This window comes from Leucopleurus acutus, assembly GCF_964270905.1.
Source record: "Leucopleurus acutus genome assembly, chromosome: 2".
Classification (NCBI taxonomy): Eukaryota; Metazoa; Chordata; class Mammalia; order Artiodactyla; family Delphinidae; genus Leucopleurus; species Leucopleurus acutus.
The window spans coordinates 71746099-71818187 of record NC_139143.1 but is presented as its reverse complement, the minus strand read 5'-3'; positions in this window follow the sequence as shown (position 1 = coordinate 71818187).

Sequence of the window (72089 nt, the reverse complement as noted above, 5' to 3'; positions counted from 1 at the left end):
TGACCCGCCATGCATGGCATGACATAGATAAGGATGGTGACGTGTATACTTGTATAAAGCATGCTATAAAATTTTCGAGTCTTCCCTTCCTCATAATTCCAAAGAATAGATTTCTTTGGATTTCTGCTTAATGCTGCTGGAGTTGGTACATAAGTTGAGGGAGGTATCAGGGCACACCAAAAGAGAGGGTAACTGCACAGAAAATACAAGCAGGTATATTTCTGTGTAGTTTCAAGCAGCTTATTTGCTATATCAACCATGGTGACATGTTGAGCCTTCCTCTTTCTACTAGTAGTACAACAAATATAAAGGATATTTAGGCTGCTTGTTTTATCCCCACCTCTCTCAATTGATCTGCATTCACATATAGGACAATGAAGTGCCCTTTCTACCATCTTAACCAATACTTGAGAACTAGAAAATGTCCAGATTTTTCCAGGGATTATTTGCATATTCCCCAATCAGGACTATGGAGAAATCTAACCTATTGTGTTTAATGAAGTCATATCTCTGACGGCATCCCATCATCAACAAAACTGGAAAGAAATTTGAAGGGTCTTAGATTTACCATATTTGAAATTCCAATATTTTAGCCTGACACATTTTTGGAGTTTAGAAAAAAATATTTTACATGAGACAAAAAATCATTTTCATGACACAAAAAGACAGCAATAGTTTTATATTTTTATCTGTTCCACTTGCACACCAATGTCTCATGGGGTTATGTAAAGCAGTCCTGTTGGGTGCTGTGCATGGTGCAAGTATGGATTAAAGTTTAGGAATCTTAAGCTTCAGTCACCTGAAACTTTTAAATTAGGATGCAAGCAATCCTGTCCAACATTTGAGCAGAGCAAGACACTGTCTTTATTTTATTTGTCAGGTAATTAATCTGTCTTTTTCCCCAAAGAGAGAAACAACTGGCATCTTCCGTCAATGTGTTGTACAAAAATCTTTGAACACAGAGTGCAAGCAGAGTCTGTTACAAGATGTGAAAAAAAAAGAGACCCTTGTGGCATTTTCTCCTAACTTATTGCAATCTCCCATTTAAAATGTGGGAATAATCAATCTTCTGAGGAAAAAAACCCAAGGAAGGTTTTTGCTTCTGTGGAATAATGGGATTGCTAAAGATTTCAGGAGGCCAGACGAATTAGTGAGAATGACCATGAGAAATCAGAGAAAAGTCAGACCCATGAATGAACTGATGTTTACCTCTGTGAATCAATGAGAAGTAGGAGCAAATGAAAAGAAAGCTGAATACAACATTTTCTGAATAAATGTAACCTTTCAGCTGTCATAGAAAAATTAATAGTCACTATGATACAATATATTTAGTTTAGAAAGTTAATTAAATTTAAAGATTAATAATTAGATTTATTGAAGAAATGAAAACATATTTGTGGTTTAGAATAAATAATGTGTTCTGCTATAGATAATAAGACTATATAAATAAATAGAAATAAGACTAAATAAATAAATAGGAAACTAACAAATTAGACGTTATTAACATTAAAAACTGACACTCATCTAAAGAAAGAGGAGAGACAGAAAGAGAGAACTCATAGCAAGCATATGTTAAAAACTCCTAAATAAGAAGTCTTCGGATGTTAAAAAAAAAAAAAGAAGTCTCCCATAAGAAGATAATGTAATAGCAAAAATGGGGAAAATATACCAAAAGATATTTCAAAAAAGAGAGTACAGAATGTTAATTAAACATATCAAAAGATGCTTGGCTTCTTAGTAGTCAATTAAATGCAAAAAAGTGATACCTTTAATTATCACTCACCAACCAGAAAGTTCAAATGAAAATGACAGGTATTATCAAGTTTGACAAGAATGTGCATAATCCTTGAATCTCATTCACTGCCGCTGAGGATAAAAAATCATACAAATGAGTGAACTAAGTCAGAAAGAGAAAGACAAATACCATATGCTAACACATATACATGGAATTTAAGAAAAAAAAATGTCATGAAGAACCTAGGGGAAAGACAGGAATAAAGACACAGACCTACTAGAGAATGGACTTGAGGATATGGGGATGGGGAAGGGTAAGCTGTGACAAAGCGGGAGAGTGGCATGGACATATACACACTACCAAACGTAAAATAGACAGCTAGTGGGAAACAGCCACATAGCACAGGGAGATCGGCTTGGTGCTTTGTGACCACCTAGAGGGGTGGGATGGGGAGGGTGGGAGGGAGGGAGATGCAAGAGGGAAGAGATATGGGAACATATGTATATGTATAACTGATTTGCTTTGTTATAAAGCAGAAACTAATACACCATTGTGAAGCAATTATACTCCAATAAAGATCTAAAAAGAAAAAGAACAATCATACACGTTTTGAAAATATTTAGAAATATCTAAAAAGATAAACACATGAAAGCTATGACTCGAAAATTTTACTACTACATGTACACTGAACAATAATTTATACACACACCACCAAAGCTCAAGTTCTAGAATTTATATACCAGTGCTATTCTCAACAGACACAAACTGAAAATCACTCATATTGTAATACACATTGGAATAAATTAATTGTTAAATATTTACACTATGGAATCCTATGCAACAGTGGCAATGCATGATCACAACAGGAAACCATATAGGCATATTCACAAGCAATATAAAATAAAAAAGCCGAATCCAAAAGTGATTTTACTGTGCCATAACATTTATATAAACTACAAAATACAGGTAACATGATCTTTTTGTTAGATACAAGAACAATCTTAAACCTTAAGGGGAGTCACCAGAATGGGACCAGGGGGCCTCTGAGTATCTGGCAATTTTCTGTGTCTTTATCTAGAAGCTATGTATAGAGTGTATTCAGATTCAGAATTTTCTGAAATTGGTCATTTCCTTACAAACCATGCACGTTTTTAGTTGTTTTTTATACATAACAAAAAGTAAAAACGATAGACTAGGGAAGGTAATTATATTAGCACTTTAATATCCATGCTTTTCAAGGTGGAACTGAAAGGTATTAAATACTTGATACTGTGATTACTTCTTAAAAGGTGAAAATTTGAGATTAATAAATAAGACATACTTCTTCATATATAATCCTCAAACAGGAGGGGTAGAAAGGAGTATTATTATTTTTTTATTTAATACAGAATTGTTAAGATAGAAAATAATGAAAACAGACTAGGTTTAAAAAAGAGCACAATGGACTTCCCTGGTGGCACAGTGGGTAAGAATTTGCCTGCCAATGCAGGGGACAGGGGTTCAATCCCTGGTCTGGGAAGATCCCACATGCTGCAGAGCAACTAAACCCGTGTGCCACAACTACTGAGCCTGCGCTCTAGCGCCAGCAAGCAACAACTATTGAGCCTGCATGACACAACTACTGAAGCCCATGCACCTAGAGACTATACTCCACAACAGGAGAAACGACCACAAGGAGAAGTCTGTGCACCACAACGATGAAAGCCCTGCTTGACACAACTAGAGAAAACATGTGCAGCAACGAAGACCCAACACAACCAAAAATAAATAAAATTAAATCTTTTGAATTCTGAGATGACTCACTCACGTGGCTGTAGGTAAGAGGCCTCAGTTCCTTGCCACATGGATCTCTCCTTAGGTCTGCTTGAGTGTCCTCATGACATGGCAGCTGGCTTACCCCAGGATGAGTGATCTAGCAGAAACCAAAGCAGAAGCTGCAATGTCTTTTATAATTTTGGAAGCTGCACTTTGTCATTTCTGCAATTTCTTATTAGTTTAACAATCAGCCCTTTTCAAGTGCGAGGAGCCACACAGGTACATGAAGACTTGGGAGATAATTAGGGGATAATTAGGGCCATCTTAGAGGCTGGCTACCAAAGTGGCTGACTAGCCAAAAACTGAATTTTGTTTTCTTCACTTCTGGAGAGAAAATGGTCAGTGAATCTCATTGGTGGTCTTTGAGGTGTACCAAAGCTACCTCTTGCCCTCACCCCCAGCCACGTGGCTGACAGGGTCTTGGTGCTCCAGCCGGGTGTCAGGCCTGTGCTTCTGAGGTGGGAGAGCTGAGTTCAGGACACTGGTCTACCAGAGACCTCCGGCACCTTGTAATATCAAACGGCAAAAGCCTCCCAGAGATATCCGTCTCAATGCTAAGACCCAGCTCCACTCAGAGACCAGCAAGATCCAGTGCTGGAATATCCCATGCCAAACAACTAGCAAGACAGGAATGCAGGCCCACCCATTAGCAGAGAGGCTGCCTTAAATCATAATAAGGCCACAGACACCCCAAAACACACCACCGGATGCGGACCTGTCAACCAGAAAGACAAGATCCAGACACACCCACCAGAACACAGGCACCAGTCCCCTCCACCAGAAAGCCTACACAACCCACTGAACCAACCTTAGCCACTGGGGGCAGACACCAAAAACAACGGGAGCTACGAATCAGCACCCTGCGAAAAGGAGACCCCAAACACAGTCCCCAAAGCCAAATAAGACAGAGAAACACACAGCAGATGAAGGAACAAGGTAAGATCCCACCAGAACAAACAAATGTAGAGGAAATAGGCAGTCTAGCAGAAAAAGAATTCAGAGTAATCATAGTAAAGATGATCCCAAATCTTGGAACTGGAATGGAGAATATACAACAAACGTTTAACAAGGACTTAGAAGAACTAAAGAGCAAACAAACAATGATGAACAACACAATAAATGGAATTAAACATGCTCTAGAAGGAAACAATAGCAGAATAACTGAGGCAAAAGAATGGATAAATGACCTGGAAGACAAAATAGTAGAAAAAACTACTGCAGAGCAGAAAAAAGAAAAAAAGAAGGAAAAGAATTGAGGACAATCTGAAACACCTCTGGGACAACATTAAACACACCAACATTAGAATATAGGGATCTCAGAAGTAGAAGAGAAAAAGAAACAGACTGAGAAAATATTTGAAGAGATAATAGTTGAAAACTTCCCTAATATGGGAAAGGAAATCATTAATCAAGTCCAGGAAGTGCAGAGAGTCCCATGCCAGATACACCCAAGGAGAAACTTGCCAAAATATATATTACTCAAACTATCAAAAATTAAATACAAAGAAAAAATATTAAAAGCAGCAAGGGAAAAACAACAAGTAACATACAAGGGAATCCCCAAAAGGTTAACGGCTAATCTTTCAGCAGAAACTCTGCAAGCCAGAAGGGACTGGCAGGACATATTTAGAGTGATGAAAGGGGAAAAGCCACAACCAAGATTACTCGACCCAGCAAGGATCTCATTCAGATTTGACAGAGAAATTAAAACCTTTACAGACAAGCAAAAGCTAAGAGAATTCAGCACCACCAAACCAGCTTTACAACAAATGCTAAAGGAACTTCTCTAGGTAGGAAACACAAGAGAAAGAGAAGACCTACAATAACAAACCCAAAACAATTAAGTAAATGGTAATAAGAACATACATATCAATAATTACCTTAAATGTAAATGGATTAAATGCTCCAACCAAAAGACATAGACTGGTTGAATGGATACAAAAACATGACCAGCAAATATGCGGTCTACAAGAGACCCACTTCAGACCTAGAGACACATACATACTGAAAGACAGGGGATGGAATAAGATATTCCATGCAAATGGAAATCAAAAGAAAGCTACAGGAGTAATTTTCATATCACACAAAAAAGACTTTAAAATAAAGACTATTACAGGAGACAAAGAAGGACACTACATAATGATGAAGGGATCAATCCAAGAAGAAGATATAACAATTGTAAATATTTATGCACCCAACACAAGAGCACCTCAATACATAAGGCAAATGCTAACAGCCATAAAAGGGGAAATCGACAGTAACACAATCATAGTAGGGGACTTTAGCACCCCTCTTTCATCCAATGAACAGATCATCCAAAATGAAAATAAGGAAACACAAGCTTTAAAAGATATATTAAACAAGGTGGAATTAACTGATATTTATAGGACATTCCATCCAAAAACAACAGAATACACTTTTTCTCAAGTGCTCGTGGAACATTCTCCAGGGTCACAAAAAAAGCCTTGGTAAATTTACGAAAATTGAAATCGTAACAAGTATCTTTTCTGACTACAATGCTATCAGAATAGATATCAATTACAGGAAAAGATCTGTAAAAAATACAAACACATGGACGCTAAACAATATACTACTTCATAACCAAGACATCACTGAAGAAATCACAGAGAAAATAAAAAAATACCTAGAAACAAATGACAATGAAAACATGAAGACCCAAAACCTATGGGATGCAGCAAAAGCAGTTCTAAGAGGGAGGTTTATAGCACTACAATTCTACCTCAAGAAACAAGAAACATCTCAAATAAACAAGCTAACCTTACACCTAAAGCAATTAGAGAAAGAAAGAAAAAAAACCCCAAAGTCACCAGAGGAAAGAAATCATAAAGATCAGATCAGAAATAAGTGAAAAAGAAATGAAGGAAACAACAGCAAAAGTCAAAAAAACTAAAAGCTGGTTCTCCGAGAAGGTAAACAAATGGATAAACCATTAGCCAGACTCATCAAGAAAAAAAGGGAGAAGACTCAAATCAATAGAATTACAAATGAAAAAGGAGAAGTAACAACTGACACTGCAGAAATACAAAGGATCATGAGAGATTACTGCAAGCAACTATATGCCAACAAAATGGACAACCTGGAAGAAATGGACAAATTCTTAGAAAAGCACAAGCTTCCAAGACTGAACCAGGAAGAAATAGAAACTATAAACAAACCAATCCCAAGCACTGAAATTGAGACTGTGATTAAAAATCTTCCAACAAACAAAAGCCCAGGACCAGATGGCTTCACAGGCAAATTCTATCAAACATTTAAAGAAGAGTTAACACCTACCCTTCTCAAACTCTTCCAAAATATAGCACAGGGGGGAATTCTCCCAAACTTATTCTATGAGACCACCATCTCCCTGATACCAAAACCAGACAAAGATGTCACAAAGAAAGAAAACTATAGGCCAATATCACTGATGAACACAGATGCAAAAATCCACAGCAAAATACTAGCAAACAGAATCCAACGGCGCATTAAAAGGATCATACACCAAGAGCAAGTGGGGTTTATCCCTGGGATGCAAGGTTCTTCAATATAAGCAAATCAATGTGATAAACAATATTAAAAAACTGAAGGATAAAAACAATATGGTCATCTCAATAGACACAGAAAATGCTTTTGACATTATTAAACCCCCATTTATGATAAAAAACCTCCAGAGAGTAGGCATAGAGGGAACTTTCTTCAACATAATAAAGGCCATATATGACAAACCTAGCCAACATCGTTCTCAATGGTGAAAAGTGAAACCATTTCCACCAAGATCGGGAACAAGACAAGGTTGCCCACTGTCACCACTATGATTCAACACACTTTTGGAAATTTTAGCTACAGCAACCAGAGAAGAAAAAGAAATAAAGGGAATCCAAATCGGAAAAGTAGAAGTTAAGCTCTCACTGTTTGCAGATGACATGATACTATACATAGAGAATCCTAAAGATGCTACCAGAAACCTACTAGAGTTAATCAATGAATCTGGTAAGGTTGCAGCATACAAAATTAATGTACAGTTATCTCTTTCATTCATATACACTAAAGATGAAAAATCTGAAAGAGAAATTAAGGAAACACTCCCATTTACCACTGCAACATAAAGAATAAAATACCTAGGAATAAACCTACCTAAGGAGACAAAAGTCGTTTACTCAACAAACTATAAGACACTGATTAAAGAAATCAAAGATGACACAAACAGAGAGATATACCATGTTCTTGGACTGGAAGAATCAACATTGCAGAAATGACTATACTACACAAAGCAATCTACAGATTCAATGCAATCCCTATCAAACTACCAATGGCATTTTTCAGAGAACTGGAACAAAACAATTCACAATTTGTATGGAAACACAAAAGAACCTGAACAGCCAAAGCAATCTTGAGAAGAAAAACAGAGCTGGAGGAATCAGGCTCCCTGACTTCAGACAATGCTACAAAGCTACAGTAGTCAAGACAGTATGGTACTGGCACAAAAAGAGAAATATAGATCAATGGAACACGAGGGAAAGCCCAGAGATAAACCCATACACACATGGTCACCTTATTTATGATAAAGGAGGCAAGAATATACAATGTAGAAATCACAGCCTCTTCAATAAGTGGTGCTGGGAGAACTGGGCAGCTACAGGTAAAAGAATGAAATTAGAAGATTCCCTAACACCATACACAAAAACAAACTCAAAATAGATTAAAGACCTAAATGTAAGGCCAGACACTATAAAACTCTTAGAGGAAAACATAAGCAGAACACTCTATGACATCAATCACAGCAAGATCCTTTTTAACCCACCTCCTAGAGAAATGGAAATAGAAACAAAAACAAACAAATGAGACTTAAAAGCTTTTGCACAGCAAAGGAAAATGTAAACAAGACGAAAAGACAACCCTCAGAATGGCAGAAAATATTTGCCAACGAAGCAACTGACAAATGATTAATCTCCAAACTTCACAAGGAGCCCATGCAGATCAAAAAAACAAACAACCCAATCCATAAATGGGCAGAAGACCTAAATAGACATTTCTCCAAAGAAGATATACAGATTGCCAACAAACACATGAAAGAATGCTCAACATCACTGTTCATTAGAGAAATGCAAATCAAAATTACAATGAGGTATCACCGCACACAGGTAAGAATGTCCATCATCAAAAAAATCTACAAACAATAAATGCTGCAGAGGTGTGGAGAAAAGGGAACCCTCTTGCACCGTTGGTGGGAGTGTAAATTGATACAGCCACTATTGAGAACAGTATGGAGGTTCCTTAAAAACCTAAAAATAGAACTACCACTACCATATGTCACAGCAATCCCAGTACTGGGCATATACGTGGAGAAAACCATAATTCATAAAGAGTCATGTTCCACAATATTCATTGCAGCTCTATTTGCAATAGCCAGGACATGGAAGCAATCTAAATGTCCATCAACTGATGACTGGATAAAGAAGATGTTGCACACTTTCAATATAAAATGGAATATTACTCAGCCATAAAAAGAAATGAAATTGAGTTATTTGTAGTGAGGTGGATGGACCTAGAGTCTGTCATACAGAGTGAAGTAAGTCAGAAAGAGAAAAACAAATACTGTATGCTGACACATATATATGGAATCTAAAAAAAAAGAAAAAATATGGTTTGGAAGAACCTAGGGGCAGGACTGGAATAAAGACGCAGACATAGAGAATGGACTTGAGGACATACGGAGGGAGAAGGGTAAGCTGGGATGAAGTGAGAGAGTGGCATGGACTTATATATACTACCAAATGTAAAATAGATGGCTAGTAAGAAACAGCTGCATAGCACAGGGAGATCAGCTCAGTGCTTTGTGACCACTTAGAGGGGTGGGATATGGAGGGGGGGAGGGAGACGCAAGAGGGAGCAGATATGGGGATATATGTATATGTATAGCTTGTTCACTTTGTTATAAAGCAGAAACTAACAAACCATTGTAAAGCAATTATAGTCCAATAAGATTATATAAATAAATAAATAAATAAATAATTTATGCCCCCCCCAAATTAAATCTCTTTAAAAAAAATAAATAAAAAAACAGCACTCGATAACATGGTAACTCTAAACCTAAGTATTTTCAGTACTATAGTAAATGTAACTGGATTAGTATCTCCTATTGAAGTGTAATTTTTTATATTATGTGCAACTAAATTTTTTTCACAATATACAGGTAAAATGAAAGAATTACATTAGAAAGGAGAAAACATTCCACGTATTTAAAAACAATAAAACAATAAGCATAGAATATCATGCTTATAATAAGCATATACTAAGCATGTATAATATCATATAATATATAAGCATACAATATCATGCTCATAATAAGCATATAATAAGCATCTGAGATAAAATACTCTTTAAGCTCAGAACACTTTGTCATTATTGTAATTAGTATTATCCCAATTTCTTAAAAATATTTCAATACTTCTATTTGAAATAATATTTTAATATTTTTTTCTTCACTCTTTTGTGGTCTAATACACGATACGTATTTAGGTGCTAACATAACCTAAAAATATATGTTGTTTTTTCACAGCCAAACAAAACTGAATTGAGAAGAAATAGAGGGCTTCCCTGGTGGCGCAGTGGTTGAGAGTCCGCCTGCCAATGCAGCGGACACGGGTTCGTGCCCTGGTCCGGGAGGGTCCCACATGCCGCTGAGCGGCTGGGCCCGGGAGCCATGGCCACTGAGCCTGTGCGTCCGGAGCCTGTGCTCCACAACGGGAGAGGCCACAACAGTGAGAGGCCCGCGTACTGCAAAAAAAACAAAAAAAGAAGAAGAAAAAATAGATAACTTGAACATACTGATCACTAAAAGCCAAATAGAATCTGTAATTTAAAAAACTTCCTACCAACAAAAGTCCAGTATCAGATGGTTTCACAGGCAAATTCTTCCAAATATACAAAGCCAAACTTACACTGATTCTTCTCAAACTCTTCGAAAAGATTGAAGAGTAAGGAATACTTCCAAAGACATTCTATGAAGCCACCATCACCCTGATACCAAAGACAGATGGGGGGGACTTCCCTGGTGGCAGAGTGGCACAGAATCCATCTGACAATGCAGGTGACATAGGTTTGAGCCCTGGTCTGGGAAGATCCCACATGCTGCGGAGCAACTAAGCCTGTGTGCCACAACTACTGAGCCTGCGCTCTACAGCCCAGGAGCCACAACTACTGACCCTTATAGCCACAACTGCTGTAGCCCGCGCACCTAGAGCCCATTGTCTGCAACAAAAGAAGCCACCACAATGAACAGCCTGCACACCACAATGAAGAGAAGCTCCCGCTCGCCACAATTAGAGATAGCCCACGCACAGCAACGGACACCCAATGCATCCAAAAATAAATAAAGAAATCTACTAAAAAAAAACCAAACAAACAAACAAACAAAAAAAACAGATGGGGACTTTTCTGGTTGTCCAGCAGTTAAGATTTCACCTTCCAGTGCAGGGCAGGGGGCAGGTTCAATCCCTCATGGTGGAGCTCAGATCCCACATGCCTCACAAAAAAGAAACCAAAACATAAAACAGAAGCAATATTGGAACAAATTCAATAAAGACTTAAAAAAAAAACACAGAGAAAGACACTACCAAAATAGAAAATTGCAGACCAGTATCTTTGATAAATATAGATGCAAAAATTCTCAACTGAATATTAGAAAACCGAATCCGACAATACATAAGAGGATCTTACACCATGACCAAATTTGATTCTCCCCAGTGCCACAAAGTTGTTTCAACATATGCAAATCAATCAACATGATACACCCCATCAACAAAGGAAAACACAGAACAAATGATCATCTCAATAGATGCTGAAAAAGCATTTGAAAAACTTCAACATCCACTGATGATAAAAACACTTACCAGGGGCTTCCCTGGTGGCGCAGTGGTTGAGAGTCCACCTGCCGATGCAGGGGACACGGGTTCGTGCCCCGGTCCAGGAAGATCCCACATGCTGCGGAGCAGCTGGGACCATGAGCCATGGCCGCTGAGCCTGTGCGTCTGGAGCCTGTGCTCCACAACAGTGAGAGGCCCGCGTACCACAAAAAAAAAAACAACAACAAAACCAACAAAGAAAACACTTACCATGGCTTCCCTGGTGGTGCAGTTGTTGAGAGTCCGCCTTCCGATGCAGGGGACACGGGTTCATGCCCCGGTTTGGGAAGATCCCACATGCTGCAGAGCGGCTGGGCCCGTGAGCCATGGCCACTGAGCCTGCACATCTGGAGCCTGTGCTCCGCAACGGGAGAGGTCACAACATTGAGAGGCCCATGCACTGCAAAAAAACAAAACAATACAATACAAAACAAAACACTTACCAAAGTGGGTATAGAGGAAACATATCTCAACATAATAAAAGCTATTTATGAAAAACCCACAACCAATATAATACTCAATGTTCATAGGCTGAAAGCCTTCCCCCTAAAATCAGGAACAAGACAAGGATGCCCACTCTCACCTCATATCTTCAACATAGTATTGGAAGTCCTAGCCACAACAATCAGACAAGAAAAAGAAATAAAAATCTAAGCACGTTGGAAGGGAAGAGGTAAAGTTGTCATTATATGCAGATGGCATGATAATATATATAAAGGAAACCCTAAAAGTTCCACACAAAAACTACTAGAAGTGATAAACAAATTCAGCAAAGTAGCAGGATACAAGATTAACATACATAAATTGGTTGCATTTCTTGGTTTTTCTTTTTCTTTTTTGAATTTATTTTGGCTGCACTGAGTCTTCATTGCTGTGCACGGGCTTTCTCTCATTGTGGCCGGTCGGGGCTAGTCTTCATTGTGGTACGCAAGCTTCTCATTGCAGTGGCTTCTCTTGTTGCGGAGCACGGGATCTAGGAACGCAGGCTTAGGTAGTTGTGGCACATGGGCTCAGTAGATGTGGCTCACGGGTTCTAGTGTGCAGGCTAAGTACTTGTGGCACACAGGTCTAGTTGCTCCACAGCATGTGAGATCTTCTGGCACCAGGGCACAAACCTATGCCCACTGTATTGGCAGGCGGATTCTCAACCATGGAGCCACAAGGGAAGTCCCTGGATGCATTTCTTTACACTAACAATGAATAATCAGAAAGGAAATGTAAACAAGCAATCCTTTTTAAAATGGCATCAAGAAAATAAAATACTTAGGAATAAACCTCACCAAGGAGGTGAAAGACTTATATGTTGAGAACTACAAAACATTAGTAAAGGAAACTGAAGATGATTCAGAGAAATGGAAAGACATCCCACGCTCTTGGATGGGAAGAATTACAACTGTTAAAATGGCTATACTATCAAAGCAATCTACAGAGTTAATGTGATTCCTATCAAATTGCCCATGACACTTTCCCCAGAACTAGAACAAATAATCCTAAAATATATCTGGAACCATAAAAAGTCAGAACTGTCAACACAATCCTGAGGAAAAAGAGAAAAGCAGGAGGCATAACCCTCCTAAACTTCAGACAATACTACAAAGTTACAGTAATCAAAACCGCATGGTATTGGCACAGAAGCAGATACATGGATCAATGAATGGAATAGAGAGCCCAGAAATAAACTCATACACCTATGATCAATTAACCTTCGACAAAGGAGGCAAGAATATACAATGGGGAAAAGATAGTCTCTTCAGCAAGTGGTGTTTTGAAAGTTGGACAGCCGTATGCAAATCAGTGAAGTCAGAACAAACCCTCACACCATACACAGAAATAAACTCTAAACAGCTTACATGCTTAAATATAACATAGGACACCTTAAAACTCCTAGAAGAGAACATAAGCAAAACATTCTCTGACATAAATCATACCACAGTTTTCCTAGGCAGTTCTCCCTAGGCAGTACAAATACAGTAAGTCACCTACATATGCACCTTCAAGTTGCAAACTTTCAAAGATGCAAACGTCCATTTGCATGTTCAATTCGCATATAAGTTAGTTCACGTGACTGGCATACATTGTCATGTGCGTTCATCCTCTATAAGCAGTTGTGCTTTTGTGCTCTTTACAGTACTGTATAGAGTACAGTAGTAGAGTACCTTTATTTCAAGCCCGAGATGTCTGGAAGCAAGCGTAAAGGCAGCGGTGATGTAGCTGGTACTGTTAAGAAGGGCCAAGCGATAATGATGGAAACAAAAGTGAAAGTAATTGAGAGAGTGGAGCGAGGCAAAAAGATGTTAGACATCGCTCATTGTTATAACATGAATCATTCAATCATTGGCACGAATCTAAAGAACAAGGAAAAAAAGATCATGGAACATGTGAAGTCTGCTGTGCTGATGATGTTGACAAAATATCGAAGAAGCATGGAAAAATGATGGAGGAGATGGAGAAACTTCTCAGTGTGCAGATGCAGGATCAACATCAGCGCTGAGTCCTGCTCAGCTTAACGCTGATTCAAGAAAAAGCTAAAAGCCTTTATGAAGACTTGAAGAAGAAACACGGCAAAGAATCAAGAGGGCATGTCTTTTAATGCCAGCCATGGCTGGTTTCATCGGTTCAAGACTAGAGCCAACCTTCACAATGTAAAAGTAAGTGGAGAGGCAGCAAGTGCAGATAGGGTAGCTGTCCGGGAACTTCCGGAAACACTTTGAGAAATTATTGATGATGGTGTGTATTTACCCAACCAGGTTTTTAATGTGGATGAGACACAACTCTACTGGAAGAGGATGCCAGACCGAAGTTACATCAGTAAGGAGGAAAAGTTGATGCCGGGCTGTAAAGCAGCAAAGGATAGGCTAACTGTTGTTTGGTGGCAATGCTTCCGGTGAACTGAAGCTGAAGCCTCTCTTAGTTTATCATTCAGTGAACCCAAGAACCCTTAAAAACATAGCCAAGGGCTCTCTTCCTGTTGTGTGGAAGCGTAACCCCAAATCCTGTATTACACAGGCCACGTTCCAGGACTGGTTTTGCCACCACTTTATCCCAGATGTAGAGAAATATTGCTTGAAGAAGGACGTTCCAGCAAAACATTCTTTTGCTGCTCGACAATGCTCTGGGCCACCCCCCCATCCATGGATGACTTTCATCCCAACGTCAAAGTAGTGCATCTGTCACCGAATACTATGTTGCTCATCCAACCTATGGACCAGGGAGTTAGAGCGACTTTCAAGAAATATTATTTATGTCACACTTTATGTCAGGCAGTAAAGGTAAGTGACAAATCAAGAACAACCTAGGGACAACGTTGGAAGGACTATAACACCTACAAAACCATAAAAACATTGACTTTGCATGGTGTGAAGGTATGGTGGTCACCATGAATGGGCTTTGGAAGAACCTTGGCCCACAGTTCATGATTTTTGTGGATTTGAGAAGGTAGATCAGAAGTCTGAAGAAGTCTTCAGCAATGTAGTGACCCTCAGCGAGAAGCTGGAACTAGATCTGCAAGAGGACGATTTCATTGAACTCCTTGCTGTGCAATATGAGGAGCTTACTGATGGAATTGGAGGCCCAGAGAAAGGATGAAGAGGGACAGGAGGAAGAAGAAGTAACTGAAGAACTGAAGAGATTCACGACACAGAAAATGGCAAGGGAATCTTCTTTATTTGAGGAAGCACTGTTAGTTTTTGAGGCACAGGACCCGAAACTAGAATGGTACCCAAAGGTGGCAGCAGCCATTCAGAATGAAATCCAGTGCTACCTTGTCATCTATGATGAGAAAAAAAAAAGCTATGACCCAGACATCAATGGATCATTTTTTCAAGAGGGTAGATAGAATTAAATCCAGCAAGGGAGCAGAACTTGTACCATCAACGTCAGGTATGAGTGAAATGGCAGCTTGACCTCTGTCTCCTACTGCTGATAATCCTTCACCTCTACCATCTCCCACTTCCTCTCCCTCCTCTAATCAGTAACTCTTCTCGCCTGTTCCCTCGATGCCAGCCCAAGTATCCCAGCTGTTGTAATGTATTACTGTACTTTTCAAGTTACTGTACTGTAAGATTTAAAATGTTTTCTTTATTTTTGTGGGTTTTTTTATGTATTGTTTGTGTGAAGAGTATTATAAACCTATTACAGTACAATACCATATACCCGACTGTGTAAGATGGATACCTAGGCTAACTTTGTTGCACTTACAAACAAATTGGACTTACAAATGCACTCTTGGAACAGAACTTGTTCATATGTAGGGGACTTACTGTAAAAGCAAAAAAGAAACAGGAACTAATCAAACTGATAAGCTGTTGCACAGCAAAGGAAACCATAATCAAAATGAAAATACAACCTAGGGACTGGGAGAAGATATTAGCAAATGATGAGACAGACAAGGGCTTAATTGCCAAACTATACAAACAGCTCATACAACTCAATAACAAAATAACAAATAACTCAATGGAAAAATGGGTAGAAAACCTAAAGAAACATTTCTCCAAAGAAGACATACAGATAGCCAATAGACACATGAAAAGATGCTCATCATCACTAATTATTAGAGAAATGCAAATCCAAATTACAATGAGGTATCACTTCACACTGATCAGAATGGCCATCATTAAAAAAATCTACAATTAACAAATGCTGGATGGGGTAAGGCGAAAAGGGAACCCTTCTACACTGTTGGTGGCATTTTAAGTTGGTGCAGCCACTATGGAAAACAGGATGGAGGTTCCTCAAAAAAACTCTAAAGAGAGTTGCCATATGATCTAGCAATCCCACTTGTGGACATATATGTAGACAAAACTATAATTCAAAAAGATACATAAAACCCGATGTTCATTGCAGCAGTATTTATAATAGCCAAGACATGGAAACAACCTAAATGTTCATTGAAAAATGAATGTATAAAGAAGGCGTGGTATATGTATACAATAGATATTACTCAGACATAAAAAAAGAATGAAATAATGCCATTTGCAGAAATATGGATGGACCTAGAGATAATGATACTAAGTGAAGTAAGTCAGAAAGAGAAAGACAAATACCATATAATATCACTTATATGTGGAATCGAAAACAGGACACAAATGAACATGTCAGTGAAACAGAAACAAACACAAAAATATAGAAAACAGAGTTGTGGTTGCCAAGGAGAGAGTGATGGAAAGATTGGGAGTTTTGAAATAGCAGAAGCAAACTATTCTACATAGGATGGACAACCACAAAGACCTGCTGTATAGCAGAGGAAACTATATGCAATATCCTGTGATAAACCATAATGGAAAAGAATATATATATATATATATATATATATACACACACACACATATATATATACACACACACACACACACAGAAATTAACACAGCAATGTATAAAGGCTGCAGAGGGTGTGGAGAAAAGGGAACCCTCCTACACTGTTGGTGGGAATGTAAACTGATACAGCCACTATGGAGAACAGTATGGAGTTTCCTTAGAAGCTAAAAACAGAACTACCATATGACCCAGCAACCCCACTGGTGAGGTGGTTGGACCTAGAGTCTGTCATACAGAGTGAAGTAAGTCAGAAAGAGAAAAACAAATACCGTACACGAACACATACATATGGAATCTAGAAAAATGGTACTGACGAACCTAGTGACAGGGCAGGAATAACGACACAGATGTAGAGAACGGACTTAAGGACACAGGGCAGAAGGGGAGACAGGGACGTAGTGAGAGAGTAGCACTGACATATATACACTACCAAATGTAAAAGAGCTAGTGGTAAGCTGCCGCATAGCACAGGGAGATCAGCTCGATGCTTTATGTCCCCCACAGGGGTGGGATAGGGAGTGTGGGAGGGAGCCTCAGGAGGGGGGGATATGGGGATATATGTATACATATAGGTGATTCACTTTGTTGTAAAGCAGATACGAATACAGTGTTATAAAGCAATTATACTCCAATAAACATGTATTTAAAAGACCCACAACATTGTAACTACACTAGAAAATACTTCTTAAGTGCAAAAGATATTTTGAATGTAAGTTTTATTGTGTGTGTGTACCACAGGTTCAATATATATGAATTATGTCAAATTGATTACATTGTTTTTCAAAATAATTTTTGATATTCTACATCAGCTTCATGATATAAATGCAGAAAAACTATATTATTTTTTTCTAAAATTCAGAAATAGCCATTTTGCTCATTCAGTATACTATAAACCACTAACTGTTAAAAAGGGATTCATGACCTCTTCCTTCCAAAGAAATATTTCTGCACTCACACATGTTTAATAGAATGAACTGCCATGAACTGACTTCCCACCTTAGAGACACCAGATTTGCATCCTGAAATCTCTTTCTTGCAAAAATGTCCAATTAGCATCCTAGCATTACAGAAAAGAAATGCTTTTTCCCAGATCTCCAATTCCATACAATTTTATCAAGAAATCATGTATTTTTTTTCACACACACAGACTGTATTTTATTTTTACAAGAGAGAAATCAACTGACACCAAGCATTGTAAATGGATGACCACAACAAAAGCAACAATGACTGCAATTACCAAACATAAAACACACTCATACTATGTCATAATACTGACATTAAGTCCAGGAATACTTTACTGTAAGAGATCCTTTACTTTGCAGTGAAAGACATCATGTATTTTTAAATTATCAGCACTCACCTGAGATCTTCAAAAATCAACAAAAACATAATTTTGTGTTCTCTTTCATTTATTCTGGTTCTAAGTGGTCATTTCTAAACGAAAGTATTTAAGTATGTTAACATCATCTTATAACATCCTATTTCAGATGACTACCGTCTCTCCAAAGATGAAATATGAGGAACTCATAATTAGGCTCTCCAAAGTATTACTCTCTGAATCTGTATTACCCTTCTGCTAAACTCCACACTGTTCATTATTCTTTGAGAATATTCTTTTTTCTTGTATGGCCATCACATGCTCTTTCATTTCATGAAGTGTTTTCCTACAATTTTATGCCTAGTTTATTTCTGAGAATATGCATTATTTCTGATTGATATTTATAGACACAAAGACTTCTCTATAATTCCCTGAGAGTTTCAAGAACTCCTACTTCTTTTTTTTAATACCTAGATTCTGAAGCTCTCCACAAAGCATTACTAAAATTGCATTTATGTAAGTATCTACATATTAATCACACATTAAGGCATTTACAATTTTATTATGCTTTATTGCTAATTTCAGAGCATAAATGTAGCCGTCTTATTTACCACCCTCTTGGAAATCACTTTAATATTTGCACTTAGGACTTGAAACAGAATGGACAAATAAAAACCTGAAGAATATGCAAATACAATTTATATATTTCTCATAAAATTAGGTGATTATCTAACCTTTATCCAGAAAAAAGAAGAGCCCAGATACTCTGCAGGCATGATACTCGACAATGCGTGGAAAACATGCAGTAATCCATGTGGCAGAGTTTACCTGTGACCATCTGGGGTTAGTGACCTACGCATTCCTTACATGCAACATATCAGGAGTGGAAAAAGGGAATTTGTCAGTTGTGGCAATAAGTATAATGAAGATTTGTAGCAGGTCATGCTCATATATTCAACACAGGTACAATCAAAATTTTGCTCAATTCTGGTAGATCTAAATCTCTATCTGTTACCTTGTCTTTAACGAGGAACTGTCAGAACTGACTTACAAAAAAGAAGTGTTTTGTTTGTTTTAATTACAGTCATGGTGAGTAAGACACAGCTCAGAACAGCTAATGTGACTTAGTGATTCTCCCATCAGGAAATACAGGTTCTACTTCCCTGTTTATTCTCCACATCCTGTAGTAAGTTAAGTTTCAATGAAAGATAAATCTACAGAGCGAAAAAGAAAAGAAAACTTTCATGTGTTGATAAGATCATTCTGACAAGTTTTACCACGTATGTCAGTGTTTGTGCTGATGGACACAAGCCAGAGCTCCCTACTCTGACATTTTCACTGATGTCATTCCCCTTGATCCTCAATTTAAAAGTGGATAAATATGTTTTCTATGTTGTCTTCTTTAAGAAATTAAATAATGAATGCTTTCTAGACATGATCCTCTAATGATTTTCAGTCAGTGGTCATCAAGAGAGGAAAAGCACAGAATCTCATCCCCACAGAAGGGTGACATTCAGTCAGGTAATAAAATTCTCCCCAAAATCAGAGCTTCACCTTTAACATGCAACCAGAGGCTTTCACAGGTTCCTGATCACTGTGCACTCAGCCCTACCATATGGGATTGGCTCTAAGAATCTCACATCAGATGACTGACAAACATTTCACAGTACACTGATCTGGTACCAGATCCTGCCCTTCTTATTACAATATTCTAGGATATTTCCTGGAGCCCTCTACTCTATACAGGTACACTTCCAGGTAGAAACAGAAGCTTTGATTCTCACTGGGACCCCTGCTCTATGCAACCAACCTCTCTAGAAATACGATGTTCTAATCTCTCCTGATTAGAACATTTCAAGGTCTCTCCCTGTGCTAATTTACTAAAGGTAAAAGAGAAATAAGAAAGAGCTAATTATGCAGGGAGCAATATATAAGATTCCTTTACTTAATGTATTTATCTGATATACCCAAATATTGAGAAATATTCATTTTATAATGGTCAAGAAAAGAGGAGGAGGAACCTCCATGCCAACAGTATATATAAAATGGAATCAATATTGCATAAGCTCCAGCTTAAGCTTAGCTACGAGGTACTAACTCTTCTCATAAAGAAGCAATAACTCTCCATCATTTGAAGCACACTGAGGACTCAGACAGCTGGACTCTGAGGGTGTAGTCTCCTCACTCGAATTCTGTACTTGCATCACAGAGCAATGAAATATTCCCAAAGAATTATTAAGGATGAGGTGGGGAGCCAAAATAAAAAAGATGAATCCATAGTCTGCCCTACCATCTGTTCTACAGGATATTACCACCATCGTGGCCCAATATGACCTTCCCACCTTTCTCTGGGCCTCCCTACTTTCCACCTCCATCCTCTCACTATATCTTACCTACACTTGGAATCGACTCTAGTTTTTCCACTTATCTTTATCAACAAGTAATCCAAAGAGCAACTTTGTATATAACTCCTTAGAAACCTCAGGTCTGACTCAGTAATACATGACCTTCTAAGTCCAAAGTTTTCCTTATTCCCTTTATTATGTTTTTTCGAATTTCCATGTACTTACATTCTCTGGACCTCCACTGTTCTCAGGTTCATCTTCCCTGCAAAATCTGTCAACCTAGACATAGACTTAAGTACCACCCTCTAATTATCTCCTAGGGAATCCAGGTTTTAAAAAAGCCTCAGCAAGCCTTATGGACTTTATTAAAGACTCTTTAAGATAACCCATGGGAGATAGCAGTACACCCACAGATATCTATTTAATACACCCTCAGAGTATTTTTTTTCTTTTTAATAAAGTCTCTTCCGTCCAATGAAGACTCTCAGCTCTTCTTCTTCAACATATGCAGTGTCTCACCCTTCTGATTACTCTCTGCTCTATCCCATGGTCACTCCCTTTCCTCATATTACATTCTTTCCCAATTTTGTATGTTAGTAAAATCAAATAACATAAAATATAACATGTGAATCATTATAAAGTACACCTTTCAGTGATATTACATACATTCATTTTACTGGGTGATGAACATTGCCATCTGTCTTTCTAATTCTTTTCTACATTTTAAAACTGTGACTCTATATCCTTTAAACATCACTTTCCTTTTTGTTCCATAACCACCTGAAAAGCATCATTACCCTCCCAATTTCTACGGTTTTGACTACACTAAGTACCCCATATAATTGAAATAAGTAGTTGTATTGTTATGACTCACTAAAAGTCACAAAAATGGCATTTTGGTATCTAAATTTCCTCAAGATTCATCCATGCTGTAGCATATTCCTAGATCTTTTCCTTCTTAACAGTGAACAATATTGTATTATATGGGTATACCACACTTTGTTTATCCAGAATCTAGTGGATGAACACTTAGGTTGCTTTCATATTTTAGCTACTGTGATTATTACTGCTCTAAACACTGGAGTACAAATATTTCTTTAGGACCCTGATTTCAATTCCTTTGGGTATACCTCATAGTAAAATTCCTAGATCATGTGGTAATTCTATTTTTCAATATCTGAAAACTTGCCATACTCTTTTGCAAAGCAGCTGTATCATTCTACATTCCCACTGACATAGCACAATGCTTCCATCTCCCTCACATCCTCACCAATACTTGTTTTCTGCTTGTGTATGTGTCTGTGTGCTTCTGTGTGTATGCATGCACACAAATATATAAACATGCATTTAGTGATATGGAGAATCTATTCAAGTGCTTAGTCATTTGTACATCTTTTTGAAGAACCATCTATTCAAGTCTTTTATCCATTTTTGAATCAGGGTGTTTGCTTTTTGTTGACTTGTAGGAGTTCTCTGTATATTCTGAATAGAAATCTCTTGTCAGATAGATGGCTTTCAAATATTTTCTCCTATCTTGTGGGTTGCCATTTTATTCTGTTTACATCTCCTTGATACACATTTTTTTAAATTATGTACTGCAAATTGTTTATTCTTTTTGTTAGCTGTACCTTTGTTGTTCCTTCGTTGCATGTTGAGGAAAACACTGCCAAATCCAATGTCATGAAGCTCTTGTCCTGTGTCTTCTTCTAAGACTTTTTATTTTATTAGGTCTTATATTTAGTTTCTTGATATGTTTCCATTAATATATGCATATGATGTTAGGTAAGGGTCCATCTTCCTTCCTTTGCAGGTTGACAACAAGACTTCTCAGCATCATTTGTTAAAAATACTATCCTTTCTGCTTTGAAAAGTCTTGGCAACTTGTCAAAAATCATTTGGCCATATATCAGGGTTTATTTCTGGGTGTTCTATTCTATTCTATTAGCCTTGAATAAGGGAGAAAATAGTATAACTTATCCAGGTTGATGAAGAACATAAAGAAAGTCCAGGACTGAGAATTAGGAGGGCAATATAAAACAGCAGGGAGTAAAAGACAGTGTGAGACAAGATCTTGTATTTGCAAGTTCATGGAAATATGAGCATGTTAAACCACTAAATGCTTGACTTTGAACAATACGGTAAATGTGCTAGCAAGAAACATAACACTTACCCATCTCCAGGAAATATAGTATGGGCATAAAGATAAAATACACACAAATATATTTAAAAGGGAACGTGGTGTGAGAATATTGTGGGATTTGAAACACAATTTACTTCTGTTCTACCATTGTCTCTAAAATTTATCAAAGTGTATATACAAGCAATTCCAATTCTGGTAATGTGCTTGACAGGTTTATATATGGACTTCAGACGACCAGTAAATGTACATTCATAGTAGGACTGTTCTCTAATCCAAAAAACAAAACAAAAACTGGAAAGACTAGAGGTCACTTTTTCAACACACATACAGATGCAGTGATGGTTAAGGGTCCAAAAACAGAAGGTGAGCATGGGTGCAAGAGGTTAATCCCCAGGCTGGGGTGGGGAGCAGAGTTTGAGGGTAACACAGGTAGAAAAGGCTTTTGTCCTACCCTTGATTTTTGAGTTATGGAAACTCACAGGTCACTACCTTCATTTCAAAATAAATGAATGCACTATTCAATTTTTTAAAACAGGAGAAGTAAACATGAGTGATAATAAATTTCCAACTGTCGCTAATCAAATGAGATACTAAGAAAAATTAAATAATATGATTTAAGAATGAAGTGGAGAGATTGTCTAAGATGGTAGCATTCAAAGACCCAGAGCTTGATGCCTCTCATGGGCACACCAAAGTCACAACTGTTTACAGAACAGCAATTGATGAAAAAGGCCGGGACCTACCATAAAAGATGTTTTACAGCTAAAGACATAAGGAAGGCACCTCGGCAAGACAAGAAGGAAGGGCAAAATCTCAAGAGAGTCAAGACCCATACCACCAGGTGGGTGACCCACAAATGGGAGAATAATTACAATTACTGAGGTGCTCCCAGGTAGTGAGGGGTATGTACAGAGCATCAGGCTCCCAAACCCAGGGATCCTGTGCTGGAAAGAAGAGTTCCTAGAAAGTTGGGCTTTGAAGACCAGTAGTGCTTATTTTCCAGAGAGCCAGAGGGTTGTGGGAAAAAGAGAGTCCACACTTAAAAGATGCTCACAGGGCTTCCCGGGTGGCGCAGTGGTTGACAGTTCGCCTGTTGATGCAGGGGACACGGGTTCGTGCCCCGGTCCGGGAAGATCCCACATGCCGCGGGGCAGTGGCCCGTGAGCCATGGACGCTGAGCTTGCGCGTCCCGAGCCTGTGCGCCACAATGGGAGAGACCACAAAGGTGAGAGGCCTGCGTACCCCCCCCAAAAAAATATGCTCACAAAATCCCACATGACTGGAGAATCAGAACACAATCAGTCATTTGAAAGGATCCTGGGTCACACCTACCTCCTGATCTTGGAGAGTCTCCCAGAGAGGCAAGAGGCAACTACAGCACAGCCTCAGGGACACAGACACTGGCAGCAGCCATTTGGGGGAGCTCCTTCTACCTCGTGGCCACTGGTACCAGCAAGCATAATTTCTGAATCCTCCCTCTATCTTTTTAGCCTCAGGACCTAGCCCTACCCATTTCCACCAGACCATAGACACAAGTACTAGGATGCTGCAGGCCAAGCAACTAACTGAGCAGTGGCATAGCCCCATCCGCCAGCAAACAGGCTGCCTTCAGACGCTCTCAATGCACAGCTGCCCCTGGACATGGGCCCAGCCACCAAAAGCCCCAGGACCAGCCTCCACACCTCAGTGGACAGACACGAACCAGCCCCAGAGTCCCTGGCCCCTCGGACAAGTGAGCCTGCTCTGGCCTTGGAATCAGCCTCACCATTGGCAGGTGATTACTGCACAGGGACCGGATGGAGCTTGGACCTACCCAACAGCAAACCTGCTCTAGCAGTGTGATCAGCCTCATACACCAACAGGCACGCACCATCTCCAGGAATACCACAGCCCAGCAGCCGGTGTGACCAGAACACTCACTTGCAGGCCAGAAGCAGCCATGGACTCAGCTGGGTCCTGACGCTGCCCATCAGAATGCCAATACAAGATTAGGGATACCCCAGACCCTGCAGATAGCTGTGTCAGGAACAGTGATCCAACACCAACTCTGCGACTCCTGGGCCCTGCAGCCAGAACTCAGGACCTGTGTCTTCCTCGCTGTAGCCAGCATAGCCCCAGGACCAGTGACTGGGCACTAGCCCTGATATCACCTGGACTGCAGTTCAACCCATAAGTGATCCCCCACTAGATGTGGTGTCCCCAGAGTTGTGCAGCCACTTGCCTTATGATTTAGCCTCACCAAGCAGCACAGACAGCCTCCATACTAGGCAGAGTCTGGCAAACATGCACTCTGGGGGCAGCCAAGCCCACCAGACCACCCACAGTAGTCAGCCCACCACAACAGAAGAGCCCAAGGAGCCCACATAGGGGGTACACCTAGAAGATATAGTTCTAGTGACCAGGGGGCAGTGGGCTGCTGGGACACATAGGACCTCTCCTACAAAAGACCACTTCTCCAAGGTCAGGAAATGTAACGAGCCTACTACATACATAGCAATAAAAACAGCAAGTTAAGAAAAATGAGGTGACACAGAAACACGATCCAAATGAAGGAACGAGATAAGAACTCAGAAGAAGATCTAAGTGAAGTGGAGATAGCCAATCTCCTCAACAACGAGCTCAAGGTAATGACTATAAAGATGATCAAAGAACTCAGGAGAAGAATGGACGACCAGAACAAGAACTTAGAATTTTTTTAAAAAGACTTAGACCGTTAAAGTACAACAAAACAGAGATGAGGAATACAATAACTGAAATGAAAAATTCACTAAAAGGAAACTACTGTAGACTAAATGATACAGAGGAATGAATCAGAAAACTGAAGGACAGAGAACTGGCAATCACTGAAGATGAACGGTAAAACAATAGATTAAAATGAAATGAGGAACGTTGAACAGACTTGTGAAACAACATCAAGTGTACTAATATTTGCATTACATTGGTCCCAGAAGCAAAAAGGAAGGAGAAAGCAGTGTAGAACATACCTGAAGACATAAGAGCTGAAAACTTTCCTAACCTGGGAAAGAAAACAGATCCATGTCCAGTAAACAAAGTAAGGCAAAACAGGATTAACCCAAATAGGACCACACCGAGACTCATTGTAATTAAAATGGCAAAAAAAATAAATAAATAAAGATAAAAAGACACTATTAAACGGAGCAAAGGAAAAGCAACAAGTTACAAACATGGGAACTTGCATAAAGTTATCAGCTGACTTTTCAGGATAACCTCTGCATGCCAGAAGGGAGTGGCATGGTATATTTAAAGTCATGAAAGGGGAAAGTCTATAACCAAAAATACTCTATCCAGCAAGGCTCTCCTTCAGATTTGATGGTGAGATCTAAAGTTTTACAGAGAAGCAAAACTTAAAGAGCTCAGCATCGCCAAAACAGCTTTATGAGAACTCTTAAAAGGGCTTTTCTCAGTGAAAAAGAAAAGGCCACAACTGAAACATAAAAATTAGGAAAGGAAACTTACTAAAGGAAAAACCTCATTGGAAAAGGCAAATATTCAACAAAGGCAGTAAATCAACCATGTACACAGCTAATAGGAAGGATGAAAGAAAACACTAATAAAATCATGTATATTCACAAGAAGTTAAGGAATACACGAAACAAGTAAATGTAAAATACAAGGTCAAATTCAGTAACTGGGGGAGCAGAGTAACAATGCAGTGTTGTTAGTGTCCATGTGAAATTCAGAGCTCAGCAATTTAAATAATCAGACACACACAGACACACACACAGACACACACACACAACTGAAAGAAATCCAAACATAATATTAAAGATAGTCCTCACATCACAGATGAAGGGAATAAAAGGGGAAGAAAGGAACACTGAAGAAATTAAAGAGGGATTCTAAAAATACCCAAGACAAATGAAAATGAACACACAATGATTCAAAATCTATGGGACACGGCCAACACAGTGTGGGAAGTTATAGGGGGAAGTTATAGTGATACAAGTTTATTCTTAGGAAACAAGAAAAAGTTATAGTGATACAAGCTTATTCTTAGGAAACGAGAAATGTCAAATAAACAACTTAACATTACACCTGAAGGAATTAGAAAAAGAAGAAAAAACAAAACTCAAATCTGCCAGAAAGAAAAAAATTAAGAAAACAATACCATATGCAATCACAACAAAAAGAATAAGATACCTAGGAACAAACACCCCTAAGCAGGTAAAAGACATGTACTCAGAAATCTATCAGCCATTGGTGAAAGAAGTTGAAGGCAACAGAAAAAGATGGGAAAATATAGCAGGTGCATGGACTGGAAGAATTAATACTGTTAAAATAACCATACTACCAAAGACAATCTACAGATTTAATGCAATCCCTATCGGAATACCAAAGCATTTTCACAGAACTTTAAAAAGTAATTTTAAAATTTGTATAGAAACACAAAGACTCCAAATAGCCAAACAATCTTGAAAAAGAACAGAGCTGGAGGCATCACGCATCTTGACTTCAGGTTATACTGAAAAGCGAGAGTAATCAAAGAGAATCGGACCAGAGCAAAAACAGACTCAAAGATCACTAGAATAGAATAGAGATCCCAGAAAGAAGCCCACACACGTATATTTAATTGATTTATGACAAAGCAGGCAATATGGAGAAAAAACTGTCTCTTCAATAAGTGGTACTGGGGAAATTGGTCAGCTACATGGAAAAGAATAAAATTAGAGTATTTTAGCACACCATATATAAAACAAACGCAAAACTGAATAACGATCTAAATGTAGGACCATAAAATCCCCTAGAGGAAAATACAGAACATTCTTCAACATAAATGATAACAACAGTTTTAGGTTCAGTCTACAAAGGCAAATGAAACAAAAGCAAAAATAAACAAATGGGACTTCACTACACTTAAAAGATTTTGCACAGCAAAGGAAACCAAAGACAAAATGAAAAGACAACCTGCTGAAGTAGAGAAAATATTTGCACATGATAAGAGGTTAACACCAAAATGATGACCACACAAGGGTTCATATCTAAACTACAGAAACAGCACATAAAACTCAATATCAGAACAACACACAAAATATTTTTATAAAAAATGAGAAGACCTAAACAGACATTTTTCCAAGGAAAAAATACAGCTAGACAGCCAGAACTCACAAAGATGCTAAACATAGCTAATCCGGCAATAAAATGCAAATCAAAACAATGAGATATATCACCTCAGGCTTGTCAGAATGGCTGTCATCAAAAAAGTCACAGATAACAAAGGTTAGTGAGGATGTGGAGAAAAGGAAACTCTTGTACACACTTGATGTGAATGTGAATTAGTGCAGTTACTGTGGAAAGCAGAATGGAGGTTCCACAAGAAACTAAAAATAGAACTACCATAATATCCAGCAATTTCACTCTTGGGTATATCAGAAGAAAACAAAACCACTATTTCAAAAACATAACTGCACACCAATGTTCATAACAGTGTTATTTGCCATAGCCAAGATACAGCGTCAAACTAAGTCTTCATCAATAGGTTAGGGGATAAAAAAGATTTTTCATGATCACTTCAGCAAGAAATGAAATTTTGCCATTTGCAAGAACATGGATGGACTTGGAGGGTATTATGCTTAGTAAAATAAGCCGCAGAGAAAACAAGCCTGGTAGGTCATCACTTACATGTGGCATCTAAAAAATTGAATACAACAACAACAAAACAGACTCCCAGATTAAAGAACAGACTAGTGGTTACCAGCAGGGAGAGACAAGGTGGAGGAGCAAAATAATGGTAGGAGATTCTGAGGAAGAATCCACTATGTATAAAATCAATAATCTACAGTGACGTACTGTATAGCATGGGGGATAGAGCCACTCTTTTATAATAAGTATAAATGGAGAACAACCTAAACATTTATGAAGCACTATGTTGTACCTCTGAAATTAATATAATAATGTAAATTAACTATAGATCAATAAAATATAAAGTAAGAAACAATAAAGGGGAGACACTGGTTATTAGATAGAAATCAATTAAACACAAGTTTTGGAAATCAATGAACTGAAAAACAACATGTAAGACACAACATTGGCATTTAAAGTGTATGAACTATTCATTTAAGTGGAGAACAATGGTACCCATTCTCACAATTTTGTATATCTAGGATAAATTATTATCTACAAAAGTTAGTTACAAATATTCACTCTAAAAGAAAGAGAAAATTTGGATTAACCCATTTTAGTATACAAATTTAATACCAAAGTCTCTATGTAACATTGACTTGAATAAGTTCCGTTAGCCACTTCTAGTTTCTTTGTGATGTAAAATCTTTTAAAGCATAAAAATCAGCCTTCCTATATTTTTCCATTAGACATACATAGAAGTTAAAAGAAATGAGAAGACAGAACAATCAACCAGGAAGGTGAATTTACTGAGAAACAGTCATTCGTTCTCCCTCCTCCTTTTCTTTTCCTCCTTTTCCACGTCTCTTTCGGTTCCAATCAAGAGAAGTCTTAAGAATTCTGAAAATATTTCTTTGAGGGCTTCAAATCACCACACCTACATCCTCTGCCACAACTACACACACGGGAACAAAAATAAACCTCTGCTATCTACTCATGTAGGAGGGATTCGTGCAAAATAAACTCCTACACGGAGACCAACAGGTGAGTTTTCTACCTGTTCTTTATAATGTCTTTCCATTATCGTAAATCCCACACATTTCGAGGGAGAAGCGGTTATGTGAGCTTTTCCTTGAAGTCAAAAAACTTGCATTCATTTCAAGTACCTGGTGATCACAGGGTACAGCCAGGGAAGGTGCCATCCCCCTTGGGGGGGGGGGGGCGGTGAATGGGCTCCGGCAACCATGCACCTGATGTACAGATTCTGGAGAAACAAAGGGCGGTCACAGCGCAGTCAGCCTGTCAGGCTGTCGGGCCACTGGGCAACCACACCAGCCTGGAAGTGCCCCATCAGTTGCTGAAAGCAAAACCCTGTCCCCCCTGTGAAGCCAGGCAATTTGGGCCACAGAGTCAGAGGAGACCGGTAATCAACTCCTCATCTCTGCTCACCTCCTTGGGGTTACAACAACCCCATCTCCAAACCCAACTCTGACCCTGGAGTGCCAAAGTGGGAGTGCAGGTGGGCTCTGCCGGTGCTTCAGCGCCCTCTGGGAAGCCCCCTAGTTTGAATATGATTTGAGTTTGATCCTGTGAAACCATGAGAACTTCCCACCAGAGATAAATGAGGAGATTCTGGCCTTTACTAGTACACACGGTGAACACGGTGGTCCTGGCTGTACTTGCCAACCCTCCTATTTTACCCACCTATTTTTATTGACCTTCCTCCCTGTGAGTACCTTTGACCAACCCTGAGCTCAGACTCCTGACCTATTACAGTGACTCTGTCAGTCTTTGTTTAAAAATGGACAAGTAGGGCTTCCCTGGTAGCGCAGTGGTTGAGAGTACGCCTGCAATGCAGGGGACACGGGTTCGTGCCCCGGTCCGGGAGGATCCCTCATGCTGCGGAGCGGCTAGGCCCGTGAGCCATGGCCGCCCAGCCTGCACGTCCGGAGCCTGTGCTCCGCAACTCGAGAGACCACAACAGTGAGAGGCCCACGAACCACAAAGAAAAAAAAAAATGGACAGGTAATAAAATGAATTTAACCTAGAAGCAGCAGCTCAGTAAGGGAAATAAAATCATTAGAAGTTATCTAATCACAGCCACAGCCATCCAGGGCTCTGTCTTATCCGCTGGGGCATAAGAATGGGACCTTCCTAAATTTGAAGGACATCCAATCAAATAAGTAAAGGTGTCGCTCACCTCTGGCTCTTGGAGGGATTGCAAGGCGTCTACCCAGTGTATACTAACTGCAAAACACTGTCATGGTTTTGAAACATCTATGTTCCAGAAAAGCTTTTTGGGGTGCATGGGGAAGGTTTGTTTTTGACATCAAGCAAAAAATAAATCACCAAGCTCTTTGAGCACAGGGGTGCTTAAGAGGGCAGTAGAAGGAAGGAATGGGCAGAAAAGACAATCTCCTCTGACGTGAAAGTAGTTTTTCCAAAAGAGTAGGATTTAGTCTCAGTTTAAGGAGAACACTTTTAAACAGCTGGGACAGCTCCAAACTGCAGTTTAGGGAACGAGTGCTTCAAAAGAACAGTGCTTTAAAAGTCCTGGCAAGGCAGCAAGTGGATGAAGAGTTTGTTTTGCATCGTTTTGAACACAGGAGTAAAGAAGCAGAGGCATCTCTGACTAAACGGCCCTGAGATCCTATGGCATCAATGCGTCAGTTGCAGGGGGCAAGGGTGTGGGGGGCGATATATCTCACTCAACGTTTCCCAGGGAAGCCACCCCTCCCTACCCCACCCCCCTACTCCCTTCACCCTTCCTCCCTCCACTGTTGGGTCCCCAGGGACAGCACTTCTTAAGCGGGAGCCCTCAGGCACCATCTCTGCAGTCTGGATTCTTCCTGGAGCCTGACAAGTTCTGGGACAGGAAGCCAGGTCTGCAAGGCCGCTGGGGTACAGTTGGACCTGGAGGCCTGGAGGGGAACTGGAGCCCTGAAGCCCACCCACGTCCTCGAAGCCGAGAGAGGATCACATCCTCCTAACAGTACTTCTCAGGGCTCAGCATGCTCCCCACCCGACGGTGATCCATACTCACTTGAGGCAGCAAGGACTGCCTCTAACTGGCCCCTTCGATGCCGCCTTAAGGGTCCTCACACATGTGTGAGAGCGCAGGCCCCGGATCTCTTTAGTCAGCTGAGGCCAGTGCTGCCGGGGTCCCTCCAGTCCCAACCCCCAGCCCCTCCCTCACGGAATGTATCTAATAGAAGAAAGAGCACAGAGGAATTGGATGAATCAAGCGAACTGGGAGCCTTGGTATGAGTTTGAAGACCGAGAACCTAAGGCACAATTACATATTATTGGAAACTCTTGTGGGGTGTGTGCAGGGAGGTTAGGAGGCCGAGAAGCTGAGTCGACCTGGTGAGTCCAGGCCCAGGACACCACACAGCCCCGCCCCCGCTTCCCTGCCATGGGACAAGGGGTGCCGCAACTCCAGCCGGGACTCTGCACTTCCCCCTCCCTGATTCTCCTCCAGAAGAGCAGGTGGCCCCCCTCTGAGGGCAGGGGCAAGACAAGGCACCAAGTCCCCCTGCACTAAGGCGCTACTGGTAGCTCTTCCTGAACAGCAGTACTGGCTTGGAGCGAACCCAAGCACCGCCAACATTGGTCTTGTCCTGCAGCTGAGAGAATCGGGGTTTAAGTCAGCTGCCCTGGCTTTAAATCAATCAGCCCCTGCTTTAAGTCAAGTGACCCGACTTTAAATCACTCTGTGCCCCTCAAGCCTGCAACTTCAAAAGTTGGAAACTTCACTTTGATCCCAGCAGCTCACCTAGCTGAACGCACACTGTAGTCACCCCCAAGCCTGGCTTAGAGGCAGGATATAAGGTAAGGGGATGGGCGTGCACTCATGGTGATGAGGGTGTACTTCATGTACCAGAAGGGTCTAGGTACCCTGGGGTACAGCGAGCAGTGCACGATACAGCAGCTCCCTGGCAAAGCTGGTGATGCACAGGGAGAGCAGGCACACCCATGCATGCAGAGCGTCCAGCATGGGAGCTGGGGCACAGCCAGCCGGGAGGGTGTGAAAGTGTAGGATCTGAGCCTTGTTGAGAAAGGCAGACACAGAGGATGGAAGAGAAACAAAGACCAGATGAAATTTGGATTTGCAGAACACACCCTGCTCTTGAAATTGGCGTGGGGGGGGCACCCAAGATTTGAGTCTTCTTACTCCCCAGTACCTAGTGCTTTGGACTTTGCCCAATTACTTATAAAATTAATGATAATATCTAACCCATATAATACTGCATTTGTAGTGGTATCGCATGTTAATGTTACTATAGTGTAAAAATCTTTTCTACAAGAAAAATGTACACTATCTGAAATAAATTAAAACCCCTCTTTATAAAGAACTATATGGGACTTCCCTGGTGGAGCAGTGGTTAAGAATCTGCCTGCCAACGCAGGGGACATGGGTTCGAGCCCTGGTCAGGGAAGATCCCACATGCCTCAGAGTAGCTATGCCCATGCGCCACAATTACTGAGCCTGCAGGCCACAACTACTGAAGCTGGCGCACCTAGAGTCGGTGCTCCACAACAAGTGCAGCAATAGAAGCCACCACAATAAGAATCCCGCACACCGCAACAAAGAATAGCCCCTGCTTGCCACAACTAGAGAAAGCCCGCGTATAGCAATGAAGACCCACCCAATGCAGCCAAAATCTACTTAATTAATTTTTAAAAGTACTATATCCTTCTGTACAACTTATCTGGGAAGAACAGAGAGATGGTGTGGGAGAGTGAGAAAGACCAATATTTAGTGCACATCTCTCATGCAAGTGCTCTGCTGGCTCAGATACATTTATCCCCACTTTACAAAGGAGGAAATAAGCTCAGAGAGGTTTCGTAATTTTCCCAAAGCCAAACAGCTATTGAGTGACAGAACCAGGACCTGAACCAAGTCTGTTACCTTCAAAGCCTAAGTCCTCATCACAACAAAAGTCAATTCATATTTACATTAATCGAATTACATTGAAAACTGGGGAGTTCTTGGCACAGTCCCGAATAAGAGTGAGAAAGAAAGGAATAGCATTGTTCCTACAGTCAACCAAAATTTTTGGAGCAGCTGCTAGATACCTGGCCCTTTTTGGGGTTCAGCAGTGATCACGACAGGAAGAGTCCTGCTTTCATGGACCATGTAGTGGGGAGGAGAGACGGGTGCAACTTGGGTGAGGGATTTCACCTTGCTGGGCCTCTGTTTTCTCATCTGTAAAATGGGACAGGTGTTCCTCATTTTCTGGGATTGTCCAGCCCTCACATTCTCTGATTCCATAAGAAGCATTTGTTTTCCTGTTTCTTTAAAATTGATTCAGGCCGTGAGCCGTGATGAATGTTGTTAGCTGCTCCCCAAATCACTCTATTCTCACCCTCTTCCTGTGACCAGGTCTTTCCCGAAACATGACTCACAATCAGTCAAGTCTCAGAACCTAAGGGGCACCCAGCAGAAAAATTCCAACCCTTGCTTCTCAGGAGCTCTGTGGTCTACCTGCCAGGTAAACTTAACTCACCTGGCACAAGGTGGCCACCCCCGGTTTCACATCAACGTGATCTCAGGCACAAACCTCCTTGTTTTTCCATTTTGTCTTTAAGTAACTTGTTGAAACAACTGTACAAATATGACAAAGATATAAAATCAGGCATCTTCTGCCCCCAGTGCCTACTAATAAATGATTTTCTGCCACTTTAATGATAAAGATAGAACATTTCAACATTCTGCTGCCCTTATTATTTGTCATTTTTGTTGATATTTCTATTGAAATACATCTTTCAATATTTTAACAATGGAACATTTATGTAGGTTGTTCCAGACCCAGCCTTTAGTGGTAAAGGTTTTGTTGTTCTATTTCTATTGTTTCCTTTAAAATCATTATCCTATTTAAATGGATTAAGTCAAATCTATAGGCATTTCTTATGAATATTGATGAAATGAATACAAAGAGGGCAGTAGTACAAGTTGATGGGTCTTGAGAACCTCTATTAGCACAGTTACGTATAAATATTGTTTATGTAAACCAAAGTACAAGCTGAGTGAGATTCTCCAACACTTTTTCACTGTCTGCCCCTCAAGCCTGTGAGAAATGGAATATTTCTTGCCAGCTCAGTAAACAAAGGATGTCACAGTCATCAGCACTTGCAGCCCTCCAGCGTGAGCCGCCGCGGGCCCAGAGAAACTCAGGATATGCAAATACAGAATGCAGGCCCCAGGGAGCTGAGGTACATATCAAAGGAAGGATTTCAGGGAGCCCAGACTCTGGCATCTTCGCATACAAAGAAAAGCGCTACATTCCTCACGTTGGGAGAGCAGGTTTTCCTTAGTTAACAATCACCTTTTGATGTTCCCCATTACCTGCGTCAGCCCCCTGCCCTGTCCACCACCCCACCCCGGTACTTTAGCTCTGGAAGGAAGGAGCGCAGAGGGACTCAGCTGAATAAGGGGCCTGTGAGCCTCGGGAGTTTTCAGCCGCTTTCCCCGCAGTCGGAAGTAGGGGCGGGACGCTGCAGCCGGACCCTGTGCCTCCCTTGCCCCGTTTCCCCTCCGAACGCTCAGGCCGACCCCCTCCCCACGACCCCCAGGCCCCGCGAGCCAGGCCAAGGGCAGGCGCGAGAGGAGGAACCGAAGTTCCCCGGGACCAGACGCTGGGGGCCGCTCTTTCTGCACAGCAGCGGCGGGTGGCAGCGAACCCCTGCCCCTCAGAAGCTGGTCTTGCCCTGTCGCCTTGGCACCGGACAAGGCGGAGGGTCGCCACCCACTTACCGGCCTGCCGTCCGCACGACTGTCGCGGCTTCGGCCGCTGGGGCCCCTCAAGAGCCGGCAGCCTCAGTGAGGCCGGCCTCCCCTCGGGCTCCGGGACAGTTCCGTGATGGCGAAAGGAGGAGATACAGAGCTGAGGGAGCTCCAGCTCTGCGGAAACGCGGGCTCCGTTCTGGGCGCAGGGGGTGGGACCGCTCTGCCACGAGGCCTTCCGGGAGGTAGGGGGGCGCCGTGGGAGGGAGCCGCCAGGAGCGCAGGGCCCCGTCGGGGGTCCTGGAGGGGCGGCACGTCCTGGGGGCCCCGCCCACTGATGCCGCAGCCCAGGCCTTTTTCTTAGAATCCTACACAAAAAAGTTAGAAAGATACACGGTCTCTAGTAAATATTCACAAATAATTGTTGCTGCTGTGCTGACTATTCTATTAAACGTGTAAAATCCATAAAACACTTCAAGTTCAAAGTTAACTATGAATTTTTACCTTTCCTTATTATGTCTCTGCTATTCCCAATTGTGGTTAATGAATCATAGACTAGTGTAACTCATGTTTAACTAGTGTGGCATCACTAGTTAAACATAAGCTTGTTTAAAAAATGGAATTCAAGCCCACCAGAACTACTGAATCAGAATCTGCACTTTTAAAATCTCCCCAGTGTACTTGTGTACCCATGAATTGTTAGAAGTTTCATTTCTACCTTGACATGTCTTTTCTGGCTGAGAAATACATTTTATCCAGTTTGATATAAATAAAACACTCAAAAATGCATATGCCTGTGTTGAAACCATCATTTTATCATTTCTTTTCCAGATAAATATAGTCTCTATACTGGTTATGTGGGTCACATGCCATACTCTTTTCTTGTAGTAAGAAATAAGATAGAGAAACTTACTGTGTAAAAAAAGTACATACATACATATATATATATATTAATGGATAATTCAAGACACTCTTCTAAACTAAAAACAGTTCTCTTAACTTGCTGTTTTCTTCTAAACTAAAAACAGTTCTCTTAACTTGCTGTTTTCTTCTTGGGTCATATTATGAACTCTTCCCGTGGCCACACGATATGTGTACTTTTAGTTTCAGGGACTGCTGACATTCCATTATGTGCCCATAGATTTCTCTCAAGAGGACTGTGAATGCCTGGACCAAGATCAATGAGAATTGTTACAGGGATGTGATGGTAGACAAGGTTAGGAACCTTCTCTCCTTGGGTGAGGACACCTTCCTTCCAGAATTCCTTATTGACCCATACGGTTTAGAGTACTTCATTTGTAGAAGGTCTCCTGGAATCTTCTGCTTCCTACAATAGGGTTTCAGGTTGCAACGTTTCACGAAAGATCGGGAGTTTGTGGGTATAATTTATCTTATTCTTTAAAACTGTAGCCTCCCTTTTAATATACTTTGTAACTGCTTGGGATGTGTCTATATGAACTGTGTACTATATGCTTGTGTTATAGTCCTTACAATATTTCATTGTTTTATTTTTTGTAACAATTTTCCATGGATTATTTGGGCTTAAGGTATATTAAAAGGGAGACTGCGATTCTGGGACTTCCCTGGTGATGCAGTGGTTAAGAATTCACCTGCAAATGCAGGGGACACGGGTTCGATCCCCGGTCCGGGAAGACCCCACTTGCCACGGAGCATCTAAGCCAGGCGACCACAACTACTGAGCCTGCGTGCCACAACTACTGAAGCTGGTGTGCCTTGAGTCCATTCACCATTTATTTTTTGGAGAATACAACCACCTCTGAGTGATTAATATTTAGACCAGCTAGTCAAAATGCTTTATCACCTGTTCTTCTAAAACACTGATCAACGCAACAAGTTTTACTAGGGATAACAGTGTAATTGTATTCTAGAGTTCATATCGGCAATATGGTTTATGACGTTGACGCTGGATCAGGACATTTCAATGGTATAACTGCTATTAATTGTCTGTTTGTTCAACGATTAAAGTCTCATGATCTGAATTCAGACTGGAGTCATCCTGGTTGCTTGCTATCTATTGAAGATTTCTTCCAGTATGAAAGGGCAAGAGCAATACAGCTTACTTTACAAAATGTCTGCAAACTAAATGATGATATAATCTACATTCAATTTATTTATACATACCCTACTGTAGAACTGGGTTTGTTACGGTAGCAGAGCCCAGTAATTATGTAAAATTGAAACCTTTATCTGCATGGGTTCAAGTGCTCTTCCTAAGAATATGTTTATAATCAACATTCTTTCACAAATGACCCAATTTAATTGACCAGAGCATTCCTCATATTAACTAAATGGAAAATCCTAGGCTATATACAAATCCAGAAAGGGCCAAAAATCATCAGCCCCCATGGATTATTACAAACCATTGCTGAGGCTTTAAGTTATTTATTAAAGAACTACTATGTCCATCAACATCATCAATTTATATATTATTGCCCCAAAGCTAGCCTTAACCCTGGCTCACACAACATGAATTCCGCTTTCCATATCTTATACATTAATTGATGTAAATCTAGGCATACTATTTATATTAGCCATATCACACCTAGCCATTTATTCCATCCTCTGATCTGGATGAGCATCAGATTCAAAATACTCACTCACTGGAGCCCTAGGGACAGTAGAACATACTATCTCATATGAAGTAATGTAGCAGTTATTCTATTCACAGTCTTACAGATAAATGGATCATTTACACTTTCAACAGTAATTATTACACAAGAACACTTAAGACTAATTTTCTCCTGACCGCTACCCAGATTTGATTATCTCCACAGTAGCAGAAATCCAATGAAACCCCACTAGATTTAACAGAAGTAGAATCAAAACCTGTATATGTCTTCAATGTAGAAAATGTAGCAGGCCCACTCACCCCTTCTTTCCTAGAGAATATGTCAATTTCCTTATAATAAACATTTCCACAACAATCTATTTTTAGGAGCATTGGACAATCCCTAGCTGACAGAATTATATACAGCCCAAGTCATCATTAAAACACATCTAACAATCTCCTTTCTATGCATTCGAGCATCCTACACACAATTTTGATGTGATCAATGTCTACATCTCTTATAAAAAGTTTTTTTACTACTAACATTAGCCTGATGTATATGAGAGTTTTCACTACCTGTCATCGTATCAGGCAACCCACCACAAACTTAAGAAATATGTCTGACAAAAGAGTTACTTTGATAGAGTAAATCATAGAAGTTTCAATGCTCTTATTCCTGGAATTGAATTCTTCCTAAGAATTTTACATTCTCCATGCTACCACTTTACACCACATGCTATATAGTAAGGTTCTCTAAGTAAGCTTCAGGCCCATACCCCCAAAATGTTGTCGTATGTCCTTCCTGTACTAATAAACTCTCATTGTTTTTACTATCATTCTACTGACTATTATCTCAGGAAATATAATTGTATAACAAGCTCACACTGGTTAATTGTATCCCCATTCTAATAAAAAGCACGAACCCATAAGCTACAGAAGCATCCAACAAATTTTCCTAAAACAATCCACCACATCAATACTACTTATAATGGCTATTATCATTACTCTAATATACTCTGGTCAAAGAACACAAAGAATAACAAAAATCTTTAATCCAGCAGCATCCACCCTCATGACAATCGCCCTTGGCACAAAAGTAGGACTTTCCCCATTTCATTTCTGAGTGTCTGAAGTAACACAAGGCATTCCATGAACAGCAGGCCCGATGCTATTTACATGGCAAAAGTGCACCCCTATCAGTTTTATATCACATGTCACCATCCATCAACCTAAATATACTATGAATCATAGTGATATTATAAATCATAGCTGGAGGCTGAGGCAGACTGAGCCATACTCACCTGGAAAAAATTACACCCTCCTCATCAATTGCCCATATAGGATGAATGACAGCTATTATAAAGTATATTCCAATTATAACAATTGTAAACATACGAATTTATATCATCACAACACTCTCTTCTTCTTACTTATGCCCAGATCATGTACTACAAGAGTATCATTATCACACACATGAGATAAAACACCTCCCATCACAATCCTTTTCCTCACCATTATAGTATCATTAGGACATCACCCATCACTATCAGGGTTTTTACCCAAATGAGTAATTATCCAAGAGATAACAAAAATGATAACATCATTCTTCCAACACTAATAGCCATCACAGCAGTCCTCAACATATATTTCTACTTGCAGCTAACATACTCCACATCACTAACTATGTTCCCTTCATTAAACAGCACAAAAGTAAAACAATTTGAACATACAAAGAAATAACTTTCCTATCATTACCAATCATAATATCCACACGATTACTACACATAACACGCATTCTGTCAGTGCTGGACTAGGAATTTAGGTTAGTTCAGACCAAGAGCTTTCATAACCCTAAACAAGTAAAATTTACTTAATTCCTAAAATTAAGGATTGCAAGACGTCATCAATTGAATGCAAAGCATCAATTGAATGCAAAGCAAACATTGAATCAATTGAATGCAAAGCAATCAATTGAATGCAAATCAATTGAATTCAAAGCAAACATTGTAATTCAGCCAAATCTTTAGGAGATTGATGAGTTTTAACCCCAGGAGACTTTAGTTAACAGGCAAATCCTCTAGTCAACTGGCTTCAATCTGCTTCTCCTTCATTTGAGAAAGAAAAAAAGACAAAAAAGACAGGAAAATCTCTGGCAGAATTGAAGCTGAATCTTTGAAATTACAGTTCAACTTGTTGATTCAGCACAGGGTTTGCGAGAAAGAGGGCTCAATCTCTGTCTTTAGATTTACAGTCGAATGCTAGCTCAGTCGTTTTACCTCTGTTCATACACTGCTGATTATTTTCAACAAATCACAAAGATATTTTATATTTACTATTTGGTGCTTCAGCTGGAGTACCAGGCAGCACCTTAAGTATATTAATCCAGGCTGAGCTATGCTAACCTGGAGCGCTACTTGGAGATGCCCAAATCTGTAAGGTAGTCATAACAGTCCCTGTACTTGTAATAATTTTCTTTATAGTTGTACCCATTATGATTGCAGGGTTTGAAAACTGACTTGGGCCACTAACAACTCAGACACCTGAGGTAGCATTTCCTCGAATAAATCATATAAACTTTTGACTACTTCCCCTATCATTCTTACTCCTACTCATATCACCAATAGTAGAAGCTGGCTCTGGTACCAGTGGAATCCTATATTCAGCAATCTGGCCCACGCAGGAGCCTCAGTCGACCTAACTATTTCCTTCTTTTATTTAGCAGGTGCCACTTCAATTTTTGGTGCTATTATTTTTATTACTATAGTCTTTAATAAAAAACCAGAAGTCACATTCCAATACCAAACACCACTATTAGTTTAATCTTCCCCAACTATAGCCATATTACTATAATTACCACTCTCAGTCCGAGCACCCAGAATTGCCATACTGTTAAGAGATAGAAATCTCAACACTACTTTCTTTGACTCTGCAGGAGGAGACCGAATCCTATACCAACACCTATTTTGATTCTTTGGTCACCCTGAAGTCTGTATTCATGGCCTACCAGGGTTTGTTATAAACTCACATATCATTACATACTATTTAGGACAAAAAGTGCCTTTCAGCTCTTTGGGAATAGTATGAGTCATGTCTACTGGCTTTTTAGGATTTCTCTTGTGGGCCCATCATATGTTTACCATAGGGATAACTGTCGACGCAGGAGCACACTTTGCATCACCTACCGTAATTACTTCTGCCCCTACAGGAGTAAAATTATCTAGTTGATTAGCAAATCTTTCTTTAATTTTTCTTTTTTTTTTTTTGGCTGTGTTGGGTCTTGGTTGCTGCATGTGGGCTTTCTATGGTTGTGGTGAGCGGCAGCTACTCTTCGTTGTGGTGTGCAGAATTTTCATTGCAGTGGCTTCTCTTGTTGCAGAGCACGGGCTCTGGTGCACGGGTCCAGTAGTTTTGGCTCGTGGCTCTAGAGCGCAGGCTCAGTAGTTGTGGCACACGAGCTTTCTGCTCTGCGGCATGTGGAATCTTCCCGGACCGGGGATCGAACCAATTTCCCCTGTACTGGCAGGCCAATTCTTTACCACTGCATCACCAGGGAAGTCCCTGATTAGCAACTGTTCACGGAGGTAATATTATATGAGATCCCACTCTATTATGAGTTTTAGGCTTTGTTTTCCTTTATACAGTAGGTGGATTGACAGGAATCATCTTAGCCAACTCATCCCCGGACATTGTCCTCCAGGATACATACTATGTAGTAACACACTTTCATGATGTAGTGTCCATGGGAGCAGTCTTCACTACGATAGGAGGCTTTCTACACTGATTCTCACTATTCTCAGGTTATACAGTTAACTCAGCAGTAGCAAAACTCACTTCACAGGTATATTTGTAGTAGTAAATATGACTTCCTGCAGCACTTTCTTGACCTCTCAGGGAGGTTACTACATTACTCTGAGGCACACACAACATGAAATATTTTGTCTTTAAGCTCATTCATTTCAGTACCAGCAGTAATGCTAATAATCTTCATACTGTGAAAAACATTTGTGTCCAAACGAGAAGTCTCAGCAGTGGAAACTGCTACTACTAACGTAGAATGGCTGCACAGAGGCCCTCCACCACATCCTATATTGAAGATCCTACCGATGTAAATGTAAAATAAGGAAGGGCTCAAGTCCTTTTCAAGCAGTTTGAAGCCAACAGCATAACAATTATGTCTTTCTCAATAAATGAGATAAAAATAAAAAGTGATGCAAATTTTTCAAAGTAAAATTATAGGCTAAAATAGTGTCTATCACGAAGGCATATAAATTTCATCTAGGGTCTCAAGACAAAGCATCACCGATTATGGAAGAACTTTTACATATTCATCATCACACAATAGTGATTTTTAAAATAAGTTCTCTAGTCCTCTATATTATTTCACTAATATTGACAACTAAACTAACTCATATATGTACAATAGATGCACAGGTGGAGAAAATGTGAACAATTTACCAGCCATTATTGTAATCTTAGCTGCTCTATCATCATTGTGAATCCTTTACATGATACATGAAATCAATAACTCTTCCCAAACCATACAAACTATGGGTCAGTAATGTTACTGAAGCTACAAATACACAGATTATGAAGATTTAAATGTTGACTCCTCTGTAATCCCCACATCAGAGCTAAAACCAGGAGAATAATGACTAATAGAAGTCAACAACCCAGCAGTATAGAGACAGTCATTGAATATTAGTTTCATCTGAAATTGCTTTACACTCCTGAGCTGTTCCTTCTCAGGCCTAAAAAGAGCTGCTATCCCAGAACGCCTAAAGTAAAGAATCCTAATACCAACAGGAGCAGGCCGATGTTGTGGGCAATGATCAGTAGAGGTCGTTTTCCTGAGTTCAAAAAAAGGACAGAGGGATATGGCTCAGATATGGGGTGAATCGGGAGCACTCTCCAAGCTCCAGGATAGGAAAGGGGCCTCTGGGGTCCCAGGCCACCCACCGCGCCCTCCTGAGCAGGATCTTGGCAACATTCCCTGTCAGTGATGAGGCAGCCCTAGCACTTGTCATACCCCAGTGCTGTGTCCTATGTGGGTCCCATGCTCTTGGGACCACACCCACACTCTGCAGGTCCATGCTGCAGGGTCCTTTGTGCCTCAGGAGTAGAGACCACACAGCAAGCAGTTCCCTCCCCAGCCAGCAGGAGGAGGGGAGGAGAGCAGGGGCACCAGGGGAATCTCACTCAGACAACAACACCCCAGGGCTGCCAGCGGGGCCAGTGATGATGCAGATGAGGCCCAGGCCAAGAGATGGAACCAGAGGACCCAAAAGGCAGCTGGTCAGGTCCTGGCTCATCTGCACCCCGGGCACCTTTGTCCCTCATACACCCCCTTCCTCATACACCCTCTCCTTAAATGCAAATTCTTCAGATACAAACAGGCAGAGCTTCAGACTGAAAGTCAGCTCTTCCACAGTGACCCATCAGCAAACACTGCAGGATTCCACTCCAGTGGGTGCCCTGGAGTCAGCAACTCAGGGACTGAAGTGGATATCGGTGCCAGGGGCAGTGAGAGGGAGTGGGGAGTGAGACTTTCATGGTTGTGGAATTTTAGTTTTGCAAGATGAAAAGTTCTAGGGATGGTGGTGATGACTCCACCAGAGAGTGAATAGATCTGTTGCCTCAGAAATGCGCACTTAAAATGGTGATGATGGTAAAGGGAATGTGACGTGTGTTTTATTTCACTTAAATTCTTAAAATAATGTCTTGTTAATTGAGATTCCATTTCGACTCCTCTTCATCACAAATGTCAGAGGCCCAGACACAGTCCCCTACCTTAGAGGCCATCATGGTACCCTCACATGGCACAAGGGAGACCATTCTGGGGGGGGGCTAGTCTGTGCTCACCTGACCTCTGTCCAGGCGGACCCAGGCAGTGGTGACCCCCACAGATTAGACATATGATATTCTATGATATTAATATGATACCACCAAGCATTGTCACTCACCAGAACACAGAGCAGCAACCCACTCAAACATGCCTGACCTCATATGAATGTGAGAAGATTAAGAGAAGAAAAGGAACCACAGGTTAATCAGGGCAACACCCTTAATGCAGAGGTTGGAAATCTCAAAGGGGATAATACACACTGCAGTCAAAGAGCGTATATGCGGTCTCCCCGTACATGTGATCCTGACCCATGCAGATGTGGTGAGACCCACACAGTCCCCGCACCCTATACCTGGGGTCGCACATCCACACTCACCAGGGTGACCCACCTTCCCAGACCCTGCACCTAAAGTCACACATTCTATCTCAACTGGTGACCCCTCCTACACAGACCCTGCATCTAAAGTCACACGTGCTCTCTCAAAAAGTGACCCCTCCTACCCAGACCCCTCCACCTGAGTCACATGTCCACAGTCTCAGAGTGAATTGCTCTCCCAAGACTTCCCCCCTTGGGGTCACAGGTGCACAGTCTCCAGGGTGACTCCACCTCCCCAGACCCTGCACCTGGAGGTCACACCTCCCCTTGGTCAGGACACCATGGTCTGCTGGTGGCTCCCCTAATGTGGAAACAAGCTGGGTCCCTGGGATGGGAAAAAGTGGCAGGTGGGTCTCCTCTGCCCACACTTGTCCCAGAGAAGCCCTCCTCTTTTCCCTTTGGTTCTGTTGATTTTACCTGTTTTTAAAGCTTTCATGCTAGAGTTGAACACACTTCCTTGGTTCTCGCAGGCTCAGTCCTTTCTTGTCTCACATACTTGTTGAGAAACTCACAGGACAGCAGGGCTGAAAGCCGAGGGGCAGTTCTGGACGCTGCTGAGTAGGGACGGGAGACCGGAAGGAGAGCTCAGCAACAGCCTCAGCTGTTACCCATCGGTCTTTTACCCGATCTGCCCTGCAATCAATTCACCAGCTAAACCTGCCTCCCTATGCACCATGCACGTGCTGGTGAATTGGAATAATCGGCAGGTAGCCCTCCTAAGGATTCTCCACGAGCCCCAGGGAAGGTGAAACTTGCAGGGATATAGACTAAGGCCCCGACCATAGCACTGACCGTTGGGAGGACCAGGTAACCACACTCAGAAGACAGGCTGTTACTTAGACAAGCCCACCTCAGCTCCAGACCCCAGACATCTAAGCACTGACCTTCAGATGCAGGCACGGAGCTTCCCAGTACTGAGACCAGGCCGGGTCTTTACCCAGGTTCCCATAGTCCTAGCTTACACAGAACACGGTCAGGTCTAAATCTTCTTATTATAGACAACACATGGTCAGCTCTAAACATAATCAGTAGACAGGACATGCAGAGGTCTAAATCTACCGTGTAGACAGAACTTGATCATATTTAAACTAGCTTAGGGCTGATCTCACAGGAGGTACAGATCACACACATGGGTCTCTCATCTTTGGACACCCACATCAGGAAACTGAGCAAAATCTTTGTCATTAAACATTTCAACAGGCAAAACAGAAATGTTACCAATTTCTCTGGCCACCTGATGGTCAGGATCCACGGGTGAGCCACGAACTTCTTCGAGTGCAGCCCAGTCTGCTGCCAGGACAGACAAGAAGGGGCCTGATTCCAGCCTCCCAGGCTTCCAGAGGAGGCGGCTGCACTAAAGCCCAGGCAGGACACTCCTGCGTGTTCTGGGCTGGGAGATCCGGTCTGTCCATTCCGCTGGCTGATTCCTGGCGGGGCGCTCAGGACTGCTGAGAGCCCTGCACTCAGGTCCTGCTTCCCTGTAGCGTGTGCATGTGCGTGTGCATGTACATGTGCATTTGTGTGTACAGGGGGCCGTGGCTGACGGCTCCCATGGCTCCCGTCCCAGGCACCGTGCTGTCTTCGAGGAGAGGCACGGGGAGAGGTAGGGGCACAGAAGCCTTTGGAGAGGAGAACCCACCGCGGAAATCCTTGCACACTGGCTCGCTCCACCTGGGTACCTGCCTGCCCATCGTGGGCCGCATGTCACCCCCCAGCCCCCACCCCCGAGGGCAAGGCGCCTGCTCTTTCAAAAGCACAAGGTCTTACATGAAGGAGACCCAATGGGGCTGTCACGCCCCCACTCCTGATACTGAGTTTGGGGAGAATGAACCCCCTTGACTGGGTGATGTGACCTTGTGAGGAAAGAGGTGGCGGCCCCATCCAAGTCAGGGCCTGGCTGAGAGATGGGAACACAGGAGCCAAGTGCAGAGCCTGGAGGCCAGGCCAACAGGAGGGGCACCCCCAGCCTTGGCTGGGCTCTCCAACTGTGACATTGTAGCTTTAGGGGACCTGGGGCAGGTGACTGAATGTAATGGGGGTCTAAACTGGACCCTGAATGGGGCTTAAAGAAGGTGTGAAGGATGTTACTGAGTACAGTGACAGTCATTGGAAGACAGACTCTGTGTCAGGGCATCCTGCTCCATCCATTTAAATCCCTGAGATCTGTGACCTTTACGTGGCTACACAGGATTGTTAGAGCAGGTGTGTGCCGACATATCTGGGGCACAATTCAGTCTGCAACCAACTTGCAAGTGGTTCCAGAAAACACACAGTGTGCGCACAGGCAAGCACAGCACACACACAAACATATGGAGGTGCACAGCACAAATATATTCACACACTAGCATATGAACACACATGCACGCATATGCCCATGCACACACTAATGTGTGCAAGAGCACATGCACATGCACAGCACATGTATGCAAACAGGCACATGCACATGCATAGCACACACACAGGGAATAAAGTGAATTCGTAAAGCATTAATTCCTGAACAGATTTGAAGCTGACATGTATTTTTCCCTTTTTCTTAGCTTTGATGATTTTCACAGTAAAGAAGTTTAAGAAAAAAGTTAATGACAAATGACTTTTGATTCATAGGATTTTCTGACGTTATTCCACAAATATTAGGACATGAGAAATGAATGTAGATATTACATGTGTCCACTAATGAATGGAGAAGCAAACCATGGTCCATCAATACAACGGGATGTTATTCAGCCTAAAAAGGAAGGCAATTCTGACACAGGCTGCAGCAGGGATGAACCTTGAGGGCATTATGCTCAGTGATGTAAGCCAGACACAAAAAAACAAACAGTGCTTGATCCACTCATACAAGGCCCCTAGAGCAGTCGGAAACAGAGACAGAAAGTAGGATGGTAGGTGCCAGGGGCTGAGGGAGGGAGAACGGGGAGTGAGTGTTTCATGGGGACTGTTTCAGTTTTGCAAGATGAAAAAGTTCTGGAGGACGATGGCGGTCAGGTTTGCACAACAGTGCAAATTACTTCATGACCCTGAAATGTGCACTTAAACATGGCTAAGATAGTAAATTTTATGTTATGTGCATTTGACCACAATTTTTAAAACTTTTTTTAAAAAAACAGGAAGTAGTCCGTGAATACCACAAGACACACAACTTCACTAACAACCAAGGGATTAAAACCATAAGAAAACTACTGTGCACACACCTACCAGAATGGCAGACATGAAGACACAGTATCAAATATCAGCAGGACGTGGAGCAATGGAAAGCCTGGTGTGCAGCGGGCGGTGCAAACACTTCTGAAACAATCGGACCTCAGAGAGTACACTCCGTGCACACAGACCCACAGTGTTCCTCCCAGCTGAACACAAACCACCCAGCCCTGCACCAGGACACACACACATGGACTCCGCAGCCACAGGAGCCAAACCTGAGAGAACCTGAAGGCCATCACAAGCGGATGCAGAAGTGAGCCCTGCACGCTCCTAGGAAGGAATATTCCACAGCAATGGAGTACGATTTGTTTAAAGGTAGTAAAACTATAAAAATTATTTTTTAAAAAAACTATATTCACAAGATGAAAGAATCTCATGGACACAATGCTGAGCCATCAAGAACAACAAAGCAGCAAGCACGGTCCACCCACTTATGGACATTGGAACTAGGCAAAGCTGGGCTGCGTTGTTTAGGGATGCGTGCTAGGGTGTAAACTATGAGGACAAGTCACTGACACAACATCAGGAGAGCAGCTACCTCACGGCGGGGAGGAGGCTGGGACGAGGGAAGGGCACTCCTGGGTGCCCACCCATCAGGTTCTGATTCTTGATGTTTATGATTATTGTTTACATGTATATAACCTAATCCTTAACATGTACTTACAGCTTATCATTTTTGTTTATTAAAAAGGGGGTCTCCCAAACAAAGTAGAAGGAGACCTGCTTCTCCCAGGGAAGAAAAGGAATAGTTTCTACCGGTGAGGTATGGATACCGTGGCTGCTTCAACCATCAAGCCTGACAGCAACTCCCGTGAGAGGGGCACCGCGGCCACGACACTCAGAAGGAGGCTCTGGGGCCTCAGTCCTGGGTCACTGCCTCTGCGGAGCCCACGGCACCTGGTCAGAGTTCTCAGTCTTTTTGTGCACGACCCTTTGGCCTTGGTTGCTCTGGCACAGCTCGGCCGGCGCCATCGCTGGGAGAGAAAGAAGAAACGTGCAGAAGAGGGAACCGGATTTCCAGCTGACCCACCTCCTTCTACGGAGACAAAGCCACAGTCCCTAAGAGAGGACAGCAAGGCCACGGAATCCAGCCTCTCTGCCTGAGGCCTGGCCACACTAGCGCCCCACGCTTCTGATGCCACAGGGAGAATTTCACAAGGTGCCCTCAGACCACGTGGTTTGACACACGGGGCTTTCAGACACGCAGGTCCTGTCCGACCCCGCACCTCTGCTGTCACATTCTGGAGGTGGGCCTGGAAGCCTCCAGGTTTTCGCTTTTGGTAACAGCTTTATTGAGACTGAATTTCTTTACCACACGGTTAGTTAACCCATTTTAAGTATTAAGCTCAGTGGTGTTCTGCACATTCACAGGGTTGTGCACCCACCAGCACAATCCATTTGACAACATTTCCATCATCTCCCCAAAGCCCCACTCTTTAGAGGTCACCCCTCATTTCCCACAGCCCCGGCATCCCCGGCCCACGTTCTGTCTCTGTGGGCTTGCCTGTTCTGGATGTCTCATGTAAGTGGAATCCACTGATTGTCTTTTTCTGTCTGGCCTCTCTCACTGGGCATCATGTTTTCGAGGTTCATCCACATCATAGCCTGTGTCCGTGCTTCTCTCCTTTTCCATGGCTGAGTCACCCTTAGTCTCTCTGCTTTTAACTCTATAATTAATTGTGTCTCCCTGCCTGCACCACACAGGGCTGATGAGGATTTCACCTTCCATCATTCTTGGGCTGTAAGCTGAACTTTGAACCAACACCAAGGGGTCTTGTGCAGAGGCTGAAAGCCCAGCCCCACACGGTGCACAGTCGCCATGGGTGACCAGAGACCAGGAGGAAGGGTGAGATGGGCCTGCCTGTTTACAGGACCAGCGTCCTATGGTCTCACGGGAAACCAACTCGCTCGTCAGCGTCTCGTGAGAGCTGCTCCCCACCGTGCCAAGCGGGCAAGACAGACTGGTCAGGGACCATGGTGCTGCCTTCAGTTCAGACCCACTCATACTAACTGTCTAGTTGGAAAGTGCTGAGGCTCCAGGGGAGGGTCCTTCCTGCTTCTTCCAGCTTCTTGGGGCCCCAGGCATCCCTGGGTTTCTGGCTGCATCCCTCCCATTTCCGCCTTCATCTTCATGTGGCTTCCCCTCTGTGTCTGTGTCTCCACTCATCATATAAGGACGCAGTTACACAGGATTGGGACCACCCTAAGGCCCGTGTCTCACCTAGATACACGACAAGGCCCTACTTCCAAATGAGGTCCTGGCCTGAGCCCCTGGGGTCAGGGCATGGACGTCTCTTTCCTTGAGGGGTACACAATCCCCCTTCAGTCTGAGGTAACAGTAATGTCGCCCACGAAACAAGCAAGCCCCTTACCTAAGCCAGCCCCTCGAAGAGGTCTGAGCCTGCCTGGTCTCTTGGAAACTGACTGGGCAGGAGAGTGTGGCTCAGGACCCGAGTGTGAAGGACACCAGGAAGCACCCGTGTGAGGCTCCCCTTCGCAGCGGCAGTGGTGGACCAGCTGATGAGGTCCAGCAGGGCAACCCCGAGCTCCTTAGAGGACTCGACCCACATGGACTGGGGGCGACAGGCAGCAGTGGGTGGGTGTGTGATGAAGTGTATGTGACGGGCCTGCAGTGAGCAGGTGAGCACATCTGTGTGTGTGACATCAGGCACACGTGATGGGTCAGCAGTGAGCGCACGTGTCTGAGATCAGGTGCGGTACACACTCACGTGATCAGGTTCGCATGGCGTCTTAGGGGGCAGGGCACCACAGGGCTGCAGTGCTGCCACGGGCTCGAGCCACCGACCCTGCCTGGTGTGGAGCATCCCTCCCCCACCACGTGCCCCAGCAGCTCCCACGTCCGCAACTGCGCAGTGGCTGCACCTGCACAGAGTACTTCCCCTCGTCAAGTACTTCTTGAAGAGGGTCACCTCCATGGTGATGGCGACCTTCCTCTTCTGCTGCCTCAGTGGGGGCGCCCCTGCCAGTGCATGTTTTCAGCAAGGCATCCGGGCCGCAGAGGGCTTGTCCCTGCACCTGAGACCAAAGAGAAGGACTTGAGGGACTGCGCTTTCTCCCACCAGGAGCCTCATATCCAGGGGGGCCAGTGGGGGCATGTCAGACACACAGGGCCGGACATTCTGGTTCATCTTCCCCCAACACGGTGGGCGAAAGGACAGCCACGTGGGACCTCAGACCACGTAGGACAAGGCATGTGTCGAGGACCAGTGAGTGTCCATTGTTGCAGCACATCCATCCTCTATCAGACCGGCCCCCCTCCCACGAAGTCTGGGTCTATTAACACAGGGGACCCTGCAAGGGTATTTTCTGTCTGCTGCTTCACTGCAGTTGGGTGTTTGGGGGACATGGGGCAGTCTGCAGTTTTGGTGAAGACATTGTTATCTCCAGGGAAAGAGGTGAACACTCAGTCCCCTCTCTGTGGATGGTCTAGTCCTCTGGGTGTCATATCTCTTCTTGGGGGTCACTGGGGTTTTATCCTCACTCCGTGGGGTACAGGAGGGGAGGGATGGACACGTCCTGGGCTCACTCTGCCTCGGCTCCTGGGGAGGACCTCTCTGGCCCACATGTTCACAGGCCTCCATCCCCCCTGCTCGACAGCCCCCTCCAGAGGCTTGGCAAGAGGACCTGCCCTGTGAAACGGGGTGCCTGGGTCGGGGGGCTTGTGGGTCCCTTCTCAGATGGCCACATTCAGGTCTTGGGGTGGGTGCGGTGGCCTGTGGCCACTCGCCAAGGTCACCACACCGCTGCGGCTCCTTTCTGGGGCCTGAGATGCCCAGGGGTGGCTGGGGGAGGTGGGGGGGTGGCTGGGGGAGGTGGGGAGTTCGCTGTGATGGGGACGTGTGGGATGGGGGTCCTGGGCCCTGGGTCCCTCCCCGAGGAGGAGTGGGGGTCATGCCCAGAGGGGAGGTGGCCGGTGACCATCCTGGGTGTCAGCAGGCACAGTGCCGCACCCCGCAGGCCTGGTGTGGGATTCCTGTGGTCCTGGCATAGAACACCAGATGGGGGGCGGTGTTGGGACAGGGGATGCTTCCTCTCAGGCCTGGAGCCCAAGGTCAAGGTGCTGGGGGCCCGCTCCTCCGTGGGTTCTGGGCTCAGTTGGTCCCACACCCCTCCCAGCCCCGTCTCCGTCTCTGCCATGACATCTCCCCCGTGCGTGTGGGTCCAAATGCCCCCCATGAGGATGCCCGCACACAGGTCAGTGACCTCGGCTCACCCCGGGCAGCTCTGTGGTGGCCCATCTGCACACAAAGTCCCATTCTGAGGTCCCGGGGAGTCCGTCTTCCAGGGCCTCTTGAGGTGACAGTCCTTGTGGTTGACACAGCTCGTGGGGTCGTGTGGGTCCCCCAGGCCGAAATCCAGGAACCTCACGGAGGAAGCCATGTCCTGACTCAGGGAAGACGGACGGACGGGCAGCAGTGAGAGGGAGGCCGAGGGGCAGTCGGCCCTGCCCTCTGGGGAGTGGGGAGTCTCTAGAGGGCCGGGCCGGAGCTGGCGGGGGGACGCGGCGGTCAGAGGTGGGGGGACGCGGCGGTCAGAGGTGGGCGGCCTGGGCTGCGACGGGTGGCGTCACTTAGGGGCAGGGGCACGGGGGCCTCATGGATGCCCTCTGTCTGCTCCTACGAAGGTGGCCAGCCGCGGGTTCCCAGCCAGTTTGGGCCAAACGTGGAGCGGTTTGAAGACACACCCCAGGGCCGCCTTCGAGAAGTGCCTTTTGCCTGGGGACATGGAGCCTCCAGCCTGCCGGGGAGTGTGTGGGCTGGTGGCACGTGGGGCTGCATCAGGGCCCTGAGGAGCTTGAGATGCCTGCTCCAGGCCTCACCTGGTCCAGGACGGAGGGCAGCTGCCCAGGGCCTCCTTCTTCGGGCACCACTCCTGGGCTGGGCGGGGCCAGCGGGTCCCCTGACCCGTCACTGCAGCCAAGCTGAGGCTGCTGAGCGGCCAGGGCCGGAGCACGACCTGTGGGTGGGAGGTGCGTGAGGAGGTCGCAGGACAGCAGTGGGGCGCCCGCATCAACAGAGGCGGGTCATCCACTGGACATACGACAGGAGCGAGCGGGACAGCAAGGCAGCCTGACGCCCAGCTCGGGTGGGGAGGCGGCTGCGTGTCCTCCATCTTCAGCACCCAGACGTATGTGTAGAGATGCTCATCCAGATACCAAGGGGCTCTTTCCTCCGATGCCTCGTGTCTCATCATCTGGCAGGTGTGGGGGTCCTGGGGCGACCGTGACAACATGCCACAAGCTGGGGGGGTCACAACAGCAGAGATTTCTCTCTCGCAGCTCTGGACGCTGGAAATACACAATGAAGGTGTGGTTGGTTCCTGCTGGAACTTCAGGAAATATGCCCTGGCCTCTCTCGGCTTCTCTGGTTTCCAGAAATCCTTGGCGCTCCTGGACTTGGGGCTGCATCACCCCCACCTCTGCCTCTATCGTCACGTGACTTCTCCTCTGTCTGTGTCCAGATTTCCCTCTTCTTATAAGGACACCACCTGCTGGATTTAGGGCTCTCCCTAATCCAGCATGACCTCATCTTAACCACATCTGCAGAGACCCTGTTTCAGAAATAAGGCCTGATTCTGGGGTCAGAACGGATATAAATTGGGGGAGGGGGGACACTACTGAACCCACAGTAGTAAGTGAGGTGTTAGCGGATGGAGGGAACGAGAAGTGCCCACCAAACTGACAGGGCATCATCAGGCTGAAAACCGAGGCAGACAGCTCCAGGTAATTAAAGGATCAGTTTATTATTGGGTAGTTTACTCACAGGGTGGGGTTGGGATGTGGTGAACAATGACCGGAAGCATGTGCCGCCGCGCTCTGCATGGCCAAGGGGCCACCGGGAAAAGTTATGGTTAACTTGTGGGCGGGGTGTGCTTGGAAACAGAACACACATTCCTAAGTCAAGGTTCATGAATGGGTAACTGACCTCATGGGCACTGGGGACACATCAGTGAAGGTCTTCCTTGTTTGGGGACTAACAAAGCATACAGGCCACCTGGTCCTGATAATTACTAAACAGCCTCTATTAACTACAAAAGGCTTGAGGACAGAGAAGTGACTGACCACACAGTACAGTCCTGGGTAAGGTCAGCGGAAGGACGAGCTCAGGATGGCATCAGTTATGCTGACAGCCTTACATGGCAGGGAGGCAGGGCTGGGGAAGTTGCGGGCTTGAGTCCCGCAGGTGCCCCAGAGAAAGGGACGTGGGCTGGCAGTGGGGTGGGCCTTGCACCTCGAGTGGGACAGGGGCATGGCCCTCAGAAGTGACCTGACACTTGTTCGTAGGGACCCCTCTGTGCAGGGTGGACACACCTGTGTCCAGAGTCATGTCCTGCTGCATGGGGCCCGACCCCTGCGTGACCTCTGCAGACCATCCTGAGTGGGAGTATATTGTGTCCGGAGCCTCAGGTAGGACATCCTCCGGGTTTGGGGAGGACCCCCAGGAGGCCTTGGAGGTCAATTCTGGTGGGGGAGGGGTGAGGGTTCAACTCTGGCGCCGTAAGGGCGGCGTCCACACATGGAGGGGGCGGTGTTATCAGTTTACCTGAGAAAACACACTTTCAGGTCCCCCTTGCGTTACGGGAAAATCCTGTCTCTAACATGCGGGTGTTCAGGTAGCTGGAAGTGCTCTGGCCTTACTCTGTGGCTGGGCCCGTGCTCCTGCAGCTCCCGAAGACTGACTGCAGCGCCGTTGGCTTCACCTGGCAGGTCCCAGCCTTGGGGCGAGGGAGATTGGGCCACGGCCTCGGTGTCCAGGGCTGCAGTCAGGCAGTGCCCAGCCACCGGCCCCATGGGGCTGTTCACACTGCAATGACAAATCCAAATGGATTCTGTCCTGTGCTGTTTGGAACAAGCTCTGGGTCTGCCTCTGGACTGTCCCTGTGTGGGGTTGTTCATGCCATCATTTACACTCCACAGCCCCCACGAGGTCACCTGGGGTCCCAGGAATCACCTGGGAAAGCAGACAGCTTCTCTTGGCAGAAATGGAAATTCCCTGAGGTGTCAAGTTCTTGATGTGACGAATTTTTTTTTAGTTGTGATTAAAATATATGTAACATAAAATTCACCATTTACCATTAACTTGAACAACTCAGTGGTATTGATCACATTCACAATGTTGAGCCAGCACCACCTCCATCTGGTTGTAAAACATTCTCGTCCCCCCAAAAGGAGACCCCTCCCCCTCCCCTAGCCCTTGGCACCACTAAACCCCTCCTGTCTCTGTGGCTTTGCCTCTAATGGACATTTCATATAAATGGAATCATAGTTTGTGGTTGTTCTTGGCTGAATGTTTCTGTCCCTCCAAAATTCACATGTGGAAATCCTTACCCCCAAGGTGATGGTATTAGGAGGTTGTGCTTTGGGGAAGTGATTAGGTCATGAGGGTGGAGCCCCTATTATGGGATTAGTGTCCTTATAAAAGAGACGTCAGAGAGCTCCCTCACATCTTCTCCATGTGAGGACACAGGGAGAAGATGCCATGTATAACCAAGAAGAGAGCCTCACCAGAACCTGACCGTAGTGGCATCCTGATCTCTGACTTCTGTCCTCCAGAACTGTAGGAAATACATTTCTGTTGAATACCCCAGCCTGGTAGTTTCTTATGGCAGCCCAAGCCGACTAAGACAGTGTCCTTCTGTGTCTGGCTTCTCTCACTGAGCATTGTGTTCTCGAGTTTTGTCAGCACTGTAACGAGTGTCAGTGCTTCACTCCTTTTCATGGCTGAGTAATATTCTATTGTGTGGATGGAGCACATTGCGTGTATCTGTTCTCTGTTTACCTGTTGATGGTCATTTGGGTGGTTTCCACATTTTGGCTGTTGTGATTCATGCTGCTATGAACATGCATGTACAAGTGTTTGTGTGGACGTGTGGTTTCCTTTCTCTTGGGTTTATACATAGGAGTGGGATTGCTGGGCCTTGTAGCGACTCCATGTTTGACATTTTGAGGAACTGCCAGACTGTCTTCCAAAATGGAGGCACCATTTCACATTCCCACTAGCGCTGTTTGAATGTTCCAATTTCTTCCCTTTTTATTGTCTGTCTTTTGGATTCTAGCACCTTAGTAGGAATGAAATGCTATGTCATGGGTGTTCTGTCAGCCCATCAGACCCTCACCCCTTTTATATCAAGTACTTTGTAATGCTCCCCTCGCTTTCTGAAATCAGAGGCAAAGATAATCTCTCTACACATATAATTTAAGTATAATTATGTATATGTGTGTATGCATCTCTAGTTACAATAGAGAGAATTAAAGATAAATACACTTTATTGAAATAATACATGACTTAATAGGTAAATGCTTGGCTTCAACTACACTAAGTAATCAGATGTTTGCTTAAATTTTTCTTCAATTTAGATTTAAGAAAAGGCAGGTAACATTCAACTCGATTCAAACTTTATACTTAATGTTTTTAAATGAGGACAAATAGGCATTGTTTTATAGAATTCGAATTACTTTGGTGACAGCAATCCTAGTGCATTTACTGACAATTCAGAAACTCTGAGCCACTTTACCAGGAGATTTGATTTTCCAAAATGTCAAAGAATTCTTGGTAAAGTTCTGAATAACTGTGAGAACAAGCTTTCCTAGAATCACATGGTTGTTCTTTTCCTGAAAAATTCTGTATATCTTAAAGCCATATAGAAATAACTTGTGTGTAAAGCAGAAGAGAGTCAGAATCTCAGCTCAGAAAATCACGAGCAGGTCCTTCCCAGGAAGGGCGGGCAGGCACAGGACAGTGCCTAAAACAACCGTCAAATACATAGTTCTATAAGATCAGTGATTGTAATAGTATAACTCTAGATATGGGAAGACTCTATAAGAGGGAACCATTTCCTGGACCGTAAGAGACTAGTAGGACAGGCAACCCAGTGGCTTTGGGCTACTGTTAACAGGGCCTAGTCCAGTAACAGCACATTGAGTGGCCTATCAACGAAATCCTCAACTGAACTGGGAATGAGTATTCCTAGCGCCGTGGGATAAATTCGTCCTGAAATGCCTCCTAAACCTTGGTCAAAATTAAGACCAAAAGAGAGGGGATTGTAACATAAAGAAAGTTGCCCACGATTCAGTTCCACAAGAATGAAGTCATCATCCACCACAATCGCTGACTTACAGGACACCCTGAAAGGAATTCAGGGCAAAGGTCAGGATGCGGCACTTTGTGCTCTGGGCCAGAACCAGCCCGCAGAGAGTTCGATATTTTCAGAGAAAATTTTTATGAACCTGAATTCTTGCCTCTTCCCACATTTAGAAAAGCGCTAAAACCATTAAGGTATCTGTCCCTCCTGAATAGCATTAACCTCCTAACAAGCTGTGTGCTTGGTTGCACGTACCCCTTCACCAAATTCACACAAATGGGTCACTTTTTAAATACAAGCAGTTCTTTTCAGCTTTCACGTAGAGGAAAGACAGTCATGAACAGCATTTCACAGGAGAGCAAACTGAATGGACCAAATGACAGTGATGAGATGCGCAGCGTGTCCTACGTGGTCTGAGGTCCCATGTGGCGGTCCTTTCGCCCACCGTGTTGGGGGAAGATGAACCAGAATGTCCGGCCCTGTGTGTCTGACACGCCCCCACTGGACCCCCTGGATATGAGGCTCCTGGTGGGAGAAAGCGCAGTCCCTCAAGTCCTTCTCTTTGGTCTCAGGTGCAGGGACAAGCCCTCTGCGGCCCGGATGCCTTGCTGAAAACATGCACTGGCAGGGGCGCCCCCACTGCAACAGCAGAAGAGGAAGGTCGCCGTCACCATGGAGGTGACCCTCTTCAAGAAGTACTTGACCAGGGGAAGTACTCTGCGCAGGTGCAGCCACTGTGCAGTCGCGGACGTGGGAGCTGCTGGGGCACGTGGTGGGGGAGGGATGCTCCACACCAGGCAGAGTTGGTGGCTCGAGCCCGTGGCAGCACTGCAGCCCTGTGGTGTCCTGCCCACTAAGATGTCGCGTGAACCCGATCACGTGTGTGGGTACCGCTGGCCCGTCACAAGCACATGATCTCTGAGACACGTGTGCTCACTGCTGACCCATCACGTGTGCTGATGTCACACACACAGATGTGCTCACCTGCTCACTGCAGGCCCGTCACATACACTTCATCACACGCCCACTCACTGCTGCCTGTCACCCCCAGTCCATGTGGGTCGAGTCCTCTAAGGAGCTCGGGGTTGCCCTGCTGGACCTCATCAGCTGGTCCACCACTGCCGCTGCGAAGGGAAGCCTCACACGGGTGCTTCCTGGTGTCCTTCACACTCGGGTCCTGAGCCACACTCTCCTGCCCAGTCAGTTTCCAAGAGACCAGGCAGGCTCAGACCTCTTCGAGGGGCTGGCTTAGGTAAGGGGCTTGCTTGTTTCGTGGGCGACATTACTGTTACCTCAGACTGAAGGGGGATTGTGTACCCCTCAAGGAAAGAGACGTCCATGCCCTGACCCCAGGGGCTCAGGCCAGGACCTCATTTGGAAGTAGGGCCTTGTCGTGTAACTAGATGAGACACGGGCCTTAGGGTGGTCCCAATCCTGTGTAACTGTGTCCTTATATGATGAGTGGAGACACAGACACAGAGGGGAAGCCACATGAAGATGAAGGCGGAAATGGGAGGGATGCAGCCAGAAACCCAGGGATGCCTGGGGCCCCAAGAAGCTGGAAGAAGCAGGAAGGACCCTCCCCTGGAGCCTCAGCACTTTCCAACTAGACAGTTAGTATGAGTGAGTCTGAACTGAAGGCAGCACCGTGGTCCCTGACCAGTCTGTCTTGCCCGCTTGGCACGGTGGGGAGCAGCTCTCACGAGACGCTGACGAGCGAGTTGGTTTCCCATGAGACCGTAGGACGCTGGTCCCGTAAACAGGCAGGCCCATCTCACCCTTCCTCCTGGGCTCTGGTCACACACGGCGACTGTGCACCGTGTGGGGCTGGGCTTTCAGCCTCTGCACAAGACCCCTTGGTGTTGGTTCAAAGTTCAGCTTACAGCCCAAGAATGACGGAAGGTGAAATCCTCATCAGCCCTGTGTGGTGCAGGCAGGGAGACACAATTAATTATAGAGTTAAAAGCAGAGAGACTAAGGGTGACTCAGCCATGGAAAAGGAGAGAAGCACGGACACAGGCTATGATGTGGATGAACCTCGAAAACATGATGCCCAGTGAGAGAGGCCAGACAGAAAAAGACAATCAGTGGATTCCACTTACATGAGACATCCAGAACAGGCAAGCCCACAGAGACAGAACGTGGGCCGGGGATGCCGGGGCTGTGGGAAATGAGGGGTGACCTCTAAAGAGTGGGGCTTTGGGGAGATGATGGAAATGTTGTCAAATGGATTGTGCTGGTGGGTGCACAACCCTGTGAATATGCAGAACACCACTGAGCTTAATACTTAAAATGGGTTAACTAACCGTGTGGTAAAGAAATTCAGTCTCAATAAAGCTGTTACCAAAAGCGAAAACCTGGAGGCTTCCAGGCCCACCTCCAGAATGTGACAGCAGAGGTGCGGGGTCGGACAGGACCTGCGTGTCTGAAAGCCCCGTGTGTCAAACCACGTGGTCTGAGGGCACCTTGTGAAATTCTCCCTGTGGCATCAGAAGCGTGGGGCGCTAGTGTGGCCAGGCCTCAGGCAGAGAGGCCGGATTCCGTGGCCTTGCTGTCCTCTCTTAGGGACTGTGGCTTTGTCTCCGTAGAAGGAGGTGGGTCAGCTGGAAATCCAGTTCCCTCTTCTGCACGTTTCTTCTTTCTCTCCCAGCGATGGTGCCGGCCGAGCTGTGCCAGAGCAACCAAGGCCAAAGGGTCGTGCACAAAAAGACTGAGAACTCTGACCAGGTGCCGTGGGCTCCGCAGAGGCAGTGACCCAGGACTGAGGCCCCAGAGCCTCCTTCTGAGTGTCGTGGCCGCGGTGCCCCTCTCACGGGAGTTGCTGTCAGGCTTGATGGTTGAAGCAGCCATGGTATCCATACCTCACCGGTAGAAACTATTCCTTTTCTTCCCTGGGAGAAGCAGGTCTCCTTCTACTTTGTTTGGGAGACCCCTTTTTTAATAAACAAAAATGATAAGCTGTAAGTACATATTAAGGATTAGGTTATATACATGTAAACAATAATCATAAACATCAAGAATCAGAACCTGATGGGTGGGCACCCAGGAGTGCCCTTCCCTCGTCCCAGCCTCCTCCCCGCCGTGAGGTAGCTGCTCTCCTGATGTTGTGTCAGTGACTTGTTCTCATAGTTTACACCCTAGCACGCATCCCTAAACAACGCAGCCCAGCTTTGCCTAGTTCCAATGTCCATAAGTGGGTGGACCGTGCTTGCTGCTTTGTTGTTCTTGATGGCTCAGCATTGTGTCCATGAGATTCTTTCATCTTGTGAATATAGTTTTTTTAAAAAATAATTTTTATAGTTTTACTACCTTTAAACAAATCGTACTCCATTGCTGTGGAATATTCCTTCCTAGGAGCGTGCAGGGCTCACTTCTGCATCCGCTTGTGATGGCCTTCAGGTTCTCTCAGGTTTGGCTCCTGTGGCTGCGGAGTCCGTGTGTGTGTCCTGGTGCAGGGCTGGGTGGTTTGTGTTCAGCTGGGAGGAACACTGTGGGTCTGTGTGCACGGAGTGTGCTCTCTGAGGTCCGACTGTTTCAGAAGTGTTTGCACCGCCCGCTGCACACCAGGCTTTCCATTGCTCCACGTCCTGCTGATATTTGATACTGTGTCTTCATGTCTGCCATTCTGGTAGGTGTGTGCACAGTAGTTTTCTTATGGTTTTAATCCCTTGGTTGTTAGTGAAGTTGTGTGTCTTGTGGTATTCACGGACTACTTTCCTGTTTTTTTAAAAAAAGTTTTAAAAATTGTGGTCAAATACACATAACATAAAATTTACTATCTTAGCCATGTTTAAGTGCACATTTCACGGTCAAGAAGTAATTCACACTGCTGTGCAAACCTGACCGCCATCGTCCTCCAGAACTTTTTCATCTTGCATAACTGAAACAGTCCCCATGAAACACTCACTCCCCGTTCTCCCTCCCTCAGCCCCTGGCACCTACCACCCTACTTTCTGTCTCTGTTTCCGACTGCTCTAGGGGCCTTGTATGAGTGGATCAAGCACTGTTTGTATTTTTGTGTCTAGCTTACATCACTGAGCATAATGCCCTCAAGGTTCATCCCTGCTGCAGCCTGTGTCAGACTTGCCTTCCTTTTTAGGCTGAATAACATTCCCTTGTATTGATGGACCATGGTTTGCTTCTCCATTCATCCATTAGTGGACACATGTAATATCTACATTCATTTCTCATGTCCTAATATTTGTGGAATAACGTCAGAAAGTCTTATGAATCAAAAGTCATTTGCCATTAACTTTTTTCTTAAACTTTTTATTGTGAAAAACATCAAAGCTAAGAAAAAGAGATGAATACATGTCAGCTTCACTTGTTTTCAGGAATTAATGCTTTACGGTATTCACTTTATTCCCTGTGTGTGTGCTATGCATGTTCATGTGCCTGTTTGCATACATGTGCTGTGCATGTGCATAGGTATGTTCACTTGCACATGTTAACGTGTGCATGGGCATATGCGTGCATGTGTGTTCATATGCTAGTGTGTGAATATATTTGTGCTGTGCACCTGCATATGTTTGTGTGTTTGCTGTGCCTGCCTGTGTGCACAACTGTGTGTTTGCTGGAACCACTTGCAGATATATCCACACGCAGCTGCTCTAACAATCCTGCGTAGCCACGTAAAGGTCACAGATCTCAGGGATTTAAATGGATGGAGCAGGATGTTCTGACACAGAGTCTGTCTTCCAATGACTGTCACTGTACTCAGTAACATCCTTCACACCTTCTTTAAGCCCCATTCAGGGTCCAGTTTAGACCCCCATTACATTCAGTCACCTGCCCCAGGTCCCCTAAAGCTACAATGTCACAGTTGGAGAGCCCGGCCAAGGCTGGGGGTGCCCCTCCTGTTGGCCTGGCCTCCAGGCTCTGCACTTGGCTCTGCACCTGTGTTCCCATCTCTCAGCCAGGCCCTGACTTGGATGGGGCCGCCACCTTTTTCCTCACAAGGTCGCATCGCCCAGTCAAGGGGGTTCATTCTCCCCAAACCCAGTATCAGGAGCGGGGGCGTGACAGCCCCATTGGGTCTCCTTCATGTGGGACCCTGTGCTGTTGAAAGAGCAGGCGCCCTGCCCTCGGGGGTGGGAGCTGGGGGGTGAAATGCGGCCCACCATGGGCAGACGGGTCACCAGGTGGGTCGAGCCGGTGTGCAAGGATTTCCGCGGTGGGTTCTCCTCTCCAAAGGCTTCTGTGCCCCTACCTCTCCCCGTGCCTCCCCTCGAAGACAGCATGGTGCCCGGGACCGGAGCCATGGGAGCCGTCAGCCACGGCCCCCTCTACACACACACAAACGCACATGCACATGCACACGTGGCAGGGAAGCAGGACCTGAGTGCAGGGCTCTCAGCGGCTCTGAGCGCCCCGCCCGGAATCGGCCAGTGGAATGGACAGACCGGATCTCCCGGCCCGGACCATGCAGGAGTGTCCTGCCTGGGCTTCCAGTGCGGCCGCCTCCTCTGGAAGCCTGGGAGGCTGGAATCAGGCCCCTTCTTGTCTGTCCTGGCAGCAGACTGGGCTGCACTCGAAGAAGTTCGTGGCTCACCCGTGGATCCTGACCATCAGGTGGCCAGAGAAATTGGTAACATTTCTGTTTTGCCTGTTGAAATGTTTAATGACAAAGATTTTGTTCAGTTTCCTGATGTGGGTGTCCAAAGATGAGAGACCCATGTGTGTGATCTGTACCTCCTGTGATATCAGCCCTAAGCTAGTTTAAACATGATCAAGTTCTGTCTACACGGTAGATTTAGACCTCTGCCTGTCCTGTCTACTGATTATGTTTAGAGCTGACCATGTATTGTCTATAATAAGAAGATTTAGACTTGACCATGTTCTGTGCACACTAGGACTATGGGAACATGGGTAGAGACCTGGCCTGTCCTCAGTACTGGGAAGCTCCGTGCCTGCATCTGAAGGTCAGTGCTTAGATGTCTGGGGTCTGGAGCTGAGGTTGGCTTGTCTAAGTAACAGCCTGTCTTCTGAGTGTGGTTACCTGGTCCTCCCAACGGTCAGTGCTATGGTCGGGGCCTTAGTCTATATCCCTGCAAGTTTCACCTTCCCTGGGGCTCGTGGAGAATCCTTAGGAGGGCTACCTGCCGATTATTCCAATTCACCAGCACGTGCATGGTGCATAGGGAGGCAGGTTTAGCTGGTGAATTGATTGCAGGGCAGATCGGGTAAAAGGCCGATGGGTAACAGCTGAGGCTGTTGCTGAGCTCTCCTTCCGGTCTCCCGTCCCTACTCAGCAGCGTCCAGAACTGCCCCTCGGCTTTCAGCCCTGCTGTCCTGTGAGTTTCTCAACAAGTATGTGAGACAAGAAAGGACTGAGCCTGCGAGAACCAAGGAAGTGTGTTCAACTCTAGCATGAAAGCTTTAAAAACAGGTAAAATCAACAGAACCAAAGGGAAAAGAGGAGGACTTCTCTGGGACAAGTGTGGGCAGAGGAGACCCACCTGCCACTTTTTCCCATCCCAGGGACCCAGCTTGTTTCCACATTAGGGGAGCCACCAGCAGAGCCATGGTGTCTTGAACAAGGGGAGGTGTGACCCCAGGTTCAGGGTCTGGGGAGGGCGGTTCACCATGGGACAGTGGACATGTGACTCAGGTGGAGGGGGCTGGGTAGGAGGGGGTCACCTGTTGAGAGAGAACGTGTGACTTTAGGCGCAGGGTTTGGGGAGGTGTGGTCACCGTGGTGAGTGTGGATGTGCGACCCCAGGTATCGGGTGCGGGGACTGTGTGGGTCTCACCACATCTGCATGGGTCAGGATCACATGTACGGGGAGACCGCATATGTACTCTTTGACTGCACTGTGTCCGGTCCCCTTTGAGATTTCCAACCTCTGCATTAAGGGTGTTGCCCTGATTAACCTGTGGTTCCTTTTCTTCTCTTAATCTTGTCACTTTCATATGAGGTCAGGCATGTTTGAGTGGGTTGCTGCTCTGTGTTTTGGTGAGTGACAACCCTTCGTGGTATCATATTAATATCATATCATATGTCTAATCTATGGGGGTCTCCACTTCCTGGGTCCGCCTGGACAGAGGTCAGGTGAGCACAGACAAGCCCCTCTTAAGAATGGTCTCCCACGTGCTCTATGAGGGTACCGTGATGGGCCCTAAAGTAGGGGACTGTGTCTGGGCCTCCAACATTTGTGATGAAGGGGAGTCGAAATGGAATCTCAATTAACAAGACATTATTTTAAGAATTTATTTTAAGTGAAATAAAACACACGTCACATTCCCTTTACCATCATCACCATTTTAAGTGCATGTTTCTTTTTTTTTTTTTTCCGGTACGCAGGCCTCTCGCTGTTGTGGCCTTTCCCATTGTGGAGCACAGTCTCCGTACGTGCAGGCTCAGTGGCCATGGCTCACGGGCCCAGCCGCTCCGCGGCATGTGGGATCATCCCGGACCGGGGCACGAACCCATGTCCCCTGCATCGGCAGGCAGACTCTCAACCATTGCGCCACCAGGGAAGCCCAAGTGCATGTTTCTGAGGCAACAGATCTATTCACTCTCTGGTGGAGCCATCACCACCATCCCTAGAACTTTTCATCTTGCAAAACTAAAATTCCACAACCATGAAAGTCTCACTCCCCACTCCCTCTCACTGTCCCTGGCACCGATATCCACTTCAGTCCCTGAGTTGCTGACTCCAGGGCACCCACTGGAGTGGAATCCTGCAGTGTTTGCTGATGGGTCACTGTGGAAGAGCTGACTTTCAGTCTGAAGGTCTGCCTGTTTGCCTCTGAAGAATCTGCATTTAAGGAGAGGGTGTATGAGGAAGGGGGTGTATGAGGGACAAAGGTGTCCGGGGTGCAGATGAGCCAGGACCTGACCAGCTGCTTTTTGGGTCCTCTGGTTCCATCTCTTGGCCTGGGCCTCATCTGCATCATCACTGGCCCCGCTGGCAGCCCTGGGGTGTTGTTGTCTGAGTGAGATTCCCCTGGTGCCCCTGCTCTCCTCCCTTCCTCCTGCTGGTTGGGGAGGGAACTGTTTGCTGTGTGGTCTCTACTCCTGAGGCACAAAGGACCCTGCAGCATGGACCTGCAGAGTGTGGGTGTGGTCCCAAGAGCATGGGACCCACATAGGACACAGCACTGGGGTATGACAAGTGCTAGGGCTGCCTCATCACTGACAGGGAATGTTGCCAAGATCCTGCTCGGGAGAGCATGGTGGGTGGCCTCGGATCCCAGAGACACCATTCCTATCCTGGAGCTTGGAGAGTGCATCCCCATGGGCTCCCGATTCACCCCATATCTGAGCCATATCCCTCTGTCCTTTCTTTGAAGTCAGGAAAACGAGCTCTCTTGGGCACAACATAGGCCTGGTCCTGTCGGTGTTAGGATTGTTTAATTTAGCCGTCCTGGGATAGCAGCTCTTTTTAGGTCTGAGAAGGAACAGCTCAGGAGTGTAAAACATTTTCAGATGAAACTAATATTCAATGACTGTCCCTAACTACTCGGTTGTTGACTTCTGTTAGTCATTATTCTCCTGGTTTCAGTTCTAATGTGGGGATTACAGGGGAGTCAACATTTAAATCTTCATAATCTGTGTATTTGTAGCTTCAGTATCATTACTGACCCATAGTTTGTATGGTTTGGGAAGAGTTATTGATTTCATGTATCATGTAAAGGATTCACAATGATGATAGAGCAGCTAAGATTACAATAATGGGGCTTCCCTGGTGGCACAGTGGTTGAGAGTCCGCCTGCTGAGGCAGAGGACAGGGGTTCGTGCCCCGGTCCGGGAGGATCCCGCGTGCCGCGGAGCGGGTGGGCCCGTGAGCCATGGCCGCTGAGCCTGTGCATCCGGAGCCTGTGCTCTGCAACGGGAGAGGCCTGTGTACCGTAAAAAAATTAAGATTACAATAATGGCTGGTAAATTGTTCACATTTTCTCTACCTGTGCATCTATTGTACATATATGAGTTAGTTTAGTTGTCAATATTAGTGAAATAATATAGAGGACTAGAGAACTTATTTTAAAAATCATTATTGTGTGATGATGAAAATGTAAAAGTTCTTCCATAATCAGTGATGTTGTGTCTTGAGAGCCTAGATGAAATTGATATGCCTTAGTGATATACAGGATTTTAGCCTATGATTTAACTTTGACAAAGCTACATCACTTTTTACTTTTATCTCATTTATTGAGAAAGACATAATTGTTATGGTGTTGGCTTGAAACTGTTTGAAAAAGGCTTGAGTCCTTCCTTATTTTACATTTACAAAGGTAGGATCTTGAAACATAGGATATGGTGGAGTGCATTCGTGTAACCATTCTAGGTTAGGAGTAGCAGTTTCCACTGCTAAGACTTCTTGTTTAGATGCAAATGCTTTCCATACTATGAAGATTATTAGCATTACTGCTGCTACTGAAATGAATGAGCCTAAAGACAAAATATTTAATGCTCTGTGTGCCTCAGAGTAATGTAGTGACATCCCTGAGAGACCAAGAAAGTGCTGCAGGAAGTCATATTTACTACTACAAATATACCTGTGAAGTGAATTTTGCTACTGCTGAGTTAACTGTATAACCTGAGAATCGTGGGAATCAGTGTAGGAAGCCTCCTATAATAGTGAAGACTGCTCCCATGGACACTACATCATGGAAGTGTGTTACTACATAGTATGTATCCTGGAGGACAATGTCCGGGGATGAGTTGGCTAAGATGATTCCTGTCAAACCACCTACTGTAAAAAGATAAACTAAAGCCTAAAACTCATAATATAGTGGGAGGTCATATAATATTACCTCCATGAACAGTTGCTAACCAGGGACTTCCCTGGTGATGCAGAGGTTAAGAATTCGCCTGGCAATGCAGGGGACACGGGTTCGAGCCCTCGTCTGGGAAGATTCCACACGCCGCGGAGCAAAAAGCCCGTGTGCCACAACTACTGAGCCTGCCCTCTAGAGCCCGCAAGCCACAACTACTGAAGCCCATGCACCTAGAGGCTGTGCTCGGCAACGAGAGAAGCCACTGCAATGAAAAGGCTGCGCACCGCAGCGAAGAGTAGTTGCCACTCACCGCAAGGAGAGAAAGCCCACCTGCAGCAACCAAGACCCAATGCAGCCAAAAAAAAAAAAAAAGAAAAGAAAAGAAAAAGAAAGAGTTGCTAATCAGCTAGATACTTTTACTCCTGTAGGGATAGAAGTAATTACGGTAGCTGATGCTAAGTATACTCCTGTGTTGACAGCTATCCCTATGGTAAACATATGATGGGCCCACAAGAGAAATCCTAAAAAGCCAGTAGACATGACTCATACTATTCCCAAATAGCTGAAAGGCACTTTTTGTCCTAAATAGTATGTAATGATACGTGAGTTTATAACAAACCCTGGTAGGCCATGAGTGCAGACTTCAGGGTGACCAAAGAATCAAAATAGGTGTTGGTATAGGATTCGGTCTCCTCCTGCAGAGTCAAAGAAAGTAGTGTTGAGATTTCTATCTCTTAACAGTATGGCAATTCTGGGTGCTCGGACTGAGAGTGGTAATTATAGTAATATGGCTATAGTTGGGGAAGATTAAACTAATAGTGGTGTTTGGTATTGGGATATGACTGCTGCTTTTGTATGAAAGACTATAGTAATTAAAGTAATAACACCAAGAATTGAAGAGACACCTGCTAAATGTAAGGAGAAAATGGTTAGGTCGACAGAGAATCCTGCGTGGGTCAGATTGCAGGCTAGAGGTGCATATACGGTTCCACTGGTAACAGAACCAGCTTCTACTATTGGTGATATGAGTAGGAGTAAGAATGATGGGGGAAGTAGTCAAAAGTTTACGTGATTTTTTTGGGAAATGCTACCTCAGGTGTCCGAGTTATTAGTGGCCCAAGTCCATTTTCAAACCCTACAATATAATGGGTACAACTATAAAGAAAACTATTACAAGTGCAGGGACTGTTATGACTACCTTACAGTTTTGGGCATCTCCAAGTAGTGCTCCAGGTTAGCATAGCTCAGCCTGGATTAATATACTTAAGGTGCTGCCTGGTACTCCAGCTCAAGCACCAAATAGTAAATATAAAATATCTTTGTGATTTGTTGAAAATAATCAGCAGTGTATGAACAGAGGTAAAACGACTGAGCTAGCATTCGACTGTAAATCTAAAGACAGAGATTGAGCCCTCTTTCTCAAAAACCCTGTGCTGAATCAACAAATTGAATTGTAGAAGCTGCAGAGAAGCAGCTTCAATTCTGCCGGTGATTTTCCTGCCTTTTTTTTTTCTTTCTCTAATGAAGGAGAAGTAGACTGAAACCAGTTGACTGGAGGATTTGCCTGTTAACTAAAGTTTCCTGGGTTTAAAACTCATCAATATTGTAAAGATTTGGTTTAATTACAATGTTTGCTTTACATTCATTGATGTAGGATAAAGTCTTGCAATCTTTATTTTTAGGAATTAAGTAAATTTTACTTGTTTAGGGTTTTGAAAGCTCTTGGTCTGAACTAACTTAAATTCCTAGTCCAGCACCGATAGAATGGGTGTTATGTGTAGTAATCGTGTGGGTATTATGATTGGTAATGAGAGGAAGGTTATATTTTGTATGTTCAAACTGTTTTATTTTTATGTTGTTTAATGAAGGGGACATAGTTACTGATGTAGAGTATGTTAGTTGCAAGTAGAAATATATGTTGAGGACTGCTATGATGGCTATTAGTGTTGGTAAAATGATGTTATCATTTTTGTTATCTCTTGGATAATTATTCATTTGGGTAAAAATGCTGATAGTGAGTGGTGATGTCCTAATGATACTATAATGGTGAGGAAAAGGATTGTGATGGGAGGTGTTTTATCTCATGTGTGTGATAATGATACTCTTGTAGTACATGATCTGGGCATAAGTAAGAAGAAGAGAGTGTTGTTATGATATAAATTCGTATGTTTACAATTGTTATAATTGGAATATACTTTATAATAGCTGTCATTCATCCTATATGGGCAATTGATGAGGAGGGTGTAATTTTTTCCAGGTGAGTATGGCTCAGTCTGCCTCAGCCTCCAGCTATGATTTATAATATCACTATGATTCATAGTATATTTAGGTTGATGGATGGTGACATGTGATATAAAACTGATAGGGGTGCAATTTTGTCAGGCTGATAGCATCAGGCCTGCTGTTCATGGGATGCCTTGATGACTTCAGGCACTCAGAAGTGAAATGGGGAAAGCCCTACTTTTGTGACAAGGGCGATTGTCATGAGGGTGGATGCTGCTGGATTAAAGATTTTTGTTATTCATTGTGTTCTTTGACCAGAGTATATCAGAGTAATGATAATAGCCATTATAAGTAGTATTGATGTGGTGGATTGTTTTAGGAAAATTTGTTGGTTGCTGCTGTAGCTTATGGGTTCGTGTTTTTTATTAGAATGGGGATATCATTACCAAATATGAGCTTGTTATACAATTATATTTCCTGAGATAATGGTCTGTAGAATGATAGTAAAAACAATGAGAGTTTATTGGTACAGGAAGGATATACGACAATATTTTGGGGTTATGGGCCTGAAGCTTACTTAGAGAACCTTACTATATAGCATGTGGTGTAATGTGGTACCGTGGAGAATGTAAAATTCTTAGGAAGAATTCAATTCCAGGAATAAGAGCATTGAAACCTCTATGATTTACTCTACCAAAGTAACTCTTTTGTCAGACATATTTCTTAAGTATGTGGTGGGTTGCCTGGTATTATGACAGGTAGTGAAAACTCTCATATACATCGGGCTAATGTTAGTAGTAAAAAAAGTTTTTATAAGAGATGTATATGTTGATCATATCAAACTTCTGGGTAGGATGCTCAAATTCATAGAAAGGAGATTGTTAGATGAGCTTGAATGATCACTTGGACTGTATATAATTCTGTCACCTAGGGATTGTCGAATGCTCCTAAAAATAGATTGTTGTGGAAATGTTTATTATAAGGAAATTGACATATTCTCTAGGAAGGGCGGGCTGAATGGGCCTGCTACATTTTCTACATTGAAGACATATACAGGTTTTGATTCTACTTCTGTTAAATCAAGTGGGGCTTCATTGGATTTCTGCTACTGTGGAGATAATCAAATTCTGGGTAGGGCTCAGGAGAAAATTAGTCATAGGTGTTCTTGTGTAATAATTACTGTTGAAATTGTAAATGATCCATTTATCAGTAAGACTGAGAATAGAATAACTGCTACATTACTTCATATGAGATTGTGTGTGCTACTGTCCCTAGAGCTCCAGTGAGTGAGTATTTTGAATGTGAAGCTCATCCAGATCTGAGGATGGACTAAATGGCTAGGTGTGATATGGCTAATATAAATAATATGCCTACATTTATATTAATTAGTAGATAAGGTATGGGAAGAAGAATTCATATTGTGAGAATGAGGGTTAAGGCTAGCATTGGGGCAATAATATATAAATTGATGATGTTGATGGGCATAGTGTTTCTTTAATAAGAAATTTAAATGCCTCAGCAATGGGTTGCAATAATCCATGGGGGCTGATGATTTTTGGCCCTTTCTACATTTGTATATAGCCTAGTATTTTCCATTTAGTTAATATGAGGAATGCTATGGTGAATTAAATTGGATCATTTGTGAAAGAATGTTGATTATAAACATATTCTTAGGAAGAGGACTTGAACCAGTGCAGATAAAGGTTTCAGTTTTACATAATTACCGAGCTCTGCCACCGTAACAAACCGGGTTCTACAGTAGGGTATGTATAAATTAATTGAATGTAGATTATATCATCATTTAGTTTGCAGACATTTTGTAAAGTAAGCTGTATTGCTCTTGTCCTTTCATACTGGAAGAAATCTGCAATGGACAGCAACCAGGATGACTCCAGTCTGAGCTCAGAACACGTGAGACTTTAATCATTGAACAAACAGAGAATTAATAGCAGTTATACCATTGAAATGTCCTGATCCAGCATCAAGGTCATAAACCATATTGCCGAAATGAGCTCCGGAATACAGTTATACTGTTATCCCTAGTAAAACTTGTTGCGTTGATCAGTGTTTTAGAAGAACAGGTGATAAAGCATTTTGACTAGCTGGTCTAAATTTTAATCACTCAGAGGTGGTTGTATTCTCCAAAAAATAAATGGCGCACGGGCTCAAGGCGCACCGGCTTCAGTAGTTGTGGCGCACAGGCTCAGTAGTTGTGGCCCACTGGCTTAGTTGCTCTGTGGCACGTGGGATCTTCCCAGACCGGGGATCGAACCCATGTCCCCTGCATTTGCAGGTGAATTCTTAACCACTGCATCACCAGAGAAGTCCCAGAATCGCAGTCTCCCTTTTAATATACCTTAAGCCCAAAGAATCCATGGAAAATTGTTACAGAAAATAAGACAATAAAATATTGTAAGGACTATAATAGAAGCATATAGTACATAGTTCATATAGACACGTCCCAAGCAGTTACAAAGTATATTAAAAGGGAGGCTGCAGGGCTTCCCTGGTGGTGCAGTGGTTGAGAGTCCGCATGCCGACGCAGGGGACACGGGATCGTGCCCCGGTCTGGGAAGATCCCACATGCTGTGTGCTGGGCCTGTGAGCCATGGCCGCTGAGCTTGCGTGTCTGGAGCCTGTTCCCTGCAACGGGAGAGGCCACAACAGTGAAAGGCCCGTGTACCGCAAAAAAAAAAAGGGAGGCTGCAATTTTATTTTATTTTTTTATTATTTTTTTAACATCTTTATTGGAGTATAATTGCTTTACAATCATGTGTTATTTTCTGCTTTATAACAAAGTGAATCAGTTATACATATGCATATGTTCCCATATTTCTTCCCTTTTGCATCTCCCTCCCTCCCACCCTCCCTATCCCACCCCTCTAGGTGGTTACAGAGCACCAAGCTGCTCTCCCTGTGCTATGTGGCTGAGGGAGTCTGCAATTTTAAAAGAATAAGATAAATTATACCCACAAACTCCCAATACTTCCTGAAACGTTGCAATGTGAAACCCTATTGTAGGAAGCAGAAGATTCCAGGAGACATTCTACAAATGAAGGACTCTAAACGCTGTGGTTGGATAAGGAATTCTAGAAGGAAGGTATCCTCACCCAAGGAGAGCAGGTTCCTATACTTGTCTAACATCACATCCCTGTACAATTCCCACTGATGTTGGTCCAGGCATTCTCACTCCTCTTGAGAGAAATGTATGGCCATATCCTGGAATGTCAGCAGTCCCTGAAATTAAAGGTACACATGCCATGTGGCCATGGGAAGAGTTCATAATGTGACCCAAGAAGAAAACAGCAAGTTAAGAGAACTGGTTTTAATTTAGAAGAGTGTTTTCAGTTATCCACTAATATATATATATATATATATATATATATATATATATATATATATATATTTATATACTTATCTGGAAAAGAAATGATAAAATGATGGTTTCAACACAGGCATATACATTTTGAGTGTTTTATTTATATAAAATTGGATAAAATGTGTGTATTTCTCAGACACAAAAGACATGTAGAGGTAGAAATGTACCTTTCAACTATTCTTGGGTACACAAGTACACTGGGGAGATTGTAGAAGTGCAGATTGTGATTCAGTAGGTCCGGTGGGCCTGAGTTCTATTTTTTTTCACAAGCTCATTTTTAACTAGTGATGCCGCAGTCTCTGATTCATTAACGACAATTCTGAATAGCAGAGACATAATTAGAAAGGTAAAAATTCATATTTAATTTTGAACTTAAAGTGTTTTATGGATTTTACACGTTTAATAGAATAGTCAGCACAGCAGCAACAATCATTTGTGAATATTTACTATAGACCGTGTATTTTTCTAACTTTTTTGTGTAGGATTCCAGGAAAAAGGCCTGGGCTGCGGCTACAATGGGCGGGGCCCCCAGGCCGGGCCGCCCCTCCAGGACCCCCGACGGGGCCCTGAGCTCCTGGCGGCTCCCTCCCCCGGCGCCCCTTTCCCTCCCGGAAGGCCTCGTGGCAGAGCGGTCCCACCCCGTGTGCCAAGAACGGAGCCCGCGTTTCCGCAGAGCTGGAACTCGCGGCTCGGAGTCTCTTCCCTCCGCCGTCACGGAACTGTCCCGGAGCCTGAGGGGAGGGCGGCCTCACTGAGGCTGCCGGCTCTGCAGGGGCCCCGGCGGCCGAAGCCGCCAC